We start from the raw sequence: 72,089 nt of genomic DNA on the forward strand, positions 1-72,089 counted from the left end.
TGGTTCAGTCTCAGTGAGCTTCCCTGGGCCCAGGTTAGTTGATTCTGTAGGTTTTCTTGAGGTGTCCTTGATCTCTCTGGCTTCTTTAGTCTTTCCTCCCCTTCCACAAGATTCCCTGAGCTCTGCTCAATGTTTGGCTGTGGGTCTCTTCATCTGTTTCCATTAGTTGCTGGGTGAAGCCTCTCAATGACAGTTATGCTAGCCTCCTGTCTGCAAGAACAGCAGAATGTCATTAATAGTGTCAGAGGTGTGCTTCTCTCATGGCATGGATTTCAAGGTGGGCCACCCATTGGTTGGCCAGTCCCTCAATTTTTTGCTTCCTGTTTATCCCTGCACATCTTGTAGGCAGGAAAATTGTGGGTCGAAGGTTTTGTGGCTAGGTTGGTATCCCCATCCCTCCACTGAGAATCTTACCTTATCACAGAAGGTGGCCATTTCAGGTTCCACATCCCCTACCACTAGGAATCTTAGCTAGGACCACCCTGAAAGATTCCTGAGCATTTCCATTGTCTTAGGTTTCTAGCTCTTACCAAAGATGCCTCTCCATTCCAGTTCTGTTTCCGTCTGTTCTCCCTACACTTAATCCTTCCTGCTCCCCTTTCTTTCTACCTCCTCTTCTATCCAGTTCATTCCACCCATCCACCCCCTGATGTTTATTCTATTTTCTTTTCTTATCGAGATTCAAGTATCCTCCCTTGGGCTCTCATTACTCAGCTTCTTTGGGTCTGTGGATTGTAGGATGGTTATGGCTAATGTCCATTTATACAGGAGTACATACCATGTTTGTTTTTCTGGGTCTGGGTTACCTCACTCAGGATGATATTTTCTAGTTCCATCCACTTGCCTGCAAATGTCATGAATTCTTTGTTTTTTATAGCTGAGTAATATTCCATTATATAAATTTACCACTTTAAAAAGAATCCGTTCTTTGGTTGAGGGGCAACTAGGCTGTTTTCAGTTTGTGCCTATTATGTATAGAGCTGCTATAAACAGTTGAGCAAGTGTCCTTGTGGTATGGTGGAACATCTGGGTATATGCCCAGGAGTGATATAGCTGGGTCTTGAGGTGGAACTATTCCCAATTTTCTGAGAAAGTGCCAAATTGATTTCCAAAGTGGCTGTACAAGTTTTCACTTCTACTAGCAGTGAGGATTGTTCCCCTTGCTCCATATCCTCTCCAGCATGAGCTGTCATTTGGGTTTTTGATCTTAGCCATTCTGATCAGTGTAAGATGGAATCTCAGGGTCATTTTGAGTTGCATTTTCCTGACAACTAAGGATGTTGAGGATTTTTTTTTAAAAGTGCTTCCCAGTCATTAGAGATTCCTCTGTTAAGAATTATCTGTTTAACTCAGTACCCCACTTTTAAACTGAATTATTAGGTTTGTTTCTGTTTAATTTCTTGAGTTCTCTATATATTTTGGATATCATCCCTCTGAAAGATGTAGGGTTGGTGAAGATATTTTCCTAATCTGTAAGCTGCTGTTTTGTCCTGTTGATGGTGTTGCTTGCCTTACAGAATCTTTTCAGTTTCATGAGGTCCCATTTATTAATTGTTGATGTTAGTGCCTGAGCTGTTGGTGTTCTGTTCAGGAAATTGTCTCTTATGCCAGTGTATTCAAGGCTATTCCTCATTTTCTCTTTTATCAGATTTAGTGTATCTGGTTTTATGTTGAGGTTGTTGATTCACTTGGACTTGAGTTTTGTGCAAGGTGATAAATATGGATCTACTTGCATTCTTCTACATTCAGATAATCCAGTTAGAACAGCACCATTTGTTGAAGATGCTTTCTTTTCTCATTTTATATTTTTGGCTTTTTTTTTTTTTTTTGGTCAAAAATCAAGTATCCATAGTGTGTGGTTTACTTCTTGGCCTTTGATTTGAATCCATTGATCAACTGATCAACCTGTCTGTTTTTATGCCAATACCATGCAGGTTTTTTTTTTTTTTTTTTGTTACTATTGCTCCACAGTTCAGCCTGAAATCAGGAATGGGGATAACTCCAGAACTTCTTTTATTGTACAGGATTGTTCTCTAAAGTTTTAAATGATAAAGTTTGGAAAATGAAATTTTAAAAAGGAAATGGCGAGAAATGTTTTGAATGTGTGTACAGCGCTGCTTCCAGAAGCTATGTGTCAGCGGATGAAGCTGCAAGCACTATGTGTGGGAACTTTCCCCAGAAGCACTCAGAACAGACAAGCTATTGCTCTTGTCCTGGATCATTCCATCATGCTGAATGTGAAGACTCCTTTGCTGAAGGCATCTCTAATTTTAGCTGTTGGTTATCTAAAAATCAATCTCAAACTATTATTGAAAGGTATATATTAATTTTTGTTAGCTTGTTGTTTTGTGGTATTTTCTTTTGATTGCTTGTTCTGAAATTATTCATTCCTTGTGCCTTCTTGAATTGGCTCATATTTGCTTTGAGACTGAAGTATTCCTTCCTGTGTCCTCTGTAGAGCTGACTTAGTGATAATAAATTCTCTTAATCTGTTTTATCATGGACAGTTGTTTTTCAAGACAATGCTGCCTTCACCAGAACTCCCATTGTAATTTCTAGTAGAAGCAGTTATTAAGCACACAATCCATTTCATTACTGCATTCAGTAGTAAGTGCTCAGTGTAAGCTCTTCTTTAGGACTCTATAAAGACCACACAGATATTAAGAATCGTGAGAGCTATTGTTGTAATCTACTGATCATGGGGGTGGGGTGGGGGGCTCAGTACTGTGAATTTACAAGTTCTTTAAATTAGCACACAGCTACCACACATTGCTCTCCTAAACGCAAGAGTATTTATTATGGCGTATGACCAGTGGATCTTAGAATTGTGAAGGTTGTGTGAGATATTAGCTCACAATAGCTCATGAGGTCACTTCCAGGGAATTTGATATCCTCTTCCTGCCCTCATGGGCACCCATGCCCGCATGTCATACACACTCACACAAACATACATCTACTTATAAAAAATAAAACCTTAAAAATTCATACACAGGAGGCCATGTCACCTCATGCAGAAGTTTATTGCTGGCAGGAGGCGAATGGTAGCCATGGTGCCTGTGATTGCTGCCTGTATCCTGTAATGAAAGAAGTCTTTGTGGGAAACAGAGAAGCAAACAGCTACAATTCGTGTGTTTTAAACATTATTGGCAAATAAACTGTATCAATGTATTTTTTTATACCAGAGTGTGATTTTCACACAAATAAGAAAAGCTGTAAATGGAATAAGAGTGAAGCACATTGCAGTAAGCACAGACACTCTCCAAGCAACCATCGCTTACACGTTGGAATTTTGGAACTTAGCACTTCTGCTCCTAAAGGACTTACAAAAGTGACCACTCATCTGTCCCATATTAAAAGCATTTAAAATTCTGTTTCAAAGGCTATTTTTTATTTTAAATTTTAATTCTTAATATTAATTACATTTTATTTGCTTTGTATCCCAGCTGTAGCCCCCTCTCTCATTCCTTCCCCAACCCACCCTCTCTCCCTCATCTCCTCCCATGCCCCTCTCTAAGTTCACTGATATGGGAGGTCCTCCTCCCCTTCCATAAGACCCTAGCTTATCCAGTGTCATCCAAACTGGCTGCATTGTCCTCCTCTGTGGTCTGGCAAGGCTGCTCCCCCACTCAGGAGTGGTTGGTGGTAAAAGAGCCAGCCACTGAGTTCATGTCAGAGACAGTCCCTGTTCCCCCTATTATGGAACCCACGTGGATACTGAGCTACCATTAGCTATATCTGAGCAGGGGTTCTAGGTTATCTCTATGAATGGTCCTTGGTTGGATATTAGTCTTAGAAAAGACCCCTATGACCAGATATTTTGGTTCTGTTGCTCTCCTTGTAGAACTCCTGTCCCCTCCAGGTCTTTCTCCCCCTTCTTTCATAAGATTTCCTGCACTCTGCCCAAAGTTTGGTTATAAGTCTCAGCATTTACTTTGATACACTGCTGGGTAGAATATTTTAGAGGCCCTCTGTGGTAGGCTCTTGTCCTTTTCCTGTTTTTTCCTTCTTTCAATGTCTAGCCCATTTGTCTTTCTGAGTGAGGATTGATCATCTTACCCAGGGTCCTCCACCTTGCTTAGTTTCTTTAGGTGTATAAATTTTAGTATGTTTACCCTATATTATATGCCTTGTATCCACTTTTAAGTGAGTATATGCCATATATGTCTTTCTGCTTTTGGGATATTAAAGGCTATTTTTGAGAGTCAGAATGAAATGGTTTCATGATTAGCTCAATTTATGCCAAGTTTTCAAATATTAAGAAAAGTATAAAAAAAAAAGAAAGAAAAGTATCAGATAGGGGGTGGTTAAAACAACAAAAATGTAAAATAAGCCATTGAATCTCCGAAAAACTATAGTGATAAACCAGCACAAAATAATTCTTTCGTGGAACAGAAAAGTTACCTTCCAGATAAAGAAGACGACACAGGTAAGAATAGCCCTTTCCATTACACGTACAGTATAACTGTCAGATTTAGAGAGTCATGCTACCTTTTTGCAAATCATATTAATTCATACTTCAAGTGCAAGGAAAAAACTATCTCTATCAAAATAGGATAAACATCTTTAAGGCAAACCAGACCTCAAAGAAGGGAAATCCAGGTCTCGTGGCCCTGACATCCTGACAGGCTAGACTCAGACTCTCCCCTAGATGCTGGGGACAAATTTTTCAGCCCTAGTTGGATGCTTGAGGTAATCCCAGTGTCTGCAAACAAAGTATTGCTAATTTCTTTTCTTGTTCCACTGAAGGTGTACAAGCCTTACATTGGTGGACTTGTATCCAAATTAAAGTCAGCCAGAAAGACAGGAAGAGCTTGCTAAAACTGAGCAAGCTATTAGAAAAGACAAGAAGTCTGAGGAGAAAAAGCATGTGTCTTTTCAGTGAGAAATTGAGATTATTTCAAGTGATAGTATTGACCACAGGACTCTGGCCTTACTTCAGGCCTTGAGAAGAACAACCAACCCAAAGGTTTGCATTACTCAGACTTGAAGAACTGACTTTTCATTTTCTAGAATTTTCCGAATGAAAAGGAGTGGCTGTCAAGAAAAAAAATATTCCAGATCAATTTTGACCGAGACAAATTAAGGATGAAACTCTTCAGGCTGCAGTTAGAGAAATTTTGGCCTTAGTTGTTTATGTGGATACAATGAAAGGCAGAGGAATCAAATCCTCACAATTGGTGGTGGGGGAGCAAAAGGCGCGGTTGCTCTTCAGACTCAGTGGAAGTTGGTTTACTCAGAAGCCAATTCATCAGATCTTTAATTACATCTATGGTGTAAGCACAGGTTAAGTGGTGAAGTCCACTGACTCATCACAGCCCAACACTCCGTATTTCCTCTTTCGTTCGGAGTTAGGCAAAGTAGAACCACTAGGTGGCATCAGTGTAACTCTTAATATAAACTTTTGGGGAACGCTTAAGCTATGGACTCAAAATATTCAGTAGACACAACACTAGGAATATTTACACATTTGTCTTGGAATACGTGAAATTTATTTTCCTGTAAATTTGTGTATTTTATTTACATTTTCAGTGCACTATATTTTCTCATGAGTTTTCTGTCTCTACATAAATGACCATCTTTAAGTACTCATATTTAGAGGCTTTGCAAATCTTGCAAGGCTTGGTAAATCTTACTGAATCTTGGTAAGTGTATAATCTTTTTCTTTTTTATTTATGTTTTTATTAATTACAGTTTATTCATTTTGTTTCCCACCTGTAGCTCCCTTCCTTCCTCCCTCCTTCCCAATCCCACGCCCTTCCTCTTCTCCATCCATGCCCCTCCCCCAGTCCTGATAGGGGAGGTCTTCCTCCACTTCCTTCTGATCCTTGTCTATCAGGTCTCATTAGTAGTGGCTGCAATATCTTCCTCTGTGGCCTGGTAAGGCTGTTACCCCCTCAGGAGGAGGTGATCGAAGAGCCAACCACTGAGCTCATGTCAGAGACAGTACCTGTTCCCGTTACTATGGAACCCACTTGGACACTCAACTGCCATGGGATACATCTGTGCAGGGATTCTAGATTATCTGCATGAATGGTCCTTGTTTGAAGTATTAGAAAATACCCCTGTCCCCAGATTTTTTGGTTCTGTTGCTCTCCTTGTGGAGTTCCTGTCCTCTCCAGGTCTTCTTTCATAAGATTCCCTGTGCTCTGCCCAAAGTTTGGCTATAAGTCTCAGCATCTGCTTTGATACCCTGCTGGATAGAGTCTTTCAGAGGCCCTCTGTGGTATGCTTCTGTTCTGTTCCTTGTTTTCTCCTTCCTCCGATGTCTATCCTCTTTTCCTTTTTGAATGAGGATTGAGCATTTTAGCCAGCATCCTCCTTCTTGATTAGTTTCTTTAGGTGTACAGATTTTAGTATGTTTTTCCTGTATTATATGTCTAATATCCACTTATGAGTGAGTATATACCCTGTGTATCTTTCTGCTTTTGGGATACCTGACTCAGGATGCTCTTTGCCAGTTCCCACCATTTGTCTGCAAATTTCATGATTTCCTTGTTATTAATTGCTGAATAATATTCCATTGTGTAAATGTATCACAATTTCTGTATCCATTCCTCCATTGAGGGACATCTGGGTTGTTTCCAGCTCCTCGCTATTACAAATAAAGCTGCTACAAACATGGTTGAGCAAATGTCCTTGTTGTATACTTTAGCACTTTTGGATATATGCCTAGGAGTGGTATAGCTGGATCTTGAGGTAGCACTATTCCTAATTGTCTGAGAAAGCGCCAGATTGATTTCCAAAGTGGTTGTACCAGTTTACATTCCCACCAGCAGTGGAGGAGGGTTCCCCTTTCTCCACATCCTCTCCAGCATGTGTTCTTGTCTAAAAGCAAAAACTCAAGTTTTTGATCTTAGGCATTCTGATGGGTGTAAGGTGAAATCTCAGGGTTGTTTTGATTTGCATCTCCCTGATGAGTAAGGGCATTGAGCATTTCTCTAAATGTTTCTTGGCCATTCGCTATTCCTCTATTGAGAATTCTCCGTTTAGCTCTGTACCCCATTTTTAATTGGATTCCTTGATTTGTTGCTGTTTAACTTCTTGAATTATTTATATATTCTGGATATTAGTCCTCTGTCAGATATAGGGTTGGTGAAGATCCTTTCCCAATCTGTAGGCTGTCGTTTTGTTCAGACAACAGTGTCCAAAGCTTTTCAGTTTCATGAGGTCCCATTTATTGATTGTTGATTTTAGAGCCTGTGTTGTTGGTGTTCTGTTCAGGTAGTGGTCTCCTGTGCCTATGAGTTCTAGTCTCTTCCCCACTTTTTCTTCTAACAGTGTGCGTATGTGGAGGTTAGAATCCAAGATGCCTGAATTAGTTCTCTCCTGCATTTGGATTCTGGGAATCAAATTTAGGTCGCCAGACTTGGCTGTAAACATGTTTACTCACCTAGCCATTTCACTAGACCCATAATCTCATCAGCTCTCTCCTTCAAACTTTTAAACAATTCATTTTTTCCAAAGAAAACTGGGCTATTTCCTCAAGCACAAATTCTTCACAAAATTCAGTCCTTACAAGCTATATATTCTAGAAAGTCAACCCAAATCATAAGTACTTTTCAAGGAATAAAGTATAGGAAGAAACCTGAAACTCCACATCATTACATTATACCAAGAAATACTACAAGTACAACAGCCATGCAAGATTGGTCTACACACTTACATCTAGACCCTGTAAATGTTCTATAAGCCAGTAATGCAGTCCTACCATGGCAGAGATGCGGTGAAAACACATACCATACACTCTCCACCCTCAGCATGTTCTCAGATGGATCTTGCCCATTTATAGCTATCAAACTGGCCCACAGGGTAACTAGAGTCAGTTTGTGCATACAGAGAAACACAAAGCATTCCTGAAACATACTCTGAATTTTTGACATTACTGTCAAAATTACTGTCAAATACTCCCCTCACCTGACTAGGTCTAAGGCAATTACCTTTAGGTAAGGCCCTAAGTGTCACACATCCACTCAAAGTTCTGCTCCCAATGTTGGCACACCTCCTTCATTTCCCAGTGTCTCTCAGGCCTGCAGGGTTTCTCTTTCACCCTGATACCAACCTTTGTGGACAGGAAATACACACTTGAGCTTGCAGCACCCCTTCTAGACTACCAGAGCATGTAAGTCAGGGGACTGGGTGAAGCAGAATATGTACCAGGGAATAAAATCCTTTTGCCAGAAGTCCATTTCCTCTGGTCTAGGGCTTTATTCTTGCATCTGTGTTGCTTTTGATTTTTTTAATTAAATTTTTATTTTTTACATCACTTACATTTTATTCACTTTGTATCCCAGCTGTAATTCCCTCCCTCATCTCCTCCCATGCCCCCCCCCAAGTCCACTGATAAGGGAGGTCTTCCTCCCCTTCCATCTGACCCTAGCTTATCAGGTGTCATCAGGACTGGCTGCAATGTCCTCCTCTGTGGCCTGGCAAGGCTGCTTCTTCCTCATTGGGGTGGTGGTCAAAGAGCCAGCCACTGAGTTCATGTCAGAGGCAGTCCCTGTTCCCCTTACTAGGAAACCCGCTTGGATACTGAGCTGCCATGGGCTACATCTGAGCAGGGGTTCCAGGTTATCTCCATGAATGGACCTTGGTTGGATACTAGTCCTATAATATAGGATAAACATACTAAAATTTGTACACCTAAAGAAGATAAACAAGAAGGCAGACCCTGGGTAAGATGATCAATCCTTTCTTAGAAAGACAAATGGGATGGACATTGGAAGAAGAAGAAAGCAGGAAACAGGACAAGAGCCTACCACAGAGGACTTCTGAAAGACCTACCCAGCAGTGTATCAAAGCAGATGCTGAGAACTCATAACCAAACTTTGGGCAGAGTGCAGGGAATCATATGAAAGAAGGAGGAGTTAGTAAGACCTGGAGGGGCATGGGAGGAGATGAGGGAGGGAGGATGGGTTTGGGAGGGAATGGAGAAGGGGACTACAGCTGGGATACAATGTGAATAAACTATAAGTAAAATAAATAAATAAAAATTAAAAAGAAAAGTGGTGTGCTGTTATTGTATTTTTTTATATTTTCACCAATTGTCATGACATGGTCTCATTTGAATTTCTGTCTGTCTTGGATGTCAATAATTAGGCAAGACTACATTTAAATTTATGATCTGATATGTCAGCTTCCTGAGTACTTGGATAGAAGATGTACCCACCTTGTTTTTTATTCACTTCACACATTTCAGTAATGTAAATATTAAAATGATTATTAGAAGAGGATATCAGAATCATTAAATACCTCATGTCTGTATCTAAAACAGCATTTTCATCCATATAGTAGAAATATATTAAAGAAGTATAATAAGTATCATATATCATCTATATATCCCACTTTATATATGTCTATTACATATATAATATATAGTATTATATAGAATATAATATATAATATACATTCACGCATACTAAAAAGAGTTGAGGATTCAGAGATAAGCCCTTGCTCACATCACTACCTGGTTTTTAACAAAGAGGCCAATAACACACCAGAGAAACAGCAACGGCATGGCGGCAACCGGTGTGCGGCATATCTGAGGCGCAGAGGATCTGAGACTCTGAAACTGGCGAGTGGACAGGCGGCTGGATTCAGATCATCAAACTTTGGGCTTCCTGGACGGGAGGGGACATCCATTAGTTAGGGGCAATAGGATCCAGGACCCCTGTGGCCATTGCCCAGGTCTGGAGTCACAAACTGTGGACCTCGTTCACATTCTACACATCCTCGCCAGTGCAGAGCCTCAGTTCCAGGGAGCCCCGCTCTGGCAGCTCCCCTAAGGGCAGCTTCAGGATCCCCTGGAGAGTTGGGATCTGTTGGATCTAGGTCTCATGGCCGTCTCCCAGGTCTGAGAGTGGCAAACCGTGGCCCCCGGAACTTTCTGCATATACCAGAGAGAGGGGAGCCCCAGGTCCAGGGACCCTTCTCTCTAGTAGGCTGGGATTCCTCGGGTGGTGTTCCCAGCATTTACGCTAGGGTTCTGCTGGTCTCTCCCTGGATGCCAGGCAAATGGTGGAAGCTCAGGGATCATCGATCCATTCTGGCGTCTCTGGACCTCTTGCTTCAGGTAACCAGACTATTGATGAAGCCTTAATAACCTTGGCTCAAGAAACACCTATACAAAAAGTTCAATTGGCTCATAAATTACATCATCTTCATAGTCACTCCTTAGGTTTAGCTTACGGCCTTACCAAAGAACAAGCAAAAAAAAAAAATTGTTAAAAATTATAACAATTGTGATGTTTTCTGTCCAGTACCTCATCTTGGGGTTAACCTCTGAGGGCTGACCCCAATTCAGCTATGACAGATGGATGTGACTCATTTTATAAAATTTAAAAAATTAAAATTTATTCATATAATTATTGATACCTATACAAGATTTATTTTTGCTACCTTGCATTCTAGAGAAGCTGTGTGCCGTGTTATTGATCATTGTTTGGCTGCATTCATTGTTCTTGGCATGCCACACCAAAGTAAAACTGACAATAAAACAGCTTATACCAGCAAGCCCTTTCAAATTTTCTGTAAAAAATTAAATATTAAACATGTTACAGGTATTCCTTATAATCCTATGGGCCAAAGCATAGTTAAACATGATCATGCCACCATTAAGATGTATTTACAAAAGACAAAAAAGGGGGAATTATGTTCTCCTCATTCATCCAGAGCTCAATTAAAAATTTTTAACTCTGGACAAACATGGCAAATCTGCAGCTAAACAGTTTTGGCTCCCTGAAACCTCCATGGTTAAATAGAGGGACCCTTTGAATAATACATGGCATGGACATGACCCCTTTTTAATTTGGGGACCCGGATATGTTTGTGTTTTTTTTTTTTTTTTTTTTTTTTTTTTTGCAGGTTAAAGATGCTGATCGATGGCTGCCAAAGAGACTGGTGCAACAAGTGGATTAAATGAAGGAACAAGATCATTCCCCAAGTGATGGTATTGCTGATACTGCTGCAGCTGCTTCACCCAGTGAAGCCTAAATTACACCTTTGTGCCTTAGTGCCCAATCCCCCTCTTGTTCTCCCTGTACATGTTAGCACACCTTTGTTTGGCTGGTCTGGTACTATTCATCTTTGTTATTGCCAGATGTGTCCACTTAGCTCAACATCACCAAGCTAGATTTAATGTCATTGAAACAGCAGCATGCTGTGACTTCCTCACCCCAGGTAGGGGCTTGGCTTGCCCAGCTCAAACATCAGCTTTAACCTCTCCTTTCCTGTGTGATGGGCCGGTTAGTCAATGATGAGTTCTGGGTGATCAGATATTTACCAACCTAAGACAGATATCCCCCTATAAACAGGATCCAAAGTCCAGTCTCTCGTAGACTGACCTTGGTGGTCCTACAGAGGATTGCTCTGACCCTGAGAAACTCTGTGCAACCATAGTAACCAGCAGGCTCTGTGTAACCTTGAATGAGCCCTCATATGTTTTGGCTAAGTAAAGTTGCCTGCATGAGAAACTGCTTGTACTTTTTTTGCCTACTTAAGTGTTAACCTGACGTCCACTAAATAGACACTTTGATCAGCATGTAGACTTGGTGTCCTTCTCTGTGTCGCTCTGTCTCTCTCTCTCCAGCTCTCTCTCAGGTGGTATTCAGGTGTCACTGCTGGCTGGTGACAATGTTTTGATGATAAAAAATAGTAAAATAGGTTTAAGTGAGCAAATTTACAATATTATAAATAAACCATTTCTCTTATAAAGAAAAAAAAAAAGACAATTGTGTTAGTGCCCTCCCTTCCTTAGCTGCATCCAAGTCCCCAGCACCCATTCTTGAGCCCCTGGACTTTCTCATTTTCCTGAAGACTACTCTAGACTCCTGAGACAGGAGAACCCAGACTGCAGTACAAGCCTACACACAACTCTGTTGTTGGCCAGAGGGTGGCAAAAGAACACAATCAACAGAAACCGGGATATCATAGCTTCATCAGAAAAATCCCAAATCAGTGGATATTCAAATGTAGCTGAAACACAGGAAAATGATCTTAAATTTATGATTATGCAGATATTAGAGGCACATAAAGAGGAAACAAACAAATCTCTCAAAAGAAGCACAGGTGAATACAACTAAATAAATAGAGGCCATCATGAACAGATAGGGATCAACAATCAATAGATAGAAATGAATAAAATCATTAAGACATGATAATGGAATTAGAATCAATAAAGAAAACACAAACTGAGAAAACCTTGGAGATGGAGAATTTAGAGAAGAGATCAGGAACCACAGAGATAAGCATCACCTACAGAATATAAAGGATGGAGGAGAGAATCTCAGACATTGAAGATAAAATTGAAAAAAATTGATGCATCTCTCAAAGGAAACATAAAAACAGTAATTTCCTGACACAAAATATCCAAGAAATCAAGGACACCATGAACAGACAAAACCTAAAAATAATAGGAATAGATGAAAAAGAAGATTCCAGGCTCTTAGGTCTAGAAAATATTTTCAAGAAAAATCATAGAAGAAAAATTCCCCAATATAAAGAAAGAGATGCCCTTAAACATACAAGAGAACACCAAATAGACTAGACCAGACCCACCACATTATAATAAAAACACTAAATCTATAGAACAAAGAAAAAATATTAAAAGTGGCAAGGGAAAAAAGCCAAGTAATATATAAAGGTAGACCTATCAGAATCTCACCAGACTTCTCAACAGAGATTATGAAAGCCAGAAGGACTTGGACAGATATCATGCAGACACTAAGAAACCAACCACAAATGCCAACCCAGACTACTATATCCAGCAAAACTTTTAATCAATATAGATGGAGAAAATAAAATATTCCACAACAAAACTAAATTTAAACAATATCTACACAGCAACTCAGCCCTACAACAGATACTGGAAGGAAAACTCCAACCCAACAAAATCAACTGCACCCATGAAAACACAGTATAACGATAATTTCACAACAAAAAAACCAAAAGAAAACAAACACAATCTCCACCAATTTCACAATAAAAGGAACTACAATTCATTGGTCACTAATATCTATCAACATCAATGGACTCAACTCACCAATAAAAAGACACAGACTAACAGAATGTTTGTAGAAACAGGATCTAACATTCTGCTGCATTCAAGAAACAAACCTCTGCAGTAAAGACAGACACTGTCTCAGAGTAAAGGGCTGGAAAAAAGTTCTCCAAGCAAAGGGACCTAAGAAGCAAGCAGGAATAGCCATTCTAATATCTAATAAAATAGATTATCAACCATGTTGGTACAATGTTCTCATGGAATGTATACAATTTACCATGTTCATTCAAATGCTGATTTCTGTACCTCACTATCTGGTTTCAATCCAGATATTGCATTGTGATGCTTATTCTAAGCATCACCTGTCTCAGGTTTGTATAAACATGCCATTTGTTCTCTGTATTACCAAAACAAAAACAAAAACAACAACAACAACAACAACAACAAAAAAAAAAAAAACCACACACACACACACAAAAACCTAACCATCCAATGCTGAGCAAAGGAGAGAATAGGGTGGTGTGGAGAGCTGCGGTGCCGATTTCCGCCTTCCGCCATCCTGTTGGCAAGTGCTCTCGGGATAAACAACTTCTTATTGGCTGTGGTGTGTCTGATGATCTGCCGTCTACCTATCCGAACTTCCCACGTGGCTTCCTGGGATTGGTTGGCTCCAGGGTACTTATTACTGGGGAGGGCTCTCCCTGGGGTCAGAAGATAGCTCAAACCTTCCTGAATAAACTACCTGGAGAAGAGTTCGTGTGCCGTGCCTTCCTTGCTGGTCGAGGTGGTCGCGACAAGTGGTGGCCCATACGGGAAACCGAGGACTCAGAACTCCTTGTAGTCAGGGCAGTGCACTGGTAAATTCCCAAGGTAAGCTGGGACGATAAAGTCTGCGGTAGTTGCGGCTAGCTGCTCTTGTCTGTAGACAAAGACAGAGCGAAAACAAGCCAACCGCAAGTAAGTAGCGAACCAAAAGTAAGTAAGTAAGACATGGGCGCTTCTCCTTCGCACCCAATTTTTCTAGCTCTACAGGAGCTGCTTCTATCTAAGAAGCTCAAGCTAAAGGTATCTATCTACCTTAGAGGGATTCTTAGAGGCCTGTGACACGACTGCCCCATGGTTTGTGGTGTCGGGGGATCTTACGATCTCTTGTTGGAAGAAGTTAGGACGAGACTTAGATCTAGCAAAGACAAAAGGAACTTTGAGGGCCGGGTGATACCTGTGTGGCAACTTGTCCGAAGTTGCCTGGAAGATCAGAGGTGTTTCCAAGCGATAGAGGAAGGGCAAGCAGCATTAGATCAATTGAAGGAGGAGAGGTCAACTAAGTCGGAGAAATCCTCCGAGGTTGAGAGCCCTGGTTCAACTTCTAGTTCAGATAGTGAGTCTGGGGCAGAAGATATCAAAAAGGAAATTGAGGAGCTTATAGCGAGACTGGAAAAAACAAAGGTTAAAGAAAAGAGAAAGAAAAAAACCCGGGAAAAGGGGCAGGAGGATCAAATCAGGACTCCCTCGGCCCCCCCGCCGTATAATCCACTGGAGGGAGGCATAAGGAACACGGGTTCCGCTCAGACCAACTGTCCGGAAGTTTGGCGCCAGGTACGTGCTGAATTAACACTGGCCTGCCCTGTGTTCCAGGATCCACAAGGAAATAGGGTCCATGAGCCTCTGGATTTTAAGGTGATTAAGACCCTGGCAGAATCAGTCCGTACTTATGGGGTTTCTGCTGCCTTTACACGGTCTCAGGTAGAGAGGTTGGAAAGATATTGTATGACACCTAGTGACTGGTCTGGTTGGGCTAGAGCTTGTTTGAGCCCAGGACAATATCTTGACTGGAGGGCCTTTTTGGTAGAATTTGCAGTGGAGCAAGCTGCAGCTAATCAAGCTGCTGGCCAGCCGGCCTGGGATAGAGACATGCTACTAGGGCAAGGCCGATTTGCTAACCAGCAGACAGGTTACCCTCTAGATGTATATACCGAAATAAATCAGATATCTGTCAAAGCATGGAAAAGCCTGCCTAATAAGGGAGAAGTGGCTGGGAACCTTACTAAGATTATTCAAGGACCTACAGAGCCTTTTTCAGATTTTGTAGCAAGAATGGTGGAAGCAGCTGGAAGGATCCGGGGGGATCCCGATAGAGCTATGCCGCTGGTAAAGCAGCTGGTATATGAACAATGTACTTAAGAATGTAGAATTGCCATAACTCCTTATAAGAACAAAGGTATAGAGGCATGGATGAAAGTTTGCCGAGAGTTAGGAGGCCCTCTGACCAATACGGGTCTCGCAGCTGCTGTTATGCAATTGTCACGGGGTAGGAAAGAAACTACTCAAGGTTGATGCTTCAGTTGTGGTAGGAAGGAGCATTTGAAGAGGGAGTGTCCTGAAAGAGGAAAAGGAAAAGAAGGAAGCGGTTCAAGCTCCCGTCAGCCTGGCCTCTGCCCAAGATGTAAAAAGGGGAACCATTGGGCTAATGAATGCCGCTCAGTAAAAGATATCAATGGACAGCCCCTTAATCAAGGTTATGGTGGCACTCATCCAAAAAATGGACAGCGGGGCCCCCGACTCCAGGGCCCCCAAATATATGGGGCCATGAGTGCTCAGACACGGGAAGAGCAGACACAGGAGAAGTGGCCCTCCCTCCGTCATCCTCGGGAGCACGGAGAGCCACTTCCGGCTCCGCAGGATTGGACCTCTGTTCCTCCACCAGACTCGTATTGACTCCACAAATGGGAATTCAGCTAATAGATTCAGACCTTAAGGGACCTCTGGAGCCTAACACTGTCGGCCTCCTGCTAGGAAGATCATCTACAATTTTAAGAGGACTTATTGTTCATCCAGGAGTTATAGATCCTGATTATACAGGAATTGTAAAGATCATGGTGTCCTCTCCTTGTGGAGTAATCATTATCTCTCCGGGAGACAGGATAGCTCAACTTATCTTGTTGCCCAGCCTCCATGGTCGCTACCCTGCTAGGAGTATAGATAGAGGAGAGAGAGGTTTTGGCTCTACAGGAACAGACTTGACTTTCTTATCACTAGATTTGGAGCAAAGACCAACATTAGAGTTAAAAATAGATGGAAAAATATCTTGGGGCTTCTAGACACAGGAGTGGATAGAAGTATTATAGCAAAGAAGGACTGGCCTTTAGGATGGCCTATTCAGACAGCTTCACAAACCTTACAAGGTCTTGGCTATGCAAAATCACCAGAGATCAGTGCTAGACAATTAGAGTGGAGAGATCCAGAGGGACACGTGGGTATGATACAGCCCTATGTTCTAGAACTACCCGTATCTCTATGGGGAAGAGATTTGTTACAAGGAATGAGTTTCAAGTTGAGTAATGAATATTCAGGCTCATCTCAACACATGGTGAGGGAAATGGGTTATGTTCCTGGCTTTGGAGTTGGAAAACATCTACAGGGGCGCAAGAGCCCTATACCAGTCCGCCCAAGGAAACATAGACAAGGATTGGGTTTTTCCTAGGGGAAGGAATACCCATTACTTGGAAAACTGAGGAGCCAGTATGGGTTCCTCAGTGGCCACTCTCCTCTGAAAAACTGCAAGCGGCAAGAGGTTTAGTAGCCGAGCAGTTGCGGTTAAAGCATATTAAACCCTCTGTCTCTCCTTGGAATACGCCCATATTTGTTATCAAGAAAAAAATCAGGAAAATGGAGATTGTTACACGATCTCAGACCTATTAATCAACAAATGCAAATTATGGGTCCAGTTCAGAGAGGCCTGCCTTTGTTGTCGGCTTTGCCGTCCTCCTGGCCCATCACAGTTATTGATATTAAAGACTGTTTCTTCTCAATTCCTCTTAATTCAAAGGACAGTGAAAGATTTGCCTTTACTGTTTCTTCCTGTAATCATGAAGAACCAGATCAACGGTATGAGTGGGTAGTATTACCTCAGGGCATGGCAAACAGCCCTACTATGTGTCAACTATTCGTTGGGGTAGCAATTAAACTGCTGCGCCAGGAGTTCCCGGCCATACGGTGTGTTCATTATATGGATGATATTCTTCTTGCCACAAAAGAGGAAAGCCTACTCGATAAAGCTTATAGCAGGTTAGTAAAAGCTTATAGCAGGTTAGTAAAATTGCTGCAGGACAAAAATTTGCTAATTGCCCCTGAAAAAGTACAAAAGGGCTCAATTATACAGTACTTGGGAGCCAGGATAGATTATGAACGGGTAATACCTCAAAAACTTGTATTAAGGACAGATCAGTTAAAGACTTTGAATGACTTTCAAAAGTTATTAGGAGATATAAATTGGATTCACGGGTTTTTAGGATTGCCAAATTATGAGTTGAAACCTTTATACGCCATTTTGGCTGGAGACTCTGCCCTGGATTCACCCAGACAGCTCACCAGTGAGGCCAGAGCAGCGTTACAAAAGGTTGAAAACTGTTTACAGCAGGCCTTTTTGCAGCGCTGGAGAGAAGATCTACCAATTGTTCTGTGTGTTCTCCCCACCTTTAATCAGCCATCAGGAGTACTGTGGCAAGAGGGACCATTACTATGGATCCATCCAAAAATTTCCCCAACTAAATCTATTGAGCATTATCTTTCTGCGGTAGCAGCTATGGCCCTTTTGGGAGTCTCCCAATGTTTACAATTTTTTGGTTCAGTCCCATCCACGATAGTAGTCCCTTATACAAATTCTCAGCTGGCTGCCCTCTATGGCACCATTGATGATTGGGCCATCTTGAAGTGCTCATTTTCAGGACTTATAGATAGTCATTATCCCAAACACCCCCTATTGACATTTTTCAAAGAGCACCCTGTTATATTTCCAAGGATCACCTCCAGTCAGCCTGTACCTGGAGCCCCTAATATTTTTAGCGATGGTTCAAAAACAGGAGTTGGGGTTTATATGATTGAAGGTAAAGACCCTGTTTCTGTTCAATTCGCTCCCGGGTCTCCACAAGTAGTTGAGCTTAAAATTGTTTTAGAAGTATTTAAATATTGTTATTTTCCATTTAATTTGCTATCAGATTCAGCTTATGTGGTTAATGCTGTAAAAGTTCTAGAAGTGGCAGGTCCGATTAAGTTGGCCAGTTCTGTGTCTGTGATGTTACAAAAATTACAGAAGTTGATTCTTGATAGGAATTACCGTTTTTATGTTCAGCATATTAGAAGGTCTGGTAGAATTCTGCACTGAATCCATCTGGTCCTGGGCTTTCTTTGGATGGGAGACTTTTGATGACTGCTTCTATTTCCTTAGGGGATATAGGACTATTTAATTGATTTACCTGGTCTTGATTCAGCTTTGGTAAGTGGAATCGATTCAGAAAATTGTCCATTTGATTCAGATTTTTAAATTTTGTGGTGTATAGACTTTTGAAGTAAGTCCTAATGATTGTTTGGATTTCCTCAGTGTCTGTAGTTATGTCCCCCTTTTCATTTCTGATTTTGTTGATTTGGATGGTGTCTCTCTGCCTTTTAGTTAGCTTGGCTAAGGGTTCATCTATCTTGTTGATTTTCTCAAAGAACCAGCTCTTGGTTTCATTGATTCTTTGAATTGTTTTATCTGTTTCTAATTGATTGATTTCAGCCATGAATTTGATTATTTTCAGCCATCTACTCTTCTTTGGTGTGTCTGCTTCTTTTTTTCTAGGGCTTTAATGGTGAGCCATTAGGTTGCTTGAATGAGCTGTCTTGAATTTCTTCTTGAAGGCACTTAGTGCTTGAACTTTCCTCTTACACTGCTTTCATTGTGTCCCACAAGATTGTGTATGTTGTGTCTTCATTTTCATTGAATTCTAGGAAGACTTTAATTTCTTTCTTTATTTCTTCCCTGACCCAGCTGTCTTTTAGTAGCAAGTTGTTCAGTTTCCATGTGTGTGTAAGCTTTTTGCTATTTCTATTGTTGTTGAGGTCCAACTTTATCCCATGGTGATCAGATAAGATACAAGGGGTTATAACAATCTTCTTTTATCTGTTGAGGCTTTCTTTGTGACCAACCATATGCTTTATTTTGGAGAAGGTTCCATGAGGTGCTGAGAAGGTAAATTCTTTTGTGCTTGGGTGTAAGGTTCTGTAAATGTCTCTTAGGTCCATTTGATTCATGACCTCTGTTAGAGACTTTTTTTCTTAGTTTAATTATTGTTGTGTTGACCTGTCCTTTGTTGAGAGTGGGGTGTTGAAGTCTCCCACTATTAATATGTGGGGATATGTATGTGGTTTAAGTTTTATCAATGTTTCTTTTACAAATGTGGGTGCTCTTGTATTTGGGGCATAGATGTTCAGGATTGTGATGTCTTCCTGGTGGAATTTTCCCTTGATGAGTATGAAGTGTCCTTCCCCATCTCTTTTTATTAATTTTGGTTGAAAGTCTATTTTATCAGATATTAGCATGGCTACTCCTGCTTGCTTCTTGGGTCCATTTGCTTGGAAAGTTGTCTTCCAACCCTTTACCCTCAGGTAATGTCTATCTTTGTGACTTAGGTGTGTTTCTTGTATGCAGCAGATGGCTGGGTCTTGTTTACGTATCCATTCTGTTAATCTGTGTCTTTTTATTGGAGAATTGAGTCCATTGATGTTGAGAGAGATTAATGACCAGTGGCTGTTAGATCCTTTGATTTTGATGTTGGCTGTTGTCATATGTTTGTGTGCTTGGTTGCTTTTTGTTTTACTGTAGTGAGGTTAATTATTTCCTGTGTTTTCTTGAAAGTAGCTAGTTTTCTTGGGTTGTATTTTTTCTTTTAGTCTCTTCTGTAACATTGGATTTGTGTTAAGGTATTGTAGAAATTTGTTTTTGTCATTGAATATCTTGTTTTCTTTGTCTACGAGGATTGAGAGTTTTGCTGGGTATAGTAGCCTGGGCTTACATCTGTGTTCTCTTAGGGCCTGTACTATATCTGTCCAGGCCCTTCTGGCTTTCATAGCCTCTGTTGAGAAGTTATGTGTGATTCTGATGGGTTTGCCATTATTTGTTACTTGGCCTTTTTCCCTTGCAGTGTTTAGTATTTTTTCTTTGTTCTGTATACTTACTGTTTTGATTATTATGTGGCGAGAGGACTGTAGGCCTCTTGTATTCTTATTGGCCTCTCCTTTAAGTTGGGGAAATTTTCTTCAATGATTTTGTTGAAAATATTTTCTGGGTCTTGGAGCAGGGAATCTTCTTTTTCCTGTATTCCTATTATTCTTAGGTTTTGTCTTTTTATGTTGTGTTGAATTTCTTGGACGGTGTGTGTCAGGAATTTTTTAGATTTAACATTTTCTTTGGCAGATACATTGATTTCTTCCATTGTATCTTCCACACCTGAGATTCTCTCTTCCATCTCTTGTAGTCTATTTGTGATGCTTACCTCTGTGGTTTCTGTTTTCTTCCCTAAGTTCTTTCTCTCCACAATTTCCTTTATTTGTGTTTTCTTTAATATTTCCAATTCTATCTTCAGGTCTTGAGCCATTTTGGTGATTTCCTTCACCTGTCTGACTGTATTTTCCTTGAATTCTTTCATCTGTTTTTTTGAACAATTCTCTATTTCTTTTATTTTTTTTTCAGTGATTTAAGTATTTTCTCTCTAAAGGCCACAAACTCTTTGGCTGCAACTTCCTGTATTTCTTCACAGATGGCCACAATCTGTTTTTTATCTTCCTCTATTTCTTTATGGATGGCCATAAACTGTTTGAGTTTATATTCCTCTAGGTCTTTATGCATTTTATTTGTTTCCTTTGTTATCCTCTTCATGAGCATAGATGTTAGGTCATTTTCTTGAATTTCAGTTATGCTGGGGTGTCCAGGGCTACTTGCCCCTGGATAACTGGGTTTTGGAGATGCCATATTGCTCTGTCTTTTGTTGGTTGAGCTTTTATGCTGGCCTCTACCCATTGGGCTATCTTAGGTGTTGGGTGTTAGTTTCTGGTGGTTCCTGGAATCTTGTGGTGGAGAGAATCTCCTTCGTAGGAAGCTGTTTTTTCCTGGAGGAAGCTTCCTCAGCTTTTTGGGTATGGTCATTTTATTACCGGTGTTTTTCAGGAGTTGCCACAGCTCACCTCAGGCATAGAGACCTGAGTGGTAACTGTGGTCCTTGTTAGTCAACAGGGCTCTCCTCTTACCCGGAGAGGTCCTGGAGACAGCTGATCTGCTTCTGTGTTTCTTGCTGCAAATTTAGTGAGCTGCGGCTGTAACCTGGGTGTCCTGTGGTTTGGTCAGTTTTGTTAGGGATAACTGGTTGCCCCTTGGAGCAGTATCTGGGGGTTGATCTCGGGGATCCCAGGCTTCTATAGGTCTGAGGTTGGGGCTGTGTGCCCCAGTACCCTAGTGGTAATCTGTGGCAGGTGAGTACTGCTCTCCTAGTAGCAGCAGCCTAGCTGGTGCACAGCAGGTCCCTGGGTTAGGCTGGTCTGCAGGATATACTTAATGGCCTAAGTCCATCCTGTTTGCTTAGTTCCCTGTGACGATTTTTCCCAACAGGGTCTCCAAGTCTCTGGTGCCCTGGGGTGCACAGTTCTGTCTGTGAGGAATTGTTTGTGCAGAGCTGGTTCCTGGGCTGGCGGTGCACACACTTGCTGGTCTGTGGGAACTTTTCCAGGGATACACTGGATGACCTAATTGGGTCCCTGTTTCCTTCTTTCCCTGTGGGGTTTACTCCTGACAGGGACTCCCAGTCTTGATGCCCTGGGGCACACAGCTCTGTCGGTGATGGAGAGTTGGGCACACAACAAGTCTCTGTCTCCGTGCTTGAGGCTGGAGCCCAGTTTAGTGATGGCAGCTCGCACCCACCATTCTGTGAGACCTTTTCCAGGGAAAAACTGGGTGACCCAAGGCCAGTCCCGTTTCCTTCCTTCCCTGTAGGTTTTTCTTGCAACTGGGACTCCCAGTCTCTGGTGTTTTTGTGCCCACTGTTCATCCTGGGAAGGTGATCAGGATACGCAGGTGTGTGGCTCTGGTCTGGCGACCTGGTGCCTGTGCGACCAGGCATCTCTTCCTGGTTCTGGCTGAGTGACCTGAGAGTGGACTTGATTGATTTCCACCCTGTGGGGGTTTCCTCTGACCTGAGAAACACGATAGCTGTTGTTTTAGGGCCCAGAGTTCAGTCTCTTGGTGGCTGTATGGAAAATGTTGTCCTGCTCCTCAGACGCAGTATTCTCCTGGGGCTGCCATCTTGTCCTTCCCCGAAAATATTTTCTTAAATTCTGAACAACTTAAGCTTAATTGTGGAACTGTAACTATTTGGTCTTCAACCCCACCAGAGACTTGAGAAGGAACAAAATTAATTACTGGGGTTACTAGGAAGTATATGTTAGCAGTTTTCAAAAAATCAAAAAATTGACAGAGACAGTTTGTTGCCTGAACCCATAATTGTCTATAAAGTTGGAATATCATCTTCAGCCTTTTGGCTCAGAATATTTGATAGACATATATGTGAAGCAGGAACTATTTAGGACTTACCCTGTCTTGGCAGAGTTCAGCAGTTGACTTGTCTTGCATTTAAGCTTGTCCATTTTTGGCAGAATTCTTGTTTCTGTCATGAAACAAGGGCATTTTCTTTTTTGCCCAGTTGGCTCCTTTGCCAGATTTGATGTCATCTCCATTGTGAGGTTCTTTGATGCTCATCATCTTCTTTGAGTGCTGTAAGATGACCTGTCTCATTGTCAAAGACTCTCTAAAATGATAGACGTTTTTAAATGCCATATTCTGTAGGTCTCTGAAGTTTTTGAAGATTACCTATCTTTCTGTAATCGTCCTGTCTAAAAATTGTATCTATCTGTTAAACCTAGGATGTATACTCTTGTATTAAATTAGACTAGTGTCTGACAGAACTATGAGTTGATTAACAATGAACTATTACCTAATACCCTAAGCAGTTTTTATTTTTTATTTTTTTTCATTGTTTTTAATTATGTTTATTTATTTATTTATTTATATTTTTTTAAATTTTTTTATCAGTAACATTTTATTAACTCTGTATCCCAGCCATGTCCCGATCCCTCATTCCCTCCCAGTCCCTCCCTCCCTCATCTCCACCGTGCCCCTTTCCAAGTCCACTGATGGGGGGGACCTCCTCCCCATTCATCTGATCCTGTTTTATCAGGTATCTTCAGGACTGGCTGCAAAGCCTTCCTCTGTGGCCTAACAGGACTGCTCCTCCCTTTGGGGGTGGGGAGGCCAAAGAGCCAGTCATTGAGTTCCTGTTAGAAATAGTCCTTGTTCCCCTCACTTTGGGAAACCAATTGGTTACTGAGCTACCACAGGCTACATCTGAGCAGAGGTTCTAGGTTATATCCATACATGGTCCTTGGTTGAATGTCAGTCTCAGAAAAGACCCTGTGCCCAGATATATTTGGTCCTTGTGGAGCTCCTATCCTTTCCCCATCAGACTAACTCCCCTCCTTTCATATGGTTCCCTGTACTCTGCCAAAGGTTTGGTCATGAGTCTTTGCTTTGAAAACACTGCTAGTTAGAGTCCTTCAGATGTGCTCAGTAGACTCCTGTCATAGGTTCAATGCACATCCCATCTGTCTTTCTAAATGAGGATTGATCATCTTACCCCATGTCCGCTCAATTGATTATCTTTTTTAGGTGTATAGATTTCATTATGTTTATCATATCTTATAGGTCTATATAAGTGAGTATATCCCATGTTTGTCTTTCTCCTTCTGGGATATTTCACTCAGGATGATCTTTTCTAGATCCCACCATTTGCCTGCAAATTTCATGATTTCCTCCTTTTTGATTGGTGAGTAGTATTCCATTGTGTAAAAATACCACAATTTCTGTACCCATTCCTCCGTTGATGGACATCTGGGTTGTTTCCATGTTCTGACTATTACAAATAAAGCTGCTATAAACATGGTTGAGCAAGTATCCCTTTTGTGTACTTGAACAAACTTTGGGTATATACCTAGCAGTGGTACAGCTGGGTCTTGAGGAAGCACTATTCCTAATTGTCTTAGAAAGCGCCAGATAGCTTTCTAGAGTGGTTGTACCAGTTTACATTCCCACCAGCAGTGGAGGAAGGTTCCCCTTTCTCCACAACCTCTCCAGCATGTGTTGTCGCTTGAGTTTTTCATCTTGGCCATTCTGATGGGTGTAAGGTGATATCTCAGGGTCGTTTTGATTTGCATTTCCCTGATGGCTAATGAGGATGAGCATTTCTTTAAGTGTTTTTCTGCCATTCGATATTCCTCTGTCGAGAATTTTCTGTTTAGCTCTGTTCCCCATTTTTTAATTGGATTACTTGGATTGCTGCTTTTCAGCTTCTTTAGTTCTTTGTATATACTGGATATTAGTCCTCTGTCAGATAAAGGGTTAGTGAAGATTCTTTCCCAATCTGTAGGCAGTCGTTTTGTTTTGATGACGGTATCCTTTGCTTTACAGAAACTTTTCAGTTTCATGAGGTCCCATTTATTGATTGTTGCTCTTAGAGCCTGTGCTGTTGGTGTTCTGTTCAGGAAGTTGTCTCCTGTGCCAATGAGTTCTAGGCTGTTCCCCACTTTTTTTTCCAATTGATTTAGGGTATCTGGTTTTATGTTGAGGTCCTTGATCCACTTTGACTTTAGTTTTGTGCAGGGTGATAAATATGGATCTATTTTCATTTTTCTGCATGTAGACATCCAGTTGGACCAGCACCATTTGTTGAAGATGCTGTCTTTTTTCCATTGAATGGAATTGGCTTCTTTGTCGAATATCGAGTATTCATAGGTGTGTGGATTTATTTCTGGGTCTTCTATGCGGTTCCATTGATCCTCCTTTCTGTTTCTATGCCAATACCATGCAGTTTTTATTACTGTTGCCCTGTAGTACAGCTTGAGATCAGGAATGGAGATACCTCCAGATGATCTGTTGTCTTACAGGATCGTTTTGGAGATTCTTGGTTTTTTGTTTCTCCATATGAAGCTGAGAATCTGTTTTTCAAGGTCTGTAAAGAATTGAGTTGGTATTTTGATGGGAATTGCATTGAATCTGTAGATTGCTTTTGGCAGGATGGCCATTTTCACAATGTTAATCCTACCAATCCATGAGCACGGGAGATCTTTCCATCTTCTGATATCTTCTTCGATTTCTTTCTTCAGAGACTTGAAGTTTTTCTCAAACAGGTCTTTCACTTGCTTGCTTAGAGTCACACCAAGGTACTTTATGTTATTAGTGGCTATTGTGAAGGGTGTTGTTTCCCTAATTTCTTTCTTAGCCTTTTTGTCTTTGGTATATAGGAGGGCTTCTGATTTTTTTGAGTTGACTTTGTATCCTGCCACTTTGCTGAAGGTGTTTATCAGCTGAAGGAGTTCTCTGGTTGAATTTTTGGGGTCACTCATGTATACTATCATATCATCTGCAAATAGTGACACTTTGACCTCTTCCTTTCCGATTTGTATCCCCTTGATCTCCTTTAGTTGTCTTATTGCTCTGGCTAGGACTTCAAGTACTATGTTGAAGAGATATGGGGACAATGGACAGCCTTGTCTTGTCCCTGATTTCAGTGGGATTGATTTAAGTTTCTCTCCATTGAGTTTGATGTTAGCTATAGGCTTGCTATATATTGCCTTTACTATGTTTAGATATGTGCCTTGTATCCCTGATCTCTCCAAGACTTTAAACATGAATGGGTGTTGGACTTTGTCAAATGCTTTTTCGGTGTCTAAGGAGATGATCATGTGGTTTTTCTCCTTCAGTTTGTTTATGTAGTGGATTACATTGATGGATTTCCGTATGTTGAACCACCCTTGCATGCCTGGGATGAAGCCTACTTGGTCATGGTGGATGATATCTTTGATGTGTTCTTGGATTCGGTTTGCAAGTATTTTATTGAGTATTTTTGCGTCAATGTTCATAAGAGAGATAGGCCTAAAGTTCTCTTTTTTTGTTGGGGCTTTGTGTGGTTTAGGTATCAAGGTGACTGTGGCTTCATAGAATGAGTTTGGTAGTGTTCCTTCTGTTTCTATTTTGTGGAATAGCTTGAGGAGAATTGAAGTTAGCACTTCTTTGAAGGTCTTGTAGAATTCTGCGCTGAAGCCATCTGGTCCAGGGCTTTTTTTGGAGGGGAGACTGTTAATGACTGCTTCGATTTCCTTGGGAGATATAGGGCTATTCAGTCTTTCTACCTGATCTTGACTTAGTTTTGGTAGCTGGAATCTTTCAAGAAAATTATCCATTTCATTTAGATTCTCAAATTTTGTGGCATATAGGCTTTTGTAGTATGACCTAATAATTGTTTGGATTTCTTCAATGTCTGTGGTTATGTCCCCATTTTCATTTCTGATTTTGCTGATCTGGATAGTTTCTCTCTGCTTTTTAGTTAGTTTGGCTAAAGGTTTGTCTATCTTGTTGATTTTCTCAAAGAACCAGCTTTTTGTTTCATTGATTCTTTGGATATAGTTTTATTTGTTTCTAGTTGATTGATTTCAGCCCTTAGTTTGATTATTTCCAGCCGTCTGCTCCTCTTGGGTGTATCTGCTTCTTTTTTTTCTAGGGTTTTCAGTTGGGCCATTAAGTTGTTTGTATGTGATGTTACGGATTTCTTCTTGCAGGCATTTAGTGCTATAAATTTTCCTCTGAGCACTGCTTTCAATGTGTCCCATAAATTTGGGTATGTTGTGCCTTCCTTTTCATTGAATTCTAGGAAGTCTTTAATTTCTTTCTTTATTTCTTCCTTAACCCAGCTGTCATTGAGTAGTAAGTTGTTCAGTTTCCATGTGCGTGTCGGCTTTTTGTTGTTTCTGTTGTTGTTGAGGTCGAGCTTTAGTCCATGGTGGTCAGATAGTATACAAGGGATTATTTCAATTCTTTTGTATCTGTTGAGGCTTGCTTTGTGGCCCACTATATGGTCTATTTTGGAAAAGGTTCCATGTGGTGCTGAAAAGAAGGTGTACTCTTTTGAGTTTGGGTGAAATGATCTGTAGACGTCTATTAGGTCCATTTGATTTAGGGATTCTGTGAGTGCTTTTATTTCCCTATTTGGTGTCTGTCTAGTTGATCTGTCCCTTGGTGAGAGTGGAGTGTTGAAGTCTCCCACTATTAAGGTATTAGGATCAATGTATGATTTAAGCTTTAATAATGTTTCATTTACGAATGTCGGTGCTCTTGTATTTGGGGCATAGATATTCAAGATTGTGATGTCCTCTTGGTGGATTTTTCCTTTGATGAGAATATAGTGGCCCTCCTTATCTTTTTTGATTAACTTGGGTTGAAAGTCTATTTTATTAGATATTAGGATGGCTACTCCAGCTTGTTTTCTGGAACCGTTTGCTTGAAAAACAGTTTTCCAGCCCTTTACTCTGAGGTAGTGTTTGTCTTTGTTGCATAGGTGTGTTTCTTGGATGCAACAGAATGTTGGATCCTGTTTCCTTAACCATTCTGTTAGCCTGTGTCTTTTTATTGGTGAGTTGAGTCCATTGATATTGATAGATAATAGTGACCAATGCATGTTAGTTCCTTTTGTAATGGAGTCGATGATCTAACCCTGTTTCATTGCTTGTTTTCTTTTCATTTTTGTTGGGACATTATCTGTATGCCCTGTTTTCTTGGGTGAATTTGTTTTCATTAGATTGGAGTTTTCCTTCTAGTATCTTCTGTAGGGATGGTTTGCTGTGTAGATATTGTGTAAATTTAGTTTTGTCATGGGATATTTTGTTTTCTCCATCTATGTTGATTGAAAGCTTTGCAGGGTATAGTAGTCTGGGTTGACATTTGTGATCTCTTAGAGTCTCCATGATACTTGCCCAGGCTCTTCTGGCTTTCATAGTTTCTGATGAGAAGTCCGGTGTGATTCTGATAGGTCTACCTTCATATGTTACTTGGCCTTTTTCCCTTGCTGCTTTTAATATCTTTTCTTTGTTCTGTAGATTTAGTGTTTTGACTATGATATGACGTGATGTGTTTCTTTTCTGGTCTAGTCTATTTGGAGTTCTGTAGGCCTCTTGTATATTTATGGACATCTCTTTCTTTAAGTGGGGGAAATTTTCTTCTATGATTTTCTTGAAAATATTTTCTGGACCTTGGAGGCTGGAGTCTTCTTTTTCATGAATTCCTATTATTCTTAGATTTTGTCTTTTCATAGCATCCTTGATTTCTTGGATATTTTGTGATTGGAACTTTTCTGATTTTACTTTTTCTTTGAGAGAAGTATCCATTTCTGCAAGTGTGTCTTCAGCTCCAGAGATTCTCTCTTCCATCTCTTGTATTCTGTTGGTGATACTTACTTTTGTGGTTCCTGATCTTTTCTCCAAGTTCTCCAGCTCAAGGGTTTTCTCATTTTGTGTTTTCTTTATTGATTCTAATTCTGTTTTCATGCCTTGCACCATTTCTTTCATGTGTTTGAATTTGGATTCCTGTGTCTCTACGATGGCCTCTATTTCTTTTTTCATTTCCTTTTTATATGCCACTAATTTTTCCTCTACTTGTGTATCTATTTGTTTGTCTATGTTTGCCTGTGTTTCTTTAAGGATATTGTCTATTTCTTCTTTCTTTGCCTCCAATTGACTTGTCATCTCTTTGAAAGACTTGTTCATTTCCTCCTTATGAGCCTCAAATAATTGGGCAAGCATGGCTTTAAAATCATTTTCCTGTGCTTCTGCTGAACTGGAGTATCCATCAATTTTGGGGTTTGCTGGTGAAGTCATGATGTCCTGATTTATGTTGGAAGTGTTCTTTCGCCTACCCCTGGCCATTGGCTTATCTGAAACCTTCCCTGTTTGTTTTTGGATTCTGCAGATCAGACTGGCGCTGTCTCTCTCTGGTGTCTGGAGAGTTCTTCAGGAAGCTGAGAACTCTCAGCATGTGCTGAGGACTAGCTGTACCTGTGGGAGGAAAGTACGCAGGCGCAAACGGGGCAAATGCAAGCGTGTGTGTGTGTGTGTGTGTGTGTGTGTGTGTGTAAGTGTGCGTGGACGTGTGTCTCGAGGGACAGAGTGATGGCTAATGTTGAACCCTTGAGTGTGTGGGAGGGGTTCTGCACTGTATATGTCGCAGGCGCTAATGATGATCGCAGCGCAATTTCTGGCATTAACTGCCTTAACTTTTCATTTAGACCCACAGGGCAGGAACTTCAATGTCCCTAGTGCCCCTCTGTTTCCCAAAGTGGGTATGTGGGTGGGAGGGGGTTCGATGCCTGGCTTCTGTTTTAGAAGGACCCAGGATCTGGGGAACTGCAGATTCTCAAGGGTGCACTCACTTACAGGCAGGTCTCTTGGCAGAGATCGGGGTATCCGGGCTCTCTGCTCTCTGGTTTGGCCCTGCTTCTTTGATGTGCTCTGCCAGATCTGTGCTGTTGTCACTGCCAGGTTCTGAGGTCTTGCTGCAGCTGGAGATTTCAGGGTGGTCACATCAGCAGGGATGGGGTAACCAGGCTCTCTGTTCTCTAGTTTGGCCCTAGTTAGTCTTAAACTGGAGGGTTGTTGTGCCCCGCCCGTTCAGTGCTGCTCCGCCGCCATGTCCTGCTGTAACTGGGGACTGGGTCGCTAGTCCCAATGCTTTCTGAGAAGTCCTGTGGTCTCTTCACTGTGCTTTCCAAGCTTGGGAGGCCCAGCGCCTGGTGTGTCCAGGTTGTATGACGTTTCTGTCTGGTTTCGGTGAGTATATAGGGTATTCTCTGTCACTGTGGGATTGGGCGGGCCATACTGTCAGTGATCGCGATCCTTCAGAGCTAGTATGGCGTCTAGCAGATTTGCGCCCTGGGAGGATGGTGCAGGCGCTGCACGAATATGGGATGTACCACTGGCTTTTGCCTGCCGCTAAAGGGCTTGGGGCTCCACCTCAGCGGCTGTATACCCCAGGCAGTTAGGTCTGCGCTGAGAAAGATGAGTCCGCTGTGCCACTGTGTCGAGGAGGAAGGAGGTCTGGGGGAAGGGAGTGCTGCAAGATCAAAGGATCATTTCTCTTCTTCCCCAAACAAGTCCCTGGGTGACCCGAGACCAAAGTTTTCACCTCCTGCGATGTTCCCTGATGTTTAGAAAGCCTCACTGTGGTTTTCCTGGGTTAGAGGTCCTTCCATTCACCCACTCAGAAGTTCAGGTATCCCACCGCTCAGAACCTGTGTGTCCTAGTCGCCATCTTGGCTCCGCCCCCCGCCTGAGCAGTTTTTAAAAGCAGTTTAAAAGTATTGAAAGTAACCTTGAATTTGTATCAATCTACTAGAATTACCAATATATTAAAAATATAATTATTTGCATTAATATACAAAATCCAGTACCAGAGTTAAAAATAACCTTATTTGATAATAACAAATAAAGTCTTGAGTAGATTTAATAATCTACCTTTTGCCTTATTATTCCAATAAGGTATCCCTGTATTCCTCTTTCTTTTTTTTTTAAACAACTTTCTCCTTATCTAAGAAAGACAGAGAAAAGGAAAAGGAAAAGAGAGAAATCCCTGAGTGTAACATTGTTTTTTTCTCTGAATAAGACCACCTCCCAATGACAATAAACATTCATAGCCACAGAAAACAAATACAAACCTACCCAACCCCCTTAAGGAAAACTTAAGGTGTCGTTCTCATGGGTTTCTTCTAGGTGACATTTTGAAAACACGGAAATCCTGTTAGGGGGCCCAAAGGAAATTTGGAAAAATGGTTAATTAAGCAGGCATTAACATTTGTGATTCAGTCTTTCAATGTTTAGAAGTCCTGTTTGAAATAGCCTAAAATGCTGGACCAATTGAGATTAGTAGCTTTCTTCAAAGCTCTCTTGGGAGCAGGCTTTGATGAGAAACAGCAATTGAAGCAGTTGAGGCAGGAACAAGCAGAATGCTGGAACATGCAAGATGCTGGAGCCAATATGTTAATTTCTCAGCATGCTTGAAGGATGAATTCTGTCAGGTTTGATCCAGTGTCTCCGGTTTCTGGTCCTTTTGTTCTGCAATCATATAAATTCTCACACACGTTATACAATCCTAATATTATAAATGTTTGAGATGTGCAGGTTGAAACTAAACTGTAAACCAACTTTATCTATGCCAATTAAGAGAATGGTATAATACATTTTGGGGATATTATAGCCAAGGATTTATTGGCCATGTATTGTTGGATTTCTGGCTAGAGATATTTTTTACATCCCAGTCAGTTTTAGAGTTGTTCCCATGTAAAGGGATCAGCAATATAAGTTACCATTTTTATTGAACATACAATCATTATCATGTTGAAATCAAAACAAGCTTGTATAGATAAAAATTATCTTTTTTTGAGTTCTTGGGCACATATTGTATTAGGCCAAGTTGTTACCTATCTCTTGAGAGAAGGCTTCTTATTAGAGAAACAAGCTGGTTGCCTTGAACAATAGAAAAGACATGGTTTTTTTTTTGAAAAGGCATGTTTTACGTCAACTTTATATAAACTTCTTTTTAATTTAGAGTTTAAGCATACCCTAGGCATCTTGCACTGTTTAGAAGTTTTTTTAATCTTGCAATTTAATTTCAATTACTTTTATACAAGAACAGAAACAACAATAAAATTTTTAACTTTTAAAATTTGATACAGTATCTTAAAAGGATTGTGCTCATTAATGCACAAAAGCTTTCTTTATAATACACTCTGATTCTTTGCCCTGTTTAGTGTTTGATTACAATACTTTCTAACTTTGCCATTAGCAATGCCATCTGTAACCCTTATATAATACTAATGATAATGTCATAACACAAATTTGATGTTTTTTTCCTTTTAGGTTGATATATTTTTTCAATTTTTAATTTTTATTATTAGTTACATTTTATTAACTCTGTATCCCAGCCGTGTCCCGATCCCTCATTCCCTCCCAATCCCACCCTCCCTCCCTTATCTCCTCCCTGCCCCTTTCCAAGTGCACTGATTGGGGAGGACCTCATTCCCTTTCATATGACCCTGTTTTATCAGGTATCTTCAGAACTGGCTGCAAAGTCCTCCTCTGTGGCCTAGCAGGACTGTTCCTCCCCTGGGGGGTGTGGAGGTCTAAGAGCCCGCCATTGAGTTCCTGTCAGAAATAGTCCCTGTTCCCCTTACTATAGGAAACCAATAGGTTACTGAGCTACCAGGGGCTATATCCGAGCAGAGGTTCTAGGTTATATACATACATGGTCCTTGATGAAGTGTCAGTCTCAGAAAAGACCTCTGTGCCCAGATATATTTGGTCCTTGTGTAGCTCCTATCCTTTCCACATCATACTAACTCCCCCTTCTTTCATATGATTCCCTGTACTCTGCCGAAGGTTTGATTATGAGTCTCAACATCTGCTTTGGTACACTGCTAGGTAGAGTCTTTCAGAGGCCCTGTGTGGTAGACTCCTGTCTTGTTACTTGTTTTCTCCTATGTCCGATGCACATCCCATTTGTCCTTCTAAGTGAGGATTGATCATCTTACCCCGGGTCCTCTTTCTGATATAAACTCCCTTTTACCTTTAGCATTTAAGTACACCCTAGCATCTTTTCAAAAAAATAAAAAAAATTTGCATTAAAAAAATTTGTTATTTTTGCACTCAGGGTCAGCCGCTTTGGACCCAGAGAAGAGCATGTCTGATTGCATGTGGGTTGATGCCCCAGGTCCCACCTCTGAGAAAAAGATATCGGACGGGTCTGATGCTCTTTGGGTAGATGACACCTAAATGAACATTGGTACAAAGTCCCAATTTATTTCTATTATCAGAGATCAGACCTCTACTCTTGCCTGATGTGTCTAAAACAAAAAGGGGGAACTGTAGAGAGCTGCGGAATGCTATGCCTTAAAGATGGAGTTGGTTTCCACCTTCCACCTTCCCGATGGTGAGTGCTCTCTGTCACGAACAATTCCACATTTGGCTAAGGCTGAGGATCTGGCTTGTTTCTATGTATGTGGACCTATCTGCATTGCCCACGTGGCATGCCTGGGTTGGCTACCCAGAGGCCATTTAAGCTGTGGGCTGGCTTTACCCAGGGTCCGAGGATTGTTCAAGGTTCCTGAATAAACTGCATTGAAAAAAAATTTTGTTATTTTAAATTTATAATTTTATTTTTATTAATTTTAATTTATTCACTTTGTATCCCAGCTGTAGCCCCCTTGCCCATCCCCTCACAATCTCTCCCTCCCCCCTCCTTCTTCTCCCATGCCTTTCACCTAGTCCACTGATAAGGGAGGTCCTCCTCCCCTTCCATCTGACCCTAGTCTATTGTGTCTCATCTGGACTGGCTTCTTTGTCTTCCTCTGTGGACTGGTAAGGTTGCTCCCCCCTTCAGATGGAGGTGATCAAAGAGCCAGCCCATGAATTCATGTCAGAGAGGGTCCCTGTTCGTATTATTGGAGAACCCTCTTGGACACTGAGTTGCCATGGGCAGGGGTTCTAAGTAATCTACATGCATAGTCCTTGGTTGGAGTATCACTCTCAGAAAAGACCCTTGTGCCCAGATTTTTTGGTTTTGTTGCTCTCCTTTTGGAACTCCTGTTCCCTCTAGGTCTTTCTGCCTCTCCCTTCTTTCATACGATTCCCTGCACTCTGCCCAAAGTTTGGTTATAAATCTCAGGATATGTTTTGATACCCTGATGAGTAGAGTCTTTCAGAGGCCCTCTGTGATAAGTTCCTGTCCTGTTCCCTGTTTTCTCCCTCTTCTGATGTACCTTAGGCAACTTGTACCTGGATTTTTACATTGGTTGTGGCTATTCTTTGACTTGCCCTCCCCCCCCCTTTTTCTTTTTGATACCGGATAGATGGTTCAGCCTTTTAAACATACAAATTTAAAATTATATATAAACATAAAATATTTTATAATTTATAATATAAATATTTGTAATATTTGAATTTTTAGGACTTAAATAGGCTGGCATGTACTTTGCCATCTGTAAGCCTCCTGTGTCTGTTTTGCATTTGGCATGACTGACATTTGTTCCCCCTACCCCTGTCTCATATTTGAAAGAATAAGCTTGCTTCCAGAGCAGTGTGACACCATTATCTAGCAGCATTTAAAAGTTTTTTGTTGTGGGAGGCATGCAGTTTGCATGTTTTTCTCCCAGCCTAATTTTGAGTCCTTACATTGACCAACAGAACACATTTCTTAAGCCAAAATGCCCTTTTGTACCAATTCTGTGGAAGTACCAGTGTTTGAGATTGGCTGGCCTTTTTAGAGCAGTGTGATATCATCTTGTCTTACATAAACCTAAAATGATGTGAACCCAACCTTTAGATCAGTAAGGATGTAATATCTATTATTAAGAAAAAAGAACTTACATAGTAACCTTAAGGAAAATTTTATTTTGAATCCTTTTTTTTTCTTAGTCTCTGTGGAAAAGCAGTTATCCTCACTTCATGACAGACAGAATTCTACCAAAAAATGTCCTAAATTCTTCCTGCTTCATATATATGTCTGTCAAATATACTGAACCAGAAGGTTGGAGATGATGATCCAGTGTTACAGAGAGTTTTGAGTTACTGTGCAGGCAGTAAACAATCTCTGTCAATTTTTTTTATTTTTTTGGAAGCTGCTAACATGCACTTCCTATTTACTGAAGTAGCTAATTTTATTCCTTCTCAAGTCTCTGGTGGTATAACCAAATAGTTATAGTTCCATAATTAAGCTTAAGTTGTTTAGAATTTAAGAAAATGTTTTTATATAGGTAATCCCAATAAGGGTAAAAATTAATTTATGTATAGAATTCTAAACTTATCAAGATAGGTTAGATCATAAAATAATTTCTCCAAAGTTGCCAAATGCACATGGACTGGACATTGCACATATAAATCTTAACTAATAGTTTTCATAAATGTTTTATAATTATTTTTGTATTGAAAGAAAAAGAGCCTTTTATTGGACTTAAAGGGGGAAATGTTGGTATAACGTTGTGGAATGTGTACAATTTTCCAATGTTCATTCAAATGCTGATTTCTCTACCTCACTATTTGGTTTCCATCTGGATATTGTATTGTGATGCTTATTCTAAGCATCACCTGTTTCAAGTTTGTGTAAACATGCCACCATTTGTTCTCTGTATTGCCAATTAAAGCAACCAGCCAATGCTGAGCAACGGAGAGGATAGGGTGGAACATTCTGGTGAAGAGAGAAGGAGAAAGTAGAAGTGGGTGGAGAGATCCGAGAAGAGAGGACCAGGAAACATCAGGATAAATGAACTGGACCTAAGATATGACTAAAAAGCAAGTATAATGTGGGAAATCTGAATGGGAGAAAGCTATGCAAGTTTAGTGGTTTATTATGGGGTAATTATTGCCCAGCATTGTGCACAAGGTTAATTAAATAAATCCTAGTCTCTGTGTGGTGATTTGGGTACACAGCTGGTTTAGAAATAATTGATGTTTAACTAAAAGATAAATCAATATTAAATATAAATAATCATCAATACAACAAAGATTAATCAAAAGAAATGGGGAGGGACCTTCATTCTCATCAAAGGTAAAATCCACGATGAGGATATCACAGTCCTGAACATCTATGCCCCAAATACAAAGGCTCCTGCATTTCTAAAAGAAACAATATAAAAGCTTAAGTCACACATTGATCCCAACATCTTAATTGTGGGAAACTTCAACATCCCATTCTCAACAAGGAACTGATAATTGAGACAAAAGCTAAATAGAGAAATAATGACACTTACAGAGGTCTTAAGTCAAATGGATTTAATAGATGTCTATAGAACTTATTACCCAAACACAAAGGAGTATGCTTTCTTCTCAGCACCTAATGGAACTTTCTCCAAAATTGACCATATAGTGGGGCACAATGCAAGCCTCAACAGATATAAGAAGATTGAAATAATCCCTTGTTTCCTATCAGACCACTATGGTCTAAAACTAGATTTCAACAATAACAGAAAAGCCTATACATAGAAGGAGACTGAAACACAAACACAAACACAGGGAAGAGATAAAGAAATTAAAGACTTCCTAGAGTTCCATGAAAATGAAGGCACAACTTACTGAAACTTATGGGACACAACGAATTCAGTGCTAAGAGGAAAGTTCATAGCACTAAGTGCCTTCATAAAGAAATTCAAGACATGGAGTTGATGGCTGGAAATAATCAAACTCAGGACTGAACTCAATAAATTAGAAACAAAGAAAACAATTCAAAGAATCAATGAAACCAAGAGCTGGTTCTTTGCGAAAATAAAAAAGATAGGCAAACCCTTAGCCAAACTAACTAAAAGGCAGAGTGATATTCTCCATATCAAGTAAGTCAGAAATGAAAAGGGGAAAATAATGGGAGACACTGAGGAAACCCAAAGAGTCATTAGGTCTTACTTCAAAAGCCAATATACCACCGAATCAGAAAATCTAAATGAAATGGCCAATTTTCTTGATAGATTCCACTAACCAAAGTTGAATCAAGATCAGGTAAATAAAATTGTCCTATATCCCCTAAGGAAAAAGAAACAGTCATAAAAAAAAGCCCAGGGGAAGATGGATTCAGTGCAAAATTTTACCAGACCTTAAAAGAAGAGCTAATTCCAATAGTCTTCAAACTATTTCACAAAATAGAAAAAGAAGATAACCGAACTCATTCTATGAGGCCACAGTCAAGTTAATACATAAACTTCACAAAGACCCAACAAAGAGAATATCAGACCAATCTGTCTTATGAGCACTGATCCAAAAATACTCAATAAAATACTCACAAACTGTATCAAAAAAGATATCAAATATACCATCTGCCATGACCAAGTGGGCTTCATCCCCAGGAATGCATGGGTGGTTCAATATACAGAAAATCATCAATGTGATCCACCATATAAACAAACTGAAAAAAAAAAAAAAGAAATACAGGATCATCTCTCTAGATGCCCAAAAAGGATTTGACAAAACCCAACACCCATTCATATTTAAAGTCTCAGAGAGATCAGGGATACAAGGCACATACCTAAAAATAGTAAAAGCAATATACAGCAAGCCTATAGCTAACATCAAACTAAATGGTGAGAAACATATCAATCCCACTGAAATCTGGGACAAGGCAAGGCTGCCCACTTTATCCATATCTCTTCAACATAGTACTTGAAGTCCTAGCTAGAGCAATAAGAAAACTAAAGTAGATTAAGGGGATAGAAATCGGAGAGGAAGAAGTCAAACTATCACTTCACAGATAATACGATAGCATACATGAGTGACTGCAACAATTCTACCAGAGAACTGCTACAACTGTTAATCACCTTCGCAAAGTGGCTGCCTATAAAATTAAGTGAAAAAAAAATCAGTAGCACTTTGTATACAAAAGAAAAACTGGCTAAGAAAGAATTTAGGGAAACAATACCCTTCACCATAGCCATAAAGAACATAAACTACCTTGGTGTAACTCTAACAAAGCAAGTGAATGACTTATATGAAAACAAAACAAAACAAAACAAACTTCAAGTCTCTGATGAAAGAAATTGAAGATATCAGAAGATGGCAAGATCTCCTATGCTCATGGATGAGTAGGATTAACATAGTAAAAATGGCCATCTTACTAAAAGCAATCAACAGATTCAATGCAATTACCATAAAAAAAAGCACAATTCTCTACAGAACTTGAAGAACAAGTCTCAGCCTCATACGGAAAAACAAAAAATCCAGAATACCTCAACCAACCCTGCACAATAACAGATCTTCTGGAGGTATCTCCATTTCAAGCTGAAGTATAAAGCAACAGTAATAAAAACTACACAGTACTGGCATAGGAAAAGTCTGGTGATTAATAGAATCAAATCAAAGAGCCAGAAATAAACCCACACGCCTCTGGACACCTGATGTTTGACAAAGATGCCAAAACCATAAAATGGAAAATAGACAGCATCTTCAACAAATGGTGCTGGTCTAACTGGATGTCTAGAGTAGAAAAATGCAAAAAGATCCATAGTTATCACCCTGCACAAAACTAAAGTCCAAGTGGATCAAAGACCTCAATATAAAACCACACACACTAAATTTGTTAGAAGAAAAAGTGGGTAAGAGCTTTGAACTCATTGGCACAGCAGACAACTTCCTGAATAGAACACCAACAACAGCTCAAGCTCTAGGAGCAACAATCAGTAAATGGGACCTCATGAGACTGAAAAGCTTCTGTAAAGCAAAGGACACTGTCATCAGAACAAAACGATAGTCTACAGACTGCGAAAGGATGTTCACCATCCCTATATCTGACAGAGGGCTAATATCCAGAATATATAAAGAACTCAAGAAGTTAAACACCAACAAATCAAGTAATGCAATTAAAAACGGAGTGCAGTGCTAAACAGAGAATTCTCAATAGAGGAATATCGAATGACACAGAAACACTTAAAGAAATGCTCAAAGTCCTTAGCCATCAGGGAAATGCAAATCAGTATGACCTTGAGATTTCACCTTACACCTATCAGAATGGCTAAGATAAAAAACCCAAGTGATAAGACATGCTGGAGAAGATGTGGAGAAAGGGGAACCCTCCTCCATTACTGGTGGGAATATAACCTTGTATAACCACTTTGGAAATAAACCTGGCACTTTCTCAGAAAATTAGTGCTACCTCAAGATCCAGCTATACCACTCCTAGGTATATATCCAAAATATGCTCAAGTATACAAGGACATTTGCTCAACCATGTTTTTTGCAGCTTTATTCCTAATAGCCAGAATCTGGAAACAACCCAGATGTCTCTCAGTGGAGGAATGGATACAGAAATTGTACATTTACCCAATGGAATACTACTGAGCAATTAAAAATAAGGAAATCATGAAATTTGCAGGCAAGTGGTGGAAACTAGAAAAGATCATCTGGAGTGAGGTAGCCTAGAAGCAGAAAGACACAAATGGTATATACTCACTTACACATGGATATTAGACACATAATATAGGATAAACATCCTAAAATCTGTACACCTAAAGAAGCTAAGTAAAAAGGAGGATGCTGGGTAATATCAATTCTCACTCAGAGAGCTAAATGGTATGGACATTGGAAGAGGGAGAAAACAGGGAACAGGACAGGAGCCTGCCACAGAGGGCCTCTGAAAGACTCTGCCCAGCAGGGTATCAAAGCAGATGCTGAGACTTATAGCCAAACTTTGGGCAGAGTGCAGGGAATATTATGAAAGTAGTGGAAGATGAAAGACCTGGAGGGGACAGGAACTCCACGGGGAGAGCAACCAAACCAAAAAATTCTGGGCCAACGGGTGTTTTCTGAGACTGCTACTCCAGCCAAGGACCATGCATGGAGATAACATAGAATCCCTGCACATATGTAGCCCATGGCAGCTCAGTGTCTAAGTGAGTTCTGTTGACATAGTGTTTTTGTGGAATGTATACAATTTATCCTTGTTCATTCAAATGCTGATTTATCTACTCCACTATCTGGTTTCAATCTGGACATTGCATTGTGATGCTTATTTTAAGCATCACCTGTCTCAAGTTTGTGTAAACATGCCATCATTTGTTCTCTGCAATTTCGATAGAACAACCAGCCAATGCTGAGCAATCAAGAGAATAGGGTGGGATATTGTGGTTCAGAGCAGAGGAGAAAGAAGTGAGTGGGAGGAGTCAGAGAGGCGAGATCAGGAAGGAGTGGACTTGGAACAACGAGGAGAGATAAACTGGACCTAAGATATGACTAAAAGCAAGTATAATGTGGGAAATCTGAATGGGAGGAAACTATGAGGGCCTGGAGGTTTAGGATGGAGTAACTATTGCCCAGCATTGCGCTCTAGGTTAGTTAAATAAATCCTAGTCTCTGTGTGGTGATTTGGGTATACAGCTGGTTTAGGAATAACCACTGTTTACTAAAAGATAAATCAATGATAAATATTAATATTCAACAACAGGGTCCCTAGCAAGGGAGGAGAAAAAAAAAGGGAGGGTGGGACTGGGAGGTTGTGAGGGAGGGGACTACAGCTGGGATACAAAGTGAATAAATTGTAATTAAAAAAGATCCAACCAAGGACCATGTATGGATATAACCTAGAATCCCTGCAGAGATGTAGTCCATGGTAGCTCAGTATCCAAGTGGGTTCCCTAGTAAGGGGAACAGGAACTATTTCAGACAGGAACTCAATGGCTGGCTCTTTGATTGCCCCCAATCCCCGAGGGAGGAGCAGCCTTGCTAGGCCACAGAGGGGGACATTACAGCCAGTCCTGAAGATACCTGATAAGCTAGGGTCAGGTGGAAGGGGAGGATGACCTCCCCTATCAGTGGACTTCGTAGAGGGGCATAGGAGGAGATGAGGGATGGTGGGATTGGGAGGGAATTAGGAAATAAGGCTGGGATACATAGTAAATAACCTGTGATTAATATAAAAAAATAAAAATTATAAAAAAGCTATACAACTCCTGAGCATATATCTAAAATATGCTCAACTTCACAACAGGGACATTTGATCCTCCATGTTTGCAGCAGCTTTATTTGTAGTAGCCAGGAGGTGGAAACAACCTAGATGTTCCTCAACCAAAGAATGGATACAGAAATTATGGTATATTTACACAATGAAATGCTACCCAGCTATTAAAAACAAGGAAATCATGAAATTTGCATGCAAATGGATGGAACTAGAAAAGATCATTCTGAGTGAGGTCACCTGGAAGCAGAAAGACATGAATGGTATATACTCACTTATAAGTGGATATTAGCCATGTAGTATAGGATAAATATATTAAAATCTACAGTCCTGAAGAAGCTAAACAACAAGGAGGACCCTAGGGAAGATACTTCATTCTCATTCAGAAGGTTAATCAAGATAGACAATGCAAACTGTGGAAGAGAAGGAACAGGACAGTAGACTACCACAGGTGTCCTTTAAAAGACTCCATCCCATAGGGGATCAAAGCAGATGTAGAGACTCACAGCCAAACTTTGGACAGAATGCAGGGAAGTTTATGGAAGAGTGCACATATAGAAGGACCTGGAGGGGACAGGAGCTCTACAAGGAGACCAACAAAACCAAGCTGGCCCCAGGGGGGACTGCAGAAACTGATGCATCAACCAAGGACCATGCATGGAGTGGACCTCGGTCCCTGCTCGGATGTAGCCCCATGGCAGCTCAGTTTCCATGTGGGTTTCCTAGTAAGGGGCAGTCTCTGACATGAACTTGGTTGCCTGCTTTTTGATCACTTTCCCCTGTTGGGGTGACCTAGCCAGTCCACAGAGGAAGAGGATCCAGGCAGTCCTGATGAAACCTTATAGGCTAGGGTCAGACAGTAAGGGAGGAGACTTCCCTTATCAGTGGACTAGAGGAGAGGGATAGAGGGGGAAGAGGGAAAATGGGATCAAGAGGAGATGAGGGAAGGAGCTACAACTGGAATACAATGTGAATAAATTATAAATAATAATTATATATAATGAAGAGAAGCAAAACAGTATCCAACTTTATTTTTATTTATTTTTTATTTTTTAATTTTTTTTATCAGTTACATTTTATTAACTCTGTATCCTAGCCGTGTCCCGATCCCTCATTCCCTCCCAGTCCCTCCCTCCCTCCCTCATCTCCACCGTGCCCCTTTCCAAGTCCACTGAGGGGGGGACCTCCTCCCCATTCATCTGATCCTGTTTTATCAGGTATCTTCAGGACTGGCTGCAAAGCCTTCCTCTGTGGCCTAACAGGACTGCTCCTCCCTTTGGGGGTGGGGAGACCAAAGAGCCAGTCATTGAGTTCCTGTTAGAAATAGTCCCTGTTCCCCTCACTTTGGGAAACCAATTGGTTACTGAGCTACCACAGGCTACATCTGAGTGGAGGTTCTAGGTTATATCCATACATGGTCCTTGGTTGAATGTCAGTCTCAGAAAAGACCCTGTGCCCAGATATATTTGGTCCTTGTGGAGCTCCTATCCTTTCCCCATCAGACTAACTCCCCTTCTTTCTTATGATTCCCTGTACTCTGCCAAAGGTTTGGTCATGAGTCTTTGCTTTGAAAACACTGCTAGTTAGAGTCTTTCAGATGCGCTCAGTAGACTCCTGTCATACGTTCAATGCACATCCAACTTTATTTTAACATTTGAATTTGTTGCTATCTTTTTTATTTGAAAATTCATAGGATTGTAGAAACAATATAGTGTTTACTTATATGTATTTAATTAATCTGTTTTAATTAATTGTCTATGTATCATATCTAGATAATATCAATGGGTTATTGGGAGTCCCTTTACAAGTTCCATATTCAAGTGAGTTTGTGTCTATATTCACAGTGGTTCTCTGCCACTTAATGTTTCTCATATAGATGGCTTATAGTTTTCATAAGATATATTGTGTGCTCATGAATAAATATAGTAATATTTTCACTTTACAATAAAATTAGATTTTTACAAAAAATGTGATGATATGTTCAATGAAGGATTTTTGTGATAACAAAATATTATCTTACTATAGAGTGTGTGTGTGTGAACCTTTTACAGCAGGGAAAGTAATCGTTATTTACAAAAGGCACTCTTGAAAAGCACAAAACAAATCTCCCATCCCATCATTATCACTGGTCAAGTTCATTTCATTGACCACTACAAGGAGCAAAAGTGGCACTCCTGTATCATATCATTATATTAAAACTTATACCAAATTAATTACTTTTGTGTCCCTATTAATAAGTTGGTAGTGATGTAGCTACTCTCCAGAGTTCTTATTATTCTGCTTCCCTAAGGAGAGAGGGAGAATAAATTATGGACTAACCCCTAGTGTTAGTCCTAAGAACAAGTATTAATTTGGTTTTTATCTTCTGATATAGTTAGTTACTGGATCATATGCTTTATCTTTGCTGAAACTATTTATTGGTAACATAATCTATATTTTAAACATAATTTAAATGCAATATTTTTTTTGCTATTGATAAGATGCTAATGAAATAGTCTTAAAAGTGTTATGATTTAAGCTATATATGTTCTATTTTTGCTAAATTATATCTCATATTTTCTATTTGGCAGAAACTTAAATTTTCTAAAAAGAGAGTATCTTCCTGCATAGTACTTTTAGAATTCTCCATATGGAAAGTTATAAGTCAGAAATGGTAAGAAGGTCTCAATTATAGGAAAATTTTAATAAAAATGTAATGCTTTCCATATCTCTCTTTTATTAATTCTTATCTGTATGTTTTAAATTTCCAGTTACAATAAGTAACCATAAAATATACATAGAAGGATTGAAGATAATAAAGCTTTCCTTAATATGTAGTCTAGAAACTATTGATCTCTACGTAAGATTCTAGAACCTGTTTCTGAGAATTATGTTATTGATAAAATTTTTTATTTTTAATTACACCACAAATTGTTAAGAATAAATGATGTTTGTACTAGAATGAAAAAGTTGGTAAATATATGCAACCTTTACATGTGAGCAAATGATTTGTTCTGTATCCCATAGATCATTAGTTTCATAGAATACATTCAAATAATAATGTACAAAATGAGAAAGTGTCATTAGGTTTTGTTGCATATGTATTGATTATATAATCTGAACAATAAGGTAGGTTTATTAATCAGAATGTTCTAAAATATATTTCTTACAGTTCTTATTTTAAAGAGTCAAAACTGGGTGAGGAAACTTAGTTATTGTACAAGTAACATTTATTGCTTTAAGAGGTTGCTATTATAATAAAGTGCCTTACTTTACTTGCATACTTTTATATTTGAAAGATTACTACATAGGATGAAATTTGAGAGCTCCATAGGGTTGTAGAAATTATAGATCCTAAGAACTGATGCGATTAATTTTTCTTTAAGTCATTGTTCGTCATTCAGAAATCCCCTTCATTAACTTTATAATGACATACACATATTTTATAATTGTTAGGACAGTTTTTTTGGCATATTTCAAGATTTGAAGAGATACTTAAAGTCTAACAGTTATTTATTTACTTTGAAGTTACTTTCCAAATCTGTTGTTGCTTGTGAAATGAAAAGGAGTATGCTACTGTGCCCTCTCTTTTTATTTTAGTTTGAAACATGGTCTTTGTAGTTCAGGGTAGCCTCAAATTCACAATTCCCTGATCTTAGCCTCCTACATGAATGGATGTATTATATGGGAGAAGATGAAAAACCTTTACATATTTTGGGCATAAAATCATTATCTATTATTTACATTATTTTTCTGTCCATTTTAACTTATTGAAGAAATTATTTATTGTTTTCATCAGGCAAAATAAATAGGGGTCAGATTATAGAATGTAAGTGTTCATTTTATTTTCTAATCAGCTTGTATTATGAATTGTCTAGTATGTGATGCTACAGAAAATTATTTTCAAGACAACAAATTAACCCAAATATTAATTTCCAGATTTATGGTGAACTTTGTCCAAACAGTCTATTAACACCATTATTATGCATGAGGTAATGAAAATGCTATTGTTCATACCCTAAACATACTGTGCTAAAGTTATAGGTGCATTTCTACAGCTTTTTCCTCCAAGTAAAGTATATGTTGAAGAAGTCAAAGAAAATTTATACTTTCATGACTCCATTGTTGATGTAATTTTCTACAAATTTGATAGTTTCTAGTATTAAATCTCTTTAAAATCAATTTATTTTTTATAAATTACAGTTTATTAATTTTGTGTCCCAGTTTTAGCCCCCTCCCTCCCTCCCTTCCAATCCCACTCTCCCTACGTCATGTCCTGCCATGCCCCTGCCCAAGTCCACTGAGACAGGAGGTCCTCCTTCCCTTCCCTCTGACCCTAGCCTATCAGGTCTCATCAGGACTGGTTGCATTGTCTTTCTCTGTGGCCTGGTAAGGCTGTTCCCCCAGCAGGGGGAAGGTGATCAAAAAGCCAGCCACTGATTCCATGTCAGAGACAGTCCCTGTTCCCATTACTAGGAAACCCACTTAGAGATTGAGCTGCTATGGGCTACATCTCTGCAGGGGTTCTAGGTTATCTCCATGAATAGTCCTTAATTGGAGCATCAGTCTCAGAAAAGACCCTTGTGCCCAGATTTTTTTTTGGATTTGTTGCTCTCCTTGTGGAGCTCCTGTCCCCTCCAGGTCTTTCTATTTCCCCCTTCTTTCAAAAGATTACCTGCACTCTGCCCAAAGTTTGGCTATGAGTGTCAACATCTGCTTTGATACCCTGCTGGGTAGAGTCTTTCAGAGGCCCTCTGTGGCAGGCTCCTGTCCTGTTACCTGTTTTCTCCCTCTCCTGATGTCTGTCCTGTTTGTCTTTCTTAGTGAGGATTAAATTTTATATACTATTGAATATAAATGTATATATAATTTGATGATTATATAATAGAATATATGAAATATGCAATTGTGTAATACTCTAATTCTACCTTAATTTAGACTGAAGAAGTGTCTAGTGTCAAACACATTAAAATAAGACATATAAAAATGAAAGAAATGTTGAAGGCAATGTGAAAAGTAGATCAGTTGACTCTTTGACCTGTCCCCCCTCCACCACCCCCGTCCTGAGGAAGGAGCAGCCTTGCTAGGCCACAGAAAAAGACAGTGCAGCCAGCCCTGATGAGACCTGATATACTATGGTTAGATGGAAGGAGAGGAGGACCTCCCCTATCACTGGACTTAGAGAAGGGCAGGGAGGAGGTGAGGGTGGGTGGGGATTGGGAGGGAATGAGGAAGGGGGCTACAGCTGGGATACAAAGTGAATAAACTGTAATTAACATAAAAAAATAAAAATTTGGAAAAAAAGTCTCCCAACCAAAAAAAGTCTAGAGCCAAATTGTTTTAGTGCAGAATCCTACCAGACTTTTAAAGAAGTGTTAATGCCAATACTACTGAAATTATTTGACAAAATAGAAACAGAATGAACATTGACAAATTTATGTTATGAAGCTACAGTTACTGTGAAAACACACAAAGATTCAACAAATAGATCTACAGACCAATTTCTCTTATGAACAAAGATACAAAAATACTCAATAAAACACTTGCAAAGAGAATCCAACACACATAAAAATCATCCACTATGATCAGATAATAATAACAAAGATAGAGGTAAGACAATTCACCTTCAATAATACTCTTCTGTTTTCCAGTTTCTCAGAACCAGGATCCCTGCTTTATGATTCTAATGCATTCTTTGCTTTCATTTCCATTAGAAATAGCCTTGTGGACAGAAGAGATGGATGTCTACAATCTTACAATGGTGACTCAGTTCATTCTTATAGGGCTCTCTGACCTCCCTGAGGTGCGTTATCCTCTCTTTGTGGTCTTTGTCATCATCTATCAGATCACTTTGCTGGGCAACGGGGCCATCCTGTTGGCCATTGTGACTGAGAGAAAGCTGCAAACCCCCATGTATTACCTGTTGGCAAATCTGTCCCTGCTAGACATATTCTGCCCATCAGCTACTGTTCCCAAGATGCTCAACAATCTCTTGAGTGAGGATCACAGCATATCCTTTGTTGGGTGTGCTTTGCAGCTCTATTTCCTGGTGGCCCTAGCTGGGACTGAAGTTTTCTTGCTGGCTGTGATGGCTTATGACCGGTATGTGGCCATATGCTTCCCTTTGCGTTATTCCCTCATCATGACCAAGGTTCGCTGTGTGCAGCTGGTAACTGGAACCTGGGCAGCTGGGTTTCTCAACTCCTTTCTCCACACAATGTCCACCTTTAACCTGTCTTTCTGTAAGTCCAACCAAGTTAACCAGTACTACTGTGATATCCCACCTGTGATGGCCCTGTCCTGTTCATCCACCTATGTAGCAGAAATGCTTGTTTTAGTGGTAGGAGGTATTTTTGGGGTTGGTGCTTTTCTGATCACTTTGATCTCCTACATATACATCGTCTCCACCATCTTAAAGATCCAGTCAGTGGAAGGGAAGCGCAAAGCTTTCTCTACATGTGCTTCCCATCTTCTTGTCGTCTTCTTGTTCTATGGCACAACTATATTTACCTACATCCGTCCCTCCTCCAGTCAACACTCTCCTGCCAGAGACAGACTCATCTCTATGCTGTATGGGGTCATTACTCCCATGTTAAACCCCATTATCTACAGCCTGAGAAACACAGAAGTCAAAGGAGCACTCAGAAAAGTTTTACATCCTAGGATTTGCCCACAGAAAGCATGATGTAAGACTTGCTCAAACTTCTTAGAATGAAGCAAGTAGCAAGAATGAAAGCAAGTAGCACAATAATAAAACAATGTATGCAGAGGAGGAAGAAACCTAACAAAGCATACATATAAGTTCAGATATTATTATCCATATTTCTATAACTACTCACAATTAAAAGTTGTAGTTAAAAATAAAAATCTTTGAGAATGAATAGTTTCAGTAGGCTATCTGAAGGAACTATATTGCTGTCTTACCTGTATCAATATCTATATGCATGACTAAATCATATTTATACATATATGTAAATCTGTAAATCTATTTATATATATCTGTTTCTTTTTTGTTTCTAATCTCTATGTATCCATGTAGTTACAGTTCTCCATTAGTTTTCTAATTTTTTTCTTATTTTTTAAAAGATTTTTAATTGTTATTTTCTGTATGAACTTGAGGTTATGCCTGCATGTATATTATGTTCACTGTGGGCATGCTTATGTTCATATTGTCCATAATGGGTGTTGGATATCCTGGAACTAGAATTATAGATAGTAGTGGGTTACCATGTATATGTCAGTGAACAAACCTTAGTCCTATACAAGAGCAGAAAGTGTGTTTAACTTCTGAAATATCCCCTCCACTATTAAATTTACTTATTTTCATCTTAAATATTTATATACTTTTAGGCAAATGTTTGTCTATATGTGTATCTGTGCACCACATGCATTCAATGAGTGTTGAGTCCAGAAGAAGGCATTGTAACCTCAGGAACAGGAGTTTCAGGTGGAAGTATGTGTATGGAATTGAACATAGGTCCTGTGGAAGAGCATTCAGTGTTTTTAATCTCTGAGCCATCTCTCCAAACCTCCTCAATTTTAATTTTTTAAAAAAATATTTTTAATTAATTATAGTTTGTTCACTTTCTATCCCAGCTGTAGCTCCCTCCTGCATCCCGTTATCCCACCCTCCCTCCCTCATGTCCTCCCCCAGTCCACTGATGGGAGGTTCTCCTCCTCTTCCCTCTGACTGTAACCTATCAGGTCTTATCAGGACTGGTCTTCCTCTGTGGCCTAGTTAGGTTGCTCCCCTATCAGGGGGAAGGTGATCAAAGAGCCAGCCACTGAGTCCATGTCAGAGACAGTCCCTGTTCTCATTACTAGGAAACCCACTTAGAGATTGAGCTGCTATGGGCTACATCTCTGCAGGGGTTCTAGGTTATCTCCATGAACAGTCCTTAGTTGGAGTTATCAGTCTCAGAAAAGACCCCTGTGCCCAGATTTTTTGGTTCTGTTGCTCTCCTTGTGGAGCTCCTGTCCCCTCCAGGTCTTCTATCTCCCCTTTCTTTCAAAAGATTGCCTGCACTCTCCCCAAAGTTTGGTTATGAGTCTCAGCCTCTGTTTTTATACCCTGCTGGGTAGAGTCTTTCAGAGGTCCTCTATTGTAGGCTTCTGTCCTATTCCCTGTTTTCTCCCTCTTCCAAAGTCTATCCAGTTTGCCTTTCTGTTTGAGGATTGATCATCTTACCCATGGTCTCCTCCTTGTTTAGCTTCCTTAGGTGTACAGATTTTAGTATGTTTATCCTATGTTAAATGTCTAATATCCACTTATAATAATATCCACCATGTTTGTCTTTTTGCTTCTAGGTTATCTCACTCAGGATGATCTTTTCTAGTTCCCACGATTTGCATGCAAATTTCATGATTTCCTTGTTTTTTTTTCCTTTCTTTTTAAATTTTTATTTTTTATATTAATTACAGTTTATTCACATTTTATCCTAGCTGTAGCCCCCTCCTTTCTCCCCTACCAAAACCATCCTCCCTCCTTCATCTCCTCCTGTACCCCTCTCCAAGTCCACGGATAGGGGAGGTCCTCCTCCCCTTCCATCTGACCCTAGCTTTTCCGATCTCATCTAAACTGGCTGCATTGTCCTCCTCTGTGGCCTGGCAAGGCTGCTCCCCCATCTAGGGGAGGCGATCGAAGAGCTAGCCACGGAGTTCATGTCAAGACAGTCCCCTGTTCCCCTTACTAGAGTACCCACTTGGATACTGAGCTACCATGGGCTACATCTGAGCAGGGGTTCTAGGATATATCCATGAATGGTCCTTGGTTGGAGTACTAGTCTCAGAAAAGACCCCTGTGCCCAGATATTTTGGTTCTGCTGCTATCCTTGTGGAGCTCCTGTCCTCTCCAGATCTTGCTTCTCCTCCTTCTTTCCTAAGATTCCCTGCACTCTGCCCAAAGTTTGTTTATGAATCTTATTATCTGCTCTTATACAATGCTGGTTAGAGTCTTTCAGAGCCTTCCCTGGAAGGCTTATGTCCTCTTGCCTGTTTTCTTTTCTTCTAAAGTCAGTCCTGTTTGCGTTTCTGAGGGAGGATTGATCATTTACCCAGGGTCTTCCTTCTAGCTTGCCTTCTTTAGGTGTTCAGATTTTTGTAGGTTTATCCTATATTATATGTCTAGTATCCACTTATAAGCGAGTATAGACTGTGTGTGTCTTTCTGTTTCTGGGATACCTTACTCAGGATGATCTTTTCTTGATTCACCATTTGCATGCAAATTTCATGATTTCCTTGTTTTTAATTGCTAAGTAGTATTCCATTGTGTAAATGTACCACAATTTCTGTATCCATTCTTTAGTTGAGGGACATCTGGGTTGTTTCCAGGTTCTAGCAATTATGAATGAAGGTGCTACAAACATGGTGGAGCAAATGTCCTTGTTGTGTACTTGAGCATCTTTTAGATATATGCCTAGGAGTGGTATAGCTGGGTATTGAGGTAGCACTATTCCCAATTTTCTGTGAAAGTGCCAGATTTCTTTTCAAAGTGGTTGTACAAGGTTACATTCCCACCAGCAATGGAGTTGGGTTCCCTTTCTCCACATCCTCTCCAGGATGTATTGTCACTTGAGTTTTTGATTTTAGCCATTCCGATGGGTGTAAGGTGAAATCTCAGGTTCTTTTTGATTTTCATTTTCCTGTTGACTAAGTATGTTGAGCATTTCTTTTTTTTATTTCTTTATTAATTACACTTTATTCACTTTGTATCTCTCCTGTGGTTCCCTCCCTTCCTCCCCTCCCAAACCCTCCCTTCTTTTCCCCTCTGCATGCATACCCCTCCCCAAGTCCACTGATAGGGGAGGTCTTCTTTTCCTTCCTTCTGATCCTAGTCTATTAGGTCTCATCAGGAGTGGCTGCATTGTCTTCTTCTGTGGCCTGGTAAGGCTGCTCCCCCCTCAGGGGGAGTTGATTAAAGAGCAGGCCAATCAGTTCATGTCAGAGGGAGTCCCTGCTCCTATTACTATGGAACCCACTTGGACACTGAACTGCCATGGGCTATATCTGTGCAGGCGTCCTAGGTTATCTCCATGCATGGTCCTTGATTGGAGTATCAGTCTCAGGAAAGACCCCTGTGCTCAGATTTTTTGGTTCTGTTGCTCTCCTTGTGGAGTTCCTGTCCTCTCCAGATCTTACTCTTTCCCACTTCTTTCATAAGATTCCATGCACTCTGCCCAAAGTTTGGCTATAAGTCTCAGCATCTGCTTTGATAGTCTGCAGGGCAGAGCCTTTTAGAGGCCCTCTGTGGCAGGCTCCTGACTTGTTCCCTCTTTTCTCCTTCTTCTGATGTTCATCCTCTTTGCCTTTCTGGATTGCGATTGAGCATTTTAGCAAAAGTCCTCCCTCTTGATTAGTTTTTTAGGTGTACAGATTTTAGTAGGTTTATTGTATATTATAATATGAGTGAGTATATACCATGTATGTCTTTCTGCTTCTTCACTTAGGATGATCTTTTCCAGTTCCCACCTTTTACCTACAAATTTCATGATATCCTTGTTTTTTTTTTAATTTTTATTAATTACACTGTATTCACTTTGTATCCCCCCATAAACCCCTCCCTCCTCTGCTCTCAATCTCACCTTCCTTCCCCCTCTCCACGCATGCCCCTCCCCAAGTCTACTGTTAGGGGAGGTCTTCCTCTCCTTCCTTCTGATCCTAGTCTACCCGATCTCATCAGGAGTGGATGCATTGTCTTCCTCTGTGGCCTGGTAAGGCTGCTCCCCTCTCAGGGGGAGGTGATCAAAGAGCAGCCAATAAGTTCATGTCAGAGGCAGTCTCTGTTCCCATTACTATGGAACCCCCTGGGACACTGAACTGCCATGGGCTATATCTGTGCAGGGGTTCTAGGTTATCTCCATGCATGGTACTTGGTTGGAGTATGAGTCTCAGGAAAGGCCCCCGTGCTCAGATTTTTTGGTTCTGTTGCTCTCCTTCTGGCGCTCCTGTCCTTTCAGATCATACTATTTCTTACTTCTTTCATAAGATTTCATGCACTCTGCCCAACAGTTGGTCATAAGTCTCAGCATCTGCTTTGATAGTCTGCAGGGCAGAGCCTTTCAGAGGCCCTCTGTGGCAGGCTCCTAACTTGTTTCCTGTTTTCTTCTTCTGATGTCTATCCTCTTTGCCTTTTGGGATGGGGATTGAGCATTATAGCCAGAGTCCTTCCTCTTGATTAGTTTCTTTAGATGTACAGACTATAGTAGGTTTATCCTATATTATATGTCTATATGAGTGAGTATATACCGTGCGCATCTTTCTGCTTCTGAGATAGCTCACTCAGGATGATCTTTTCCAGTTCCCACCATTTACCTGCAAATTTCATGATTTCCTTGTTTTTTATTGCTGAGTAATATTCCATAGTGTAGGTGTACCACAATTTCTGTATCCATTCTTCAGTTGAGGGGCATCTGGGCTGTTACAAATAAAGCTGCTACAAACATGGTTGAGCAAAGGTCTTTATTGTGTACTTGAGCCCCTTTTGGATACATGCCTATGAGTGGTATGGCAGGATCTTGAGGAAGCGCTATTCCTAGTTGTCTGAGGAAGGGCCAGATTGATTTCCAGAGTGGTTGTACAAGTTTACATTCCCACCAGCAATGAAGGAGGGTTCCCCTTTCTCCACAACCTCTCCAGCATGTGTTGTCACTTGAGTTTTGGAACTTAGCCATTCTGATGGGTATAAGGTGAAATCTTAGGGTCATTTTGATTTGCATTTCCCTGATGACTAATGACGTTGGACATTTCTTTAAGTGTTTCTCTGCCATTCTATGTTCCTTTATTGAGAAGTCTCTGTTTAGCTCTGTACCCCATTTTTTAATTGAATTACTTGATTTGTTGAGCATTTTCTGTGTTTCTCTGCCATTCAATATTCCTCTATTGAGAATTCTGTTTAGCTGTGTACCCCATTTTTAAATTGTATTACTTGATTTGTTGGTGTTTAACTTTTTAAGTTCTTTATATATTCTGGATATTAGTCCCCTGTAAGATGTAGGGTTTGTGAAGATCCTTTCCCAGTCTGTAGGTTGTTGTTTTGTTCTGATGACAGTGTCCTTTGCTTTACAGAAGCTTTTCAGTTTCTTGAGGTCCCATTTATTGATTGTTGCTCTTAGAGCCTGTGCTGTTGGTGTTCTGTTCAGGAAGTTTTCTTCTGTGCCAATGAGTCCAAGGCTTTTCTCCACTTTTTCTTCTAACAAATTTAGTGTGTCTGGTTTTATTTTGAGGTCTTTGATCCACTTGGACTTTACTTTTGTGCAGGGTGATAAATACAGATCTATTTTCATTTTTCTCCATATAGACATCCAGTTAGGCTAGCACCATTTGTTGAAGATGCAGTCTTTTTGCCATTGTATGGTTCTTGCATCTTTGTCAAATTCAGATACCCACAAATGTGTGGGTTTATTTCTAGGCCTTCTATTTGATTCCATTGATCCATCATTCTGTGTCAATGCCAGTACCATGCCATTTTTATTACTATTGCTCTGTAGTGCAGCTTGAGATTAGAGATGAAGTTACCTCTACACAATCTGTTGCCGTACAGGACTGTTTTAATAATTCTGTTTTTCTTTCCATATGAAATTGAGAATTGTTCTTTCAAGATCTTTAAAGAATTGTGTTGGTATTTTGATGGGAATTACACGAATTTGTAGATTGATTTTGCCTTGATGACCATTTGTACTTTGTAAATTCTACTGATCCATGAGCATGGGAGATATATCTTCTGAATTCTTCTTTAATTTATTTATGTTATTTGTGACTATTACAATCTGTGTAGTTTCCCTAATATCTTTCTTAGCAGTTTTGTCTTTCATTTACAGGAGGGCTAAACTGTTATTTCTTTTCTTTCTTTCTTTTTTTTTTTTTTAGTTAATTTTGCATTTGGTCACTTTGCTGAAGGTGTTTATCAGCTGAAGGAGTTCTCAGGTTGAATTTTTGGGGTCACTCGTGTATACTATAATATTATCTGCAAATAGTGATTCTTTGACTCTTTCCTTTCTGATTTTTATCCCCTTTATCTTGTTTAGTTGTCTTATTGATATAGCTAGGACTGCAAGTACTATCTTGAAGAGATAAGGAAAGAGTGGGCAGCCTTGCCTTGTCCATGATTTCAGTGGGATTGATTTAAGTTTCTCTCTGTTTAGTTTGATGTTGGCTATAAGTTTGCTATATTTTGTCTTTACTATGTTTAGATATGTGCCTTGTATCCCTGATCTCTATAGACTTTAAACATAAATGGCTGTTGGATTTTATCAAATGCTTTTTTTTTTAGCATCTAAGGAGATGATTATGTTGTTTTTCTCCTTCAGTTTGTTCATATGGTGGATTACATTGATGGATTTTCATATATGGAACCACCCCTGAATGCTTGGGATCAAGCCTATTTGGTCATGGTGGATGATATCTTTTATGTGTTCTTGTATTCTGTTTGCAAGTATTTTTGCATCAATGTTCATAAGAGAGATAGGTCTGAAATTCTCGTTTTTTTGTTGGGTCTTCATGTGGTTTAGGTATCAAGGTGACTGTGGCTTCATAGAATAAGTTTGGTAATGTTCCTTCTGTTTTTATTTTGTGGAATAGTTTGAAGAGAATTGGAGTTAGCTTTTCTTTGAAGGTCTGGTGCAATTCTGTGCTGAAACCATTTGGCCCTTGGCCTTTTTTGAAGGGAGACTTTTGATGACTGCTTCTATTTCCTTGGGGGGAGGGGATATAGGATTATTTAATCTATTTACCTGATCTTGATTCAGCTTTGGTAAATGGAATCTATCAAGAAAATTGTCCATTTTATTTTCTAATATTTTACCTATATGCTTTTGCAGTAAGACCTAATGATTGTTTGAATTTCCTCCATGTCTGATGTTATATTCTACTTTTTGTTCCTGATTTTGCTGATTTGGATAGTCTTTCTCTGTCTTTTAGATAGTTTGTATATCTTGTTGATTTTCTTGAAGAATCCATTCTTGTTTTCATTGATTATTTGAATTGCTTTCTTTGTTTCTAATTCATTGAATCCAACCCTGAATTTGATTATTTTTTTAAGTCTACTCCTCTTGTGTTTGCTTCCTTTTTTTCCCTAGGGCTTTCAGGTTAGTGTTATTAAGTTGCTTGTACGAGATGTCTTAACCTTCTTTCTGTAGGCACTTAGTGCTATGAACTTCCCTCTTAGCATTGTTTTCATTTGTGGTATACATTTGGGTAAGTTGTGCCTTCCTTTTCATTGAATTTCAGGAAGCCTCTAATTTCTTTCTTGATTCCCTGACCCAGTTGTTGTTGAGCAGAGAGTTGTTTAGTTTCCATGTGTGTAGGCTTTTTGTTATTTCTACTGTTATTGAGGTCTAGTGGTGGTCTGATAGGATACAAGAGATTATGTCAACCTTCTTGTATCTGTTGAAGCTTGGTTTGTGCCCAACTATATGCTCAATTTTGGGGAAGGTTCTGTGAGGTTCTTAGAAGAAGGTATACTTTATATCAGAAAGTTTTTAGATTTAACACTTTCTTTGACCAAGGTATCAATTTCCTCTATTTTATCTTCTATGCCTGAGATTCTGTCTTCTAGCTCTTGTATTCTGTTTGTGATACTTGTCTCTATAGTTCCCGCTTTCTTACCTAGTTTTTCCATCTCCAGGATTGCCTCACTTTGTGTTTTCTTTATTGCTTCTACTTTCATTTTCATGTCTTGAATGGTGTTATTTATTTTCCTTATCCGTTTGATTGTATTTTTTCTGTATTTCTTTAAGGGATTTATTTATTTCCTTTTTAATGCCCTCTATCATCTTCGTAAGACTGGATTTTTGATCATTTTCTCGTGCCTCAGCCATGTTAGAAGATCCAGGGCTTACTGTAGTAGGATTCCTGGGCTCTGGTGATGCCATATTGCCCCGGCGCTCAATTGTGTTCTTTTTTTTTTTTTTTCACAAATTTAATAACTTTATTGAATTACATTTTGGTTATCTGCTTTTGTGGATAGTCCCTTTATCTTTTTTTTTTTTCAATGCAGTTTATTCAGGAACCTTGAACAATCCTCGGACCCTGGGGAAAGCCAGCCCACAGCTTAAATAGCCTCTGGGTAGCCAACCCAGGCGTGCCACGAGGGCAATGCAGATAGGTCCACATACATGGAAGCAAGCCAGATCCTCAGCCTTAGCCAAATGTGGAATTGTTCATGACAGAGAGCACTCACCATCGGGAAGGTGGAAGGCAGAAACCAGCTCCATCTTTAAGGCATAGCATTCCGCAGCTCTCTACAGTTCCCCCTTTTTGTTTTAGATGCATCAGGCAAGAGTAGAGGTCTGATCTCTGATATTAGAAATAAATTGGGACTTTGTACAGATATTCATTTAGGTGTCATCCACCCAAAGAGCATCAGACCCGTCTGATACCTTTTTCTCAGAGGCGGGACCTGGGGCATCAACCCGCATGCAATCAGACATGCTCTTCTCTGGGTCGAAAGCTGCTGACCCTGAGTGCAGTGCTTAGCCTCGCATCCTGAGCGTATCATTTTAGCTTTTTATGGTAGCCAACCATGCTTGGGGAGAATGTCCTGCTTCAATGGCTGTAAAGGCCTGAATGATCATGGCTGCATCACACTGTTGTGAGACTCTAATCTTGCATATATACCACAGGCAAACCAAGGAGACCAACACCAGAAGGCCTGCTAACGCTCCCATGCCCGCCCATTCCTTCAGATGATTCATGGCTGCAGCAATCCATGTTGATAATCCTTTCAATTGTGTTCTTACACTGGCCTTTTGCCATCTGAGTTTTGCAGTTATTATAGGTTTAGATGCTGATTTCTGAGTTTATATTTGTCGAATCAGTATTCTTTTGATGTTTCCCCCTTAGTTTTTGTTTCTCATTGTCTACTGTCCCAAGTCTCCTGAAATTCTGGCGACTAGCTACTTTTCAGATCCCGTAGGGTGTCTCCCCTGGGGTTTTTGTAGCCTGCATGGCCTCTGGGGTTTTGGGTAATACCTTTGAATCTGGACTCTTCAGGACCACTGTCTCCTGGGATCCCTGATGCTGGCAAGCCTTCAGGTAAGGAAGCCAGGCTGTAGGCTAGAAATTTTCATCCATGTGTTGAGATGTAGTTTATAGCTATTGGATGAGTTCTAGGGGAATAATGTGGGCAAGAACTTGCAGCTGGGTCTTTTTTTTTCTTTGAAAATTTATGTTTGTTTATTTACTTTATATCCCAATGGAGCTCCATCCCTCATCTTCCCCCATTACCTCCATCTTCCCCTTCTTCCATCTCCCCCTTCTCCTTTCCCCTCAGAAAAGGGGAGTCCCCCGTATTAACCTTCCCCAGCACATCAAGTCACATCAGGACTGCTCTTATTTTCATCCCCAGAGGCCAGGAAAGGCAGCCCTGCCAGGGGGAAGTGATCCAAAAGCAGGCAGTAGAGATCATTTCAGAAACAGCCCCTACCTCCTCTCACCAGGTGCCCCATATGAAGATCAAGCCACCCATCAGCCACATGTGTGTAGGGGGCCTAGGTCCACATCATGCATACTCCTCAGTTGGTGCCTCAGCCTCTGACAGGCCTCATGGGACTGGGTTAGTTGTCTCTGTTGGTCTTCTTGTGAGGTTCCTCTCCCCTCTGGGTCCTTCCATCTTTTCTCCAACACTTCCACAGGATCTCCAGAGTTCTATTCTGTGCTTGGTTGCAAGTCACAGCAACTGTCTCTATCTGCTGTTGGCTGGAACCTCCTAGGTGACAGTAATATTAGGGTCCTGTTTGAAAGCATAGCAGAGTATCATTATTAGTGTCAGCAGCTGACTCTCTACCATGGGGTGGGTCTCAGGTTGAGCCAATTATTGTTTGGACTTTCTTGCTATCTTTGTTCCCTCAGTATCCTTACAGTTCTGGTGGGCAGGGTAATTTTTGATTCACAGGTTTTGTGGTGGGTTGTTCCCTTCCTTCCAGTAGTTCTGCCTGGCTAGGAGGTGGTCACTTCTGAAATTGGAATTAGTAGGATAGATGTATATAATATTATATGTGTATGATTATGTACACAATTATTAACAATTATATATTTGTCACATACATTTATGTGTGCTTGTGTAAGTAACAATAATTAAAGAAAAGGTCCTAAATTTAAAAGTAGTAAGGACACAAGAATGATGTGTGTGTTTGTGGGGAGAGACAGGAATGGTGCAAGCACAGTACTCATGTATGAAAGTCTCAAATATTTTTAACTAGAAAAATTCCAGTTTACTGCCAAAATGAAATTCTAAACCTACCCAGTTCGTGATTATTAAAAAACTCATTTTAGACAATGTACGGTCATTAAAAATACTTTTAATTGATTCTTGGAAAATTTCATATCATGTAACCTAATCCCACTCATCTTCTCTTCCCTCCATATCCACCCCTGCCCTTGCAATCTCACCCCCAAAACAACAAAACAAAACAAAATAGAAAAAAAATAAAGATATAAGGGAAAAAAACACCATCTTGCTGTTGAAGCTTCGATATGTCTCAGTGTGTTACACGCTTTCCCCTTTGGCCTGAACAGCTTTACTTGCAAATGTTCATTTCAGTGAGTCATTGGTCTGGGTTCGAGGCTTGTTGCTTCTTCAACATTATCATTACTGGATCCTCAGAGGGACTCCTCACAGATCTCCTGTTGTTGCTTCGTGTCATGAAGGTTCTGCAGTACCACGTTTTTTCATATGCTTCAGCAGTTCTTAGATGGAGTAGATGTTGGGGCGGGCCAACTCTAAGCCCTGGATCTGGACCTGGGTTGGTAGCTGATTTCGTTAGCCTACCAGCAAGACAAACTCTCTTGAATCCATGTCATTGCATGGCCAGCAAGGAGTGGGGGACCAGCTCTATTGAATGCCACAGCTGGTGAGGGGTGAGGCCAGCTACAGCCACACCACCAGCTCTCTTGCACTGCCCAGGTGAGAGGAAGGGCCAGCTTTCCCCTGTGTAGTAGCCTGTGAGGGGCAGAACAGCTCTGCAGAGCCCTTGGACATTAACATGGTCCCATCACCAGCCCAGATCAGTGACATCTCCATGGCCTTTGGTAGTAACACGGGCCAAGGATACTGACATAGACTGCAGCAAGGCCATGCAGACATGATCCTCAGAGGCAGCATGGGCTGTGATATCAATGGCTATGGTGACAGCACAGGCTTCTCATATTAAGCTGCTCCACCACCCTCACATCTCCAGTTCCACCTCTCTTTATAGTGCACAAACCACTCTGTTTCTGTTTCTCTCCAGTTTCTACACCACATACTTGCTCATAGGAGCCACACTCTCCCACCTGTGCATCATGACTGTTGGGTGGGTATGCCATATTATCATTTTCTTTTTCTGGAAAAAAAAAGGAATATCCTGGTAAATCAACACTTAAATGTAATCAAACAACATATTGAATTCTATATTTTTTAATTAAATTTTTATTTGTTTTAATATTAGTCACAGTTTATTAATTTTGTACCCCAGCTGTATCTCACTCCCTCATTCCTTCCCAATCCCACCCTCCCTACCTCATATCCTCCCTACCCCTTCCAAGTCCACTTATTGGGGAGGACCTCCTCCCCTTTCATCTGACTCTAGCTTATCAGGTATCTTCAGGACTGGCTGCAAAGTCCTACTCTATGGTCTAGCAGGGCTGCTCCTCCCTTGGGTGTGTGTATGTGTGGCGGGGGGAGGTCAAAGAGCCCATCATTGAGTTCATATCAGAAATAGTCCCTGTTCCCCTTACTAGGGTACCTGCTCAGATACTGAGCTACCATAGGCTACATCCAAGCAGAGGTTCTAGGTTATATCCATACATGGTCCATGGTTGGAGATATAGTCTCACATAAGACCCCTGTGCCCAGATATATTTGGTCCTTGTGGAGCTTCTATCCTTTCCACATCATACTAACTCCCCCTTCTTTCATATGATTCCCTGCACTCTGAGGAAGGTTTGGTTATGAGTCTCAGTATCTGCTTTGATACACTGCTATGTAGAGTCTTTCAGGGGCCCTCTATGGTAGGCTCCTGTCCTGTTACTTGTTTTCTCCTACATCCAATGTCCATCCCATTTGTCTTCCTAAGTTAAGGTTGATCATTTTATCCCAGGTCCTCTTTCTTGTTTATCTTCTTATTTTTTTTTATCAAGACCTCGACCATAAGCCTTTATTCCATATGCCATCACCACCACCCCCTCCATGCACCCTTGTTTGTCTTCTTTAGGTGTACAGATTTTAGTATGTTTATCCTATCTTATAGGTCTAGTACCCACTTATATGTGAGTACATACTGCGTGTGTCTTTCTCCTCCTGGGATGAATTCTGTATTTTGATAACTTACTAATTTAATATTTATGTATATAAGAGACAAATTGTGATAACAGAAAGATGATAGATTTGAAGATAAGTGAATAATTTGAAGATAAGTGAATATTTTGGCGATAAGTGAAGATAAGAGAAATAATTTAGCCTTTCTTGTAGCAAAATATTAATTATTAAGGACAATCTTACACAGATTAAAGACTTCACTCTGACTTAGTAAATCTTACTTGGAACTCCAATTCAATATGTGCATGATGCCAGCATTCTGAGATTATATTTAGAAAAAGATACATTGCACTTCTAGAAATTTGAATTTCATTGATTGCAAAAGCTTCATTTTTTTGGGGGGGGGCTTAGTATGGTTCTTTTTTTTTTTCAATGCAGTTTATTCAGGAACCTTGGACCCTGGGGAAAGCCAGCCCACAGCTTAAATAGCCTCTGGGTAGCCAACCCCAGCGTGCCACGTGGGCAATGCAGATAGGTCCACATACATGGAAGCAAGCTAGATCCTCAGCCTTAGCCAAATGTGGAGTTGTTCATGACAGAGAGCACTCACCATCGGGAAGGTGGAAGGCGGAAACCAGCTCCATCTTTAAGGCGCAGCATTACGCAGCTCTCTGCAGTTCCCCCTTTTTGTTTTAGACGCATCAGGCAAGAGTAGAGGTCTGATCTCTGATATTAGAAATAAATTGGGACTTTGTACAGATGTTCATTTAGGTGTCATCCACCCAAAGAGCATCATATCCGTCAGATACCTTTTTCTCGGAGGCGGGACCTGGGGCATCAACCTGCATGCAATCAGACATGCTCTTCTCTGGGTCGAAAGCGGCTGACCCTGAATGCAGTGCTTAGCCTCGCATCCTGAGCGTAACATTTTAGCTTTTTATGGTAGCCAACCATGCTTGGTGTTCAATCAGAGGATTGACCTCGTGCAGGAGCAAATTGATACCCTATGGCAAATCGCTCAACTTGGCTGTCAATGAAAATATGCTGGACTTTGAGTCACTAGCATATAACATGAGAATTCTTCCTGTGCTTCAAATCTGTCTAAACAATTGTCGAGCTATATTTTAGGTAATTGGACTGGAGAATTCAATACTACAATGGAGCAGCTGAGAGTGGCCATTGTCACAGTAAATTCTACCAGAGTGGACGCAGGACTAGCCACAGGATTATCATCATGGATTGCTGCAGCCATGAATCATCTGAAGGAATGGGCGGGCATGGGAGCGTTAGCAGGCCTTCTGGTGTTGGTCTCCTTGGTTTGCCTGTGGTATATATGCAAGATTAGAGTTCCACAACAGCGCAATGCAGCCATGACCATTCAGGCCTTTACAGCCATTGAAGCAGGACAGTCTCCCCAAGCATGGCTGGCTACCATTAAAAGCTTCATTTTTTAAAAAAAATCTTTCTGATGTCCATCCTCTTTGCCTTTCTGGATGGGGATTGGACGTTTTAGTTAGGGTCCTCTCTCTTGCTTAGTTTCTTTAGATGCACAGGTTTTAGTGGGTTTGTCCTATGTTGTATGTCTATATGAGTGAGTATATACCATGTGTGTCTTTTTGCTTCTGGGACAACTCACTCAGGATGATCCTTTCCAGATCCCACCATTTACCTGCAAATTTCATGATTTCCTTATTTTTCATTGCTGAGTAATATTCCATTGTGTAGATGTACCACAATTTCTGCATCCATTCTTCAGTTGAGGGGCATCTGGGTTGTTTCCAGCTTCTGGCTATTACAAATAAAGCTGCTACAAACATGGTTGAGCAAATGTCCTTTTTGTGTACTTGAGCCTCTTTTGGATATATGCCCAGTAGTGGTATGGCTGGATCTTGAGGAAGCGCTATTCCTAGTTGTCTGAGAAAGCGCCAGATTGATTTCCAGAGTGGTTGTACAAGTTTACATTCCCACCAGCAGTGGAGAAGGGTTCCCCTTTCTCCACAACCTCTCCAGCATGTGTTGTCACTTGAGTGTTTGATCTTGGCCATTCTCATGGGTGTAAGGTGAAATCTCAGGGTTGTTTTGATTTGCATTTCCCTAATGGCTAGTGAGGTTGAGCATTTCTTTAAGTGCTTCTCTGCCATTCGGTATTCCTCTACAGAGAATTCTCTGTTTAGCTCTGTTCCCCATTTTTTAAGTGGATTACTTGGTTTGCTGCTTTTCAGCTTCTTTAGTTCTTTATATATACTGGATATGAGTCCTCTGTCAGATAAAGGGTTGGTGAAGATTCTTTCCCAATCTGTAGGTGGTCGCTTTGTTTTGATGACGGTGTCCTTTGCTTTACAGAAGCTTTTCAGTTTCATGAGGTCCCATTTATTGGTTGTTGCTCTTAGAGCCTGTGCTGTTGGTGTTCTGTTCAGGAAGTTTTCCCCTGTACCAATGAGTTCTAGGGTATTTCCCACTTTTTTTTCAAGCCGATTTAATGTGTCTGGTTTTATGTTGAGGTCTTTGATCCACTTGGACTTCAGTTTTGTGCAGGGTGATAGGTATGGATCTATTTTCATTTTTCTACATGTAGACATCCAGTTAGACCAGCACCATTTGTTGAAGATGCTATCTTTTTTCCATTGTATGGTTTTGGCGTCTTTGTCAAAGATCAGGTGTCCATAAGTGTGTGGGTTTATTTCTGGGTCCTCTGTTCGGTTCCATTGATCCACCATTCTGTTTCTATGCCAGTACCATGCAGTTTTTAAAACTGTTGCTCTATAGTACAACTTAAGATCAGGGATGGAGATATCTCCAGAAGATCTTTTATTGTAGAGGATTGTTTTAGCAATTCTGGGTTTCTTGTTATTCCATATGAAGTTGAGAATTTTCCTTTCCAGGTCTGTAAAGAATTGTGTTGGTAATTTGATGGGCATTGCATTGAATCTGTAGATTGCTTTTGGTAAGATGGCCATTTTTACTATGTTAATCCTACCAAGCCATGAGCATGGGAGATCTTTACATCTTCTCATATCTTCTTCTAATTCTTTCTTCAGAGATTTGAAATTTTTAGAGTCTCACAACAGTGTGATGCAGCCATGATCATTCAGGCCTTTACAGCCATTGAAGCAGGACATTCTCCCCAAGCATGGTTGGATACCATAAAAAGCTAAAATGATACGCTCAGGATGCGAGGCTAAGCACTGCACTCAGGGTCAGCTGCTTTGGACCCAGAGAAGAGCATGTCTGATTGCATGTGGGTTGATGCCCCAGGCCCCGCCTCTGAGAAAAAGGTATTGGACGGGTCTGATGCTCTTTGGGTGGATGACACCTAAATGATCATCTGTAGAAAGTCCCAATTTATTTCTAATATCAGAGATCAGACCTCTACTCTTGCCTGATGCGTCTAAAACAAAAAGGGGGAACTGTAGAGAGCTGCGGAATGCTATGCCTTAAAGATGGAGCTGGTTTCTGCCTTCCACCTTCCCGATGGTGAGTGCTCTCTGTCATGAACAATTCCACATTTGGCTAAGGCTGAGGATCTGGCTTGCTTCCATGTATGTGGACCTATCTGCATTGTCCCCGTGGCACGCCTGGGTTGGCTACCCAGAGGCTATTTAAGCTGTGGGCTGGCTTTCCCCAGGGTCCGAGGATTGTTCAAGGTTCCTGAATAAACTGCATTGGAAAAAAAAAAAAGTTAAATATGTTAAATAAAAATAAAAAAAAATAAAAAAAAATCTTTCAGCCATTTTGTGAGAGAATAGCTAAGTTTTTCAGAAGAAAAGCAATAAGGAGTATGATAGTTATTCTTTGTTTTTTATATCCATGTTCTCCTATTCTTTCAAATTTCTTTGATACTGGACACATGCTATCTTTTAAACCACGTTTTTATCTGGTCTGAATTTACTTTGTGTTCATTCACTTAGCATTTTAGATAGTTGGTACAAGCTATCATTTAAAAAATAAGAGAAATAGTAAAAACTATGTTTAAAAGATACTATAGTGTATGGAGGGTTAAGGTTACTCCCCTAGGACATGGGTCGTTAAATGAAAACTACCGAACAACACACGAGACACCTACCAGTCTCTGGTCAGGGTAGCCAAAAAAACTCCAGATCAACCCAGGATATTTCCATTGGTTACCCACCACAACTGGCTACATTGATTTTAATGATTATGCTTCTGACTTTCCTATTTGATCTAAAAATTTATAGAAAAATGAAACACTGTGACATTCATTAATATTTACACAGATTGACTAACTGCAAGCACAAATCTATCATCTGTCTACCTATATCTACTATTTTTTGAAAAAAAGTATTTTTTATATTTTATTTTATTTTATGTGTGTCAGTGTTTTGCATATATGTATATACATTATGTGTGCGCCTGGTGTCCATGGAGGTCAGAAGAAGACATCACATCTGAATAGAGTTACGAAGATGGATGTGAGCCATCATCAGGTCTGGGAAATGAACCCAGGTCTTTTGAAATAGCAATGACAGCTCTTAAGTGCTAAACTGTCTCTCCAGCATCTGTCCACTTATCTACCATCTATCAGTCAATTAATCATCTATCTACCTTATTTTTCTGTGCTTCCAGGAGTCAAGTTACAAGATATGTGTTCAAATCAATTTTCATTTCTATTCATGTTGGATCTGAGCTGTTTTATGGTCATGCCGGTGACGTATAGCTTTCACAAGAAGCATCTAATAATGCATAAAAATTGTAAAGTTTTAGTACAGCAAGAAAAAGACCATTTTTGAAATCATAATTTAATTGTATTTTGAAGCAGTTGTTAGTATACTTTTATTCTTTGATGTCTTCTGGCTATATATATATATATATATTTACCTTATCCTACAAGGCATATCCTTTATTTTTATTTAAGTCATGGAGTTGTTGTTTATTTAGTTTATAACTCATTTGAATTTAAAAACATAGTACTTTGAGAAAGTGTATGAATTTATATTTTATGTCTATCGTTGACCGAATGGCAAGGGGTTGAGCACATTTGCTAGGCCACTACAGTAAACTAAATTGTCACTGCTGTGCCAGAGAATTACTTTAACGCTTACATTAAATTAATTATCTATCTGATACCATTATCAGGTTGAATGTAATGTGCATAGTCTCTCTAAAGTTCTTGTTATCATGACTCCCTGAGGAAAAGATGATATAAATTATGTACTAACTTCTGATATGAATCTTACGTTCAAGTGCTGACTTTACTTTATCTGCTGAATAATTTGTTTGCCAGGTCATTTGTTTTAATTTGCTGAATTTTTCTTTTACTGACATTGTGACCCACTTTTAAAGCAAAATTTACCTATACTATTTTACTAAATTTCTTACAATAAATTATGTGCAGTTTTAATTATGCCAATATTTAAAGTTTATTTTTTATTTTTTCTTAAGTAGCAACTGCTTCTTTTTTGTATATAGCAGAAACTTAAATATTTTTTGAAAAAAAAAAGCTTCATATATTTGGCATTCAGCACACTAAAAGTGGTAAGAGACAATGGTAGTAAGAAAGTGTGAGTTCTAGGTAATTTCTAACATAGTTAATGCCAGCCATGTGTGCTGATTCTCATTTATAATTATGCATTCTATCAAGAATCACACAAAACACATAGATTGTGTGTAGTGAAAGCTTTCTAGAATCTCTATTAAGAACCTATTGATCTGTACATTAGGAGTGTTACATAAAAATTTCCTGAGAAATATATGATGGGCAGCGTATACCTTTTTATTTCTAATTCATTGAAAAAGCTTAATATTTACTTATGTTTGAATTAGGAAGAGGAGGTTGTTGGGATAAATACAGGCACCCTCTCCACACTATGAGTTCTATCCCTGTGTGTCAAGGCCATGCCTTTTATTGAGTACTTTAAAAAAGTGAAGTGTAAAACGTAAGGACAATATACCCTTATTTATGATAGATGCGTATTAGTGTGAAAATTTTAAAACAAAGTATGTTTATTGATGAATTTACTATACTCCATGTTTGATTAGAATGTTATTGATAAATTTACTGTAGTCATGTTGAAAAGAGTCAATTTTTTGTGTGTAAATATAAAAGTGATTTATTGTGTAAACTAGAATTTACTTTCTGTAGATGTTGCTCTCGGATAAAGCTGCCATATTTACATACTTATACCTGCCATGCTGTTTTCAACGTCTGTAGACAGATGTCTAAAAGTGCTGCAGGATTGTGAGCATTTGAGAACTTAAAAATTTACATGGCACTGTTTTTTTTATTGATATTCTTTTATTAACCATCCTTAAGTTTCATAATGACATATACATATTTTTACTTTTATATTAAATTTCTTTGTAATATTTTTATGATTTGGAAAGATTGCCAGTAAAATTTCATTTTTTAATTTTTTTCTATATCTGCTGTTTGTTTAAAAGAGAAAAACAGCACTTTTCCAGGGAGTGCTCTCTCATTTTCCTTTGTTTTGAAGCAGCGTCTTGCTTTGTAGTCCTGGCTGGCCTCAAATTCAAAATTCTCTTGCCTTAGTTTTCTACATGTAGGAATTAAAGGCACACTCTTATATCCACCATATCCAACACTCTCAGGCATCTTAATATTACTTATATATATTTTACATAAGAAAAATGATAGAAAAATCATCACACCATTTATGAATAAAATTATTATGTATAATTTGGATTATTTATGAATAAAATTATTATGTGTAATTTGGATTATTTATTGTAAGCATTTTAAATGACCAAAGAAAATACTTATTGTTTTTATGTGAAAAGATAAATAGAACAGGGTAGTAGAATATTCATTTTCATTTTATTTTTTGATTTTTTTTCTCTTTTAATGTAATAAAATACAATAAGATGCAACAAAAACTAGAAATCAAGGTTGGACAAGGTAAAACCACAGGAAAAAAATATCTCGAGGAGAAGGCACTAGAATTAAGAGACCTGCTTGTTCACTCACTCAGGGGTCCTGTGAAAACACCAAACCGGTAGCTATAGTATACATGCAGAGCACATGGTGCAGGCCTGTGCAGACCCTGGGCTGCTTTTTGCCTTTCTGAGCTCATACACGTTCTGATCATGTTGAGTCACAGGGCCTTGTTTTTCTTGTATCCTCTAGCCCCTCTACCTTACACTCTTTCTGTGTCCTTTTCCATGGGGTTCCCTGAGCTCTGAGGGGAGGGATTTGATATAGACACCCTATTTTGAGAAGTGTTTTACAAGGTATCTCCTTCTCTGCCTGGTATCTGGTTATGGGTGTTTTTATTAGTTTCCATCTGCTTCAGGAGAAAGCTTCTCTGATGATGGCTGAATAAGGTACTGATCTGTGAGTATAGCAGAACATCATTAGAAGTCATTTTCTTGTGTCTTCTTTCTCCTCCTCCTTCTTCTTTGAGACCAGTAGTATTTGGCTTACCCTAGGTGTCAGCTACATCGGGTCACTGGTTCTTGGTCACACAACCAGTGTTGTGAATGGGTTCAATCTAGTGGAGTGGGAATTTAGTCAAATCAGGCATTGGTTAATCACTCCCACAAGTTTTGTGCCACCATTGTCATAGCATATTATTGCAGGCAGGACAGATCGCAGATCAAAGGTTTGTTTTATCTGGTTTACATTTATCTATTTCTTTTGGTAGCCTGGAGAGTATTCTCCTTTACCAAAGACACTAGAAGATGTGGTGAAGCCTCTATGTAGGCACCAGCTTAACCTTTTCATGTTTAAAGAGTTGTGTGGGCGTTGTCTTCTGCAATGGGAAAACCCATTAGCTTGGCAACTGATAGGGCATTTCCATAGGACCGCTTTGGCCGACAGTTCTGTTGGTTATGTCCTAGTTCCGGTAATGGAAGCTTCATATGGAGACAAGAGTTGGCCAGGGGGATTCTGTCTTCATTATTTGAAGACTTCATTAGGATTGCCTTCATACGCAATTAGGAAGTTTTCACTGCCCTAGGCTTTTATATCCTCCTCAAAGGCCCCTCAGTTCTAGCTGTCTTTCCCTGCATTCTCACTTTCTCATTTTACCTACCTCTCCCCACCTGATCTTATTCCCATTCCCCCTACACCTGTTCATCCATAAAATCTACTCTATTTCCCCATCCTAGGGATATCCATGTGTCTCCTCAGCCCCTTCCTCTCTATATATAACCTCTATGGGACTATAGGGAGTAGACTGGTTATTATTATTTATTTAATAAACAAACATATTTATTTATTACTATTTAATATGCACATACAAATTAATACAAGCCATATTTTTATTTCTAGATCTGAGTTACCTCATTTAGGACGTTTTATAAAAAAAGTTTTATGCATTTGCTTGCAGATTTCATGATGTCATTGTTTTTTTTTAATAGCTAAGTAATATTCCATTGTGAAAGTGTACCACATTTTCTTTATTCATTCTTCTATTAAGGGACAGCTAGGTTGTTTCCAACTCTGGATATTATGAATAGAGAAACAATGAACATTGTGATCAAGTGTCTTTGTAGTAAGCACTTTGTGAAGTGTCATTTGGGAATATACCTAAAAGTAGCATAGCTGGATCTTGATGTAGAATAATTCCCTTCTTTCTGTAGTGGCTGTACAAGTTTGCACTCCCACCAGCAATGGAGGAGTGTTCCCCTTGCTCCACATCCTCACCAATGTTAGCTGTCACTCCTGTTACTGATCTTAGACATTTTTGACAGGTATGAGATGGAATCTCAAAGTAGTTTTGATTTGCATTTCCCTGTTGGCTAAGGGTGTTGAACATTTAAGTGTCTCTCTGCTATTCGATATTCCCCTGTTGAGAAATCTGTGTTCAAATCTGTGTTTCATTTCTAAATTGGATTATTTGGTTTTATTTAGGAGACTTTTAATTACTGCTTTATTTTTTCACTAGGGGTAATATGTCTGTTTACTTGCTTATCTGATCTCAACTTAATGCTGGTAAGAGCTATCTACTAATAAGCTTATCTATTTCTTTTAGATTTTCCAATTTGATGGAGTGCAGATTTTCAAGTACGTTTTAATGATTCTGTGGATTTCCTCTGTATCTGTTGTTACGTACCCCTTTTAATTTCTGAGTTTGTTAACTTGGCTATTCTCTCTACCTTTAGTTAATCTGGTTAAGGGTTTGTGGATCTTTCTGGTTTTCTCAAAGAACCAACACTTTGTTTCATTGATTCTTTGTATTCTCTTTGTTTCTGTTTTATTGATTTCAACCCTGAGTTTTATTATTTCCTGCTGTCTACTACATTTTGGGTTTGATTTCTTTTTTTTTTTCTAGAGCTTTCAGGTATCCAGATAAGTTGCTATTATGAGATCTGTCTAATATATATATATATTAAATGTAGGCATCTAGTGCTATGAACTTATCTCTTAGAACTGCTTTTACTGTATCCTGTAAGTTTGGGTGTGTTGTTCTTCTGTTTCTATTTAACTCTATCAAATCTTCAACTTTTGTTTATTTTTTTTTCTTAGCCCATTTTTTTTCTCAGTACAATTATTCAGTTTCCATGAGTTTGTAAGCTTTTTGTGTTGATATCCAGCTTTATATCATGGTGGTTTGATAGGATGCAGGCAGGTTCAATTTTCTTGACCTGGTGAGACTTGCTTTGTGTCAAAGTATGTGGATTTTGAAGAAGTCAGACTTTGAGAAAGATCCACTAGTTGCTGAGAAGGTATATTCTTTTGTGTTTGGGTGAAATGTTCTGTAAATATCTCTTAGGTCTATTTGGTTGATAACTTCTGCTAGCTCTAGCATTTCTCTCTTTAGTTTTGGTCTGGATGAACTTGAGTGGTGTATTGAAGTCTTTGACTAGTGTAAGAGGATAAATATGTGATTCAAGCTGTAGTAATCGTTCTTCTACAACCTTGGTTGTCTTTGTTTTGGGGGCATAGATATTAATAATTGAAATGCCATTTTGATGGAGTTTATTTTTGTTGAGTATGTAGTGATTTTTCTTTTTTTTTATTAGTTTTGGTTTGAAGTCTATTTTGTTAGATATTAAAATGGATTCACTTGTTTCTTAGTTCCAGTTGCTTGAAATATTATCAAACCCTTTACTCTGAGGTAATGCCTATAATTGATGTTAAGGTGTGTTTCTTGTGTGAAGCAGAAGGCTGGATCCTTTTCTGCATATATACTGTATCTTTTATGGAAGAACTGTGACCATAGATGTTGAGAGATATCAATGACCTATCATCACTTATTCCTGTTATTTTTTTTTTGTGTGTGTATGCTTGAATTATTTTCCTGTTTTTGATCTTTGATTATTTATTTTCTGTATTTTTCATGGCTGTATTAACCACATTAGGTTAGAATTTCCCTTCTGACACCTTTTTTAGGGATGGTTCTGTAGATAAATAATGTTTATATTCAGTTTTATCATTAAACATCTTGTTTTCTCTCTCCATTTATGGTGACTGAAGTTTTGCTGGATCTAACAGTTTGGGCTGACATCTGTGTTCTCTTTGAGTCTGCAATATATTTGTCCAGTTTTTTTGGCTTTTGGAGTCTCAATTGAGAAGTCAGGTATAATTCTAATAGGTCTGCTTTTGTATGCTAGTTGACCTTTTTCTCTTGCAATTTTTAATATCCTTTCTTTGTTCTGAATGTTTAATGTTTTACTTATTTATTATGTGCTGAGGTGACTTTCTTTTCTGGTCTAATATATTTGGTGTTCTGTTAACTTCTTGTATGCTTAAAGGTGTTTATTTAGAAAAATTTTCTCCTATGATTTTGTTGAAAATACTTTTTGAGACATGCATGGTATGTACTCACTTATAAGTAGATATTAGCCATAAAGTACTGTGTAACCATGCTACAATCCACAGAAGCTAAGTAACAAGAAGGACCCAAGTGAGGATGCATGAATCTCACTCAGAAGGGGAAATATCATAGGTGTTAGAGTTGGATGGAGGGAGGGAACTGGATAAGAGAGGGGATGCAGAAGGGAGATATTAGGTGTAGGGAGAGCAAGGGAGAGATGGCTGGATGAGAGAATGGAATTCAGAGGTGGGGGGTATCTCTGGGGCCCTCCAGAGATATAGGATAGGAGAGACCCCAGGAAGTCTATTGAGGTCATCCTAGCTGAGACTCTTAGCAACAGGGGATGTAGAGCCTGAAGTGGCCACTTCCTGTAGCCAGGCAAGACTTCCATTGAAGAGATAAAGACTCCAACCTACCCACAGGACTTTTGACTCAAAAGTTGTCCTGCTTATAAGATGTGCAGGGACAAAGATGGAACAATGACCAAGGGAATGTCCAACCAAAGACTGGCCCTATTTGAGACCCATCTCATGAGAAAGAAACCATCTCTGACAGTAGTAATGTTATCCTTTTATGCTTGAAGAAAGGAGTCTAGCATAACTGCCCTGAAAAACTTTACCCAGTAGCTGATGGAAACAGATGGAGAGGCTCACAGATAAACATATTGAGCTCGGGGAGTCATGTGGAAGAGTTGGGGAAATGATTGAGGGAGCTGGGGGGGGGGAGAAGTGCACAAGAAGACCTACAGCGTCAACTACTCTGGACCCATGGTACTCACTGAGACTGAAATACCAACCAAAGAGCATGCATTGACTGGTTTTAGGCCCCCTGCACATATATAGCAGATGTGCAGCTTGGTTTTTATGTGAGTCCTCTAACAACTGGAACAGGGTTCCTCTCTGACCCTGATGCCTGCCTTTGAATACATTCTCATAACTGGGCTGCCTTATCTGACCACAGTGGGAGAGGATGCAACCAGTCCTGCAGCAATTTAATATGCCACAGTGGGTTGGTACTTAGATGGGGACTTCCACCTTTTCTGAGGAGAAGAAGAGGGAGAATGAAGGGGGGGAGTGTGTGAGGGTGGACTGGAGGAAAGGAGGGGGGCTGTGATCAGGATGTAAAGTGAATAAATAAATTAATTAACAAGAAAATACTTTTTTGTGCTTTTGAGCTGTGTTTATTCTTCCTTAATTCCTATTAGTCTTAAATTTGGTCTTTTCATAGTATTCCAGATTTCTTGTGTGTTTTGTGTCAGTTTTTTAGACAAAAAAATTTTTTTTGACTGGCAAATCATTTTCTCTAGGTATCCCCAAAGTCTTGAACAGTTTTATTCATTTTCTTCAACTGTTTAGGTTGTTTTGTTTTCTTTAAGGATTTTTTTCCCTTCCTTCCTTCCTTCCTTCCTTCCTTCCTTCCTTTCTTTCTTTCTTTCTTTCTTTCTTTCTTTCTTCCTTTTTTCTTTAAGGAATTTATTAACTTCCTCTTCAAAGACCTTTATTATCTTAATAAGGTTATTTTAAGGTACTTTTTTTTTTTTTTTTTTTTGCTTCGGCTGTGTTGGAATATAACTGCTGTCATAGAATTGCTGGGTTCTATTGACGCTATATTGCCTAGGCTATTATTGATTGTGTTTTTATGTTGGTGTCTAGGCATCTGGTATTGGAATGATCCAGGTGCTGATTTGTGAGTGTTTTGCTCGTTAATTTCTGTTTCCTCTCTGGATTTTTGGAGAGTGTGATGGCTGTGTCTTTCTTTGTAGGAAATTTCCTGTGGACCTGACAGACATGGTTATGGCAGTTTCCAGACAAAACGTGTTTCTGGGTATTGAGAGCTGACTCTTGGGAATGAGAATAGGCTAGGAATAGCTTTCATAGGAGAGAGCAGAGTATAGTGTTCCACCAGATCTGTTCATTTAGTCTCCTTGGAGTTCGAGTAGACAGTGAAGAGAAGTCATCTCAGAAGATCTGCTATTGCACAGGTGATTAG

The 72,089-nt window shown here is 39.8% G+C and overlaps 1 protein-coding gene and 1 pseudogene across 1 annotated transcript; both read left to right on the forward strand.

Moving 5' to 3' along the window:
• The first annotated feature begins 3,084 nt into the window (after window positions 1-3,084).
• On the forward strand, window positions 3,085-5,288 carry LOC110563374 (calcium-independent phospholipase A2-gamma-like; annotated as a pseudogene).
• A 40,582-nt stretch (window positions 5,289-45,870) lies between these two features.
• On the forward strand, window positions 45,871-46,818 carry LOC132647053 (olfactory receptor 5V1-like). Its single transcript, XM_060366270.1, has one exon. It carries the CDS (start codon window positions 45,871-45,873, stop codon window positions 46,816-46,818), a length of 948 nt encoding a protein of 315 aa, XP_060222253.1.
• The last annotated feature ends 25,271 nt before the right edge of the window (window positions 46,819-72,089 follow it).

This window comes from Meriones unguiculatus, chromosome 14, assembly GCF_030254825.1.
Source record: "Meriones unguiculatus strain TT.TT164.6M chromosome 14, Bangor_MerUng_6.1, whole genome shotgun sequence".
Lineage (NCBI taxonomy): Eukaryota > Metazoa > Chordata > Mammalia > Rodentia > Muridae > Meriones > Meriones unguiculatus.

What these genes read in the sequence shown, in the direction of transcription:
- LOC132647053 (XM_060366270.1), top strand. Translation starts at nt 45,871, where the DNA reads ATGGATGTCTACAATCTTACAATGGTGACTCAGTTCATTCTTATAGGG.